The sequence below is a fragment of the Mustela erminea genome, chromosome 6 (genome assembly GCF_009829155.1).
Source record: "Mustela erminea isolate mMusErm1 chromosome 6, mMusErm1.Pri, whole genome shotgun sequence".
Classification (NCBI taxonomy): Eukaryota; Metazoa; Chordata; class Mammalia; order Carnivora; family Mustelidae; genus Mustela; species Mustela erminea.
This window is the reverse complement of record NC_045619.1, coordinates 54,701,273-54,772,598: the sequence shown is the minus strand read 5'-3', so window position 1 is coordinate 54,772,598 and position 71,326 is coordinate 54,701,273. Positions and strand designations below refer to the sequence as shown.

The 71,326-nt window shown below is 40.2% G+C and overlaps 4 protein-coding genes and 2 long non-coding RNA genes across 6 annotated transcripts in view; 4 read left to right on the top strand and 2 right to left on the bottom strand.

Annotated features, from left to right (window-relative positions):
- The window catches only part of LOC116592370 (sialidase-like), a 5,648-nt gene extending 229 nt beyond the window's left edge, over positions 1-5,419 (top strand). Inside the window, exons 2-7 of the mRNA XM_032345608.1 lie at positions 1,377-1,752; position 1,824; positions 1,862-2,081; positions 3,985-4,032; positions 4,494-4,544; positions 5,188-5,419. Of these exons, the coding sequence (XP_032201499.1) occupies positions 1,377-1,752; position 1,824; positions 1,862-2,081; positions 3,985-4,032; positions 4,494-4,516 (668 nt within the window). The 3' untranslated portion in view covers positions 4,517-4,544; positions 5,188-5,419. The remainder of the gene's footprint in view (positions 1-1,376; positions 1,753-1,823; positions 1,825-1,861; positions 2,082-3,984; positions 4,033-4,493; positions 4,545-5,187) is intronic.
- Positions 5,420-30,568: 25,149 nt separating this feature from the next.
- Positions 30,569-31,540, top strand: LOC116593281 (taste receptor type 2 member 42-like). Its single transcript, XM_032347320.1, has one exon. The coding sequence runs from the start codon at positions 30,569-30,571 to the stop codon at positions 31,538-31,540; it is 972 nt and encodes a 323-aa protein (XP_032203211.1).
- A 7,638-nt stretch (positions 31,541-39,178) lies between these two features.
- Positions 39,179-40,114, top strand: LOC116593280 (taste receptor type 2 member 42-like). Its single transcript, XM_032347319.1, has one exon. The coding sequence runs from the start codon at positions 39,179-39,181 to the stop codon at positions 40,112-40,114; it is 936 nt and encodes a 311-aa protein (XP_032203210.1).
- Positions 40,115-49,010: 8,896 nt separating this feature from the next.
- SMIM10L1 (small integral membrane protein 10 like 1) lies at positions 49,011-50,650 on the bottom strand. Its single transcript, XM_032347318.1, has one exon. It carries the CDS (start codon positions 50,339-50,341, stop codon positions 50,135-50,137), a length of 207 nt encoding a protein of 68 aa, XP_032203209.1. The 5' UTR covers positions 50,342-50,650; the 3' UTR covers positions 49,011-50,134.
- Positions 50,651-56,330: 5,680 nt separating this feature from the next.
- Positions 56,331-64,400, top strand: LOC116593279. The gene is made up of 3 exons (XR_004286850.1): positions 56,331-57,278; positions 60,549-60,552; positions 64,369-64,400. It is a non-coding gene; the product is annotated as an uncharacterized LOC116593279 (long non-coding RNA).
- Positions 64,401-65,206: 806 nt separating this feature from the next.
- LOC116593278 lies at positions 65,207-69,575 on the bottom strand. The gene is made up of 4 exons (XR_004286849.1): positions 69,514-69,575; positions 68,335-68,441; positions 65,882-66,257; positions 65,207-65,294 (listed from the first exon to the last, which is right to left on the bottom strand). It is a non-coding gene; the product is annotated as an uncharacterized LOC116593278 (long non-coding RNA).
- Between the last annotated feature and the right edge of the window lie 1,751 nt (positions 69,576-71,326).

Genomic DNA, 71,326 nt, shown 5'->3' with positions numbered 1-71,326 from the left:
GGGGTGTGTGTATGTGTGTCTTTCTGCAGGAGCAGAAAGAGAGAAGCCAGCAGTGAAGATTGTAAAGGGAAATTCTGTCCACTTGGTGTTAAGATGGGGTGGATGCTTGGCTGAACTCTGAAGCCTTGGACACATGGAGTGGCTAGGCTGAGACGTGGGTTAGGTACTTGAATTGACCTCATGAAGGTACTACGATTGGGCCAGATGGGCTTAGGGTGGCTGACAGGAGAACTCCTGAAGGTTTGCTAGGATCCTATTCACTCTTGGGCCCAAAGACGCTTTATTCTACATAGTGCATGCTGGAAAGTCCGGGCTATGTCCTCATTTTATACAGCAGTACAGTTCAAAGGTCTTTGGCAGCTAATTCAGTCCGTGCAATGGAAATCAGTGGGTCTGGAAACCTGTGATTCCCACTGAGAAAGGAACGAGACAAGTGTCCGCATGAACCAGGCAGAAAGAACGCTTTTGGGGGAAAGCTTTTCCCTCAAAAGCTTGCTTTCATAATTCTTTCTGAATTCAATTTGATTTCTTAGAAGGAGGGGTGTTCATTCATTAGCATTCAAGTAATTATTTCCTCCAACTTCTTCCTCCCGGTGCCCCCTCTGGTAGCTGTCACTTTAACAGATGCTGGGGTTGGGGTTCTCTACTGCATGTAAATGAATGGTAAAGCACAGTGACTAAATTAGAGAGCTAATGATTTTGGCCTCATTGCCAGGGTGCCTGTCACCTGGTTACACAGGCAGTCACAGAGCCTGGATATCTTTCAGCGTAGCCCAAGAAGAGCCTGGTTGTGTGCTCACCAGGCTTATAGGGTTATGATGCTCTATGGTAAGCAAGCCCCCAAATGTCTGGATTATGGATTCTGTGGGACAGGCCGGAAAAATGAGGTCCTTGACTTCGCCCATTAAGTGGAAACGTGATAGAAGTAGAGCATTTTAGGGTTGATTCTATTCTTGTTTATCCATTCTTGGAAATAGCCGTTCGTCTAGCTCCTTGCCCTCTTTGGTTTTTGGTGGTGGTTTTCAGGGACTTGGAAGGATTATGCGGGGATATTCTTGGAATTTTTATTCTGTTCCAGTCTGACCAGTTTGCATACAGAGGCCCAGTATTGAATGTTCCTTCTGCACTGACCAGATGTAGGGGACACCGTGGGTGGCAGTTAGTCTTCTGCACTTTCTAGCACTTGGCAGAAGAGAAACTTGGGGTGAGATCATACTTGATTCAGTATATACCCTTTTATGTTCCAGCTTTTCCCCAGAAAGAGATCTAGCTTGTAATGTTGTAGAGATAGTGAAAATAGACTTCCTAGAAAGTACTGAAACTATTCTTTTTTCTTTCTTTCTTTTTTTTTTTTTTTTTTTTTTTGGCTCCTCCAGAATTCATTGGTGACCTAAACTGGATCACTAACCTTGAGTTGATTAATGAATTTGATTTGACCACTGAACTAGAGTTGGCCATCGCAGAATCCATTGCCTTCCTGGAATCCCTCACTGGCCTGGAGTCCACCACAACCCCTGAATCTCCCAGTGACCTGGAGTCTACTGACACCCTGGAGTCCATCACTGACCTGGAGCCCACCATGACCTCAAAGTGCCCCACTGATCTGGAGTTCACTGCCACCCCCGAGTACCCTACTGACTTGGACTCTACCGTGACCCTGGAGTCCACTGCCACCACAGAGTCCCCCATTGACCTGGAGTCCACCATGACCCCAAAGTGCCCCACTGACCTGGAATCCACCGCGACCCCGGAGTACCCCGCTGACCTGGAGTCCACCTTGACCCCAAAGTGCCCTACTGACCTGGAGTCCACTGCAACCCCAGAGTTTCCTGCTGACCTGGAGTCCACCGCGACCCTGGAGTCCCCTGCTGATCTGGATTCTACTGAGACCCCAGAGTCCCCTGCTGATCTGGAATCCACCTTGACCCCAGAGTCCACCACTGACCTGGAGTCCCCCACTGACCTGGACTCCACTGCGACCCTGGAGTCCCCCACTGACCTGGAGTCTCCTACTGACCTTGCCTCCATTAGTGATGTGGAATCGACCATGGGTGTGCATTTTGAGGACACACAGGCTTTCGGTAGGTGACAGTTTTGGCTTGAGAGGAGGCCTGGATAGGAGTGGGTGGGCTCCCATTTTTTTGCATTTCTGAGGGCAAGCCTGCTTTTCCTCCAGTGTACTTGATTCCCCAGTGTAAGCTCCTGATCAAACCCATCTTTTGTTTTCCTGTCCCAGAATTCTCTCTTAAGGTGGAATCAAACATTCATAGCTTTGAGGAAGCAACCACTAAAGCCATGGGTAGGGTTTCCTAACTTCAAAAATGCTGAAATTCCTTCCTCCCTCCCTCCTTTTTCTTGTTTACAGGCTATTGCCTAGAAATTTCCTGTGGTAACTTAGACATTTGGGGATACTTTTGCTGTGTTGAGGTAGAGTAAATTTTGAAAAATTTCTCCAAAACTTGAAAATTCAAGCATTTTCCCAGAGTGTGAGGAATTGGAATTGGTTGAAGGCCTACAGAGCTCCGTCCCAGAGGTTTGCCCAGTGCTGGTCAGGTCCCCAGCCTTCGGGGCTTCTCAAAGAGGAGGCGCTCTTTGGTGTCTCCAGTGGATCAAAGGATGTGGTGGCCACAAAGGGTTTAACAGTTCTTCTCTTTTCTAGTTCGTTTCAGTTCAGTTTACATAGAGAACTTTTTGAGAGAAGGTTATGTAATTGTAAATCTTACTTGAATACAGACTGAACAAAAGAGAAAAATAATTTGAAAGCTTCATGAATTAAGCAATGGTTCTAATCCCTCTTTCAAGTCTTCACCTTACATTTTTTTTGTGTTCCACTTAGCCAAGGGACCATAAAATTTTGAGGCCTTCCAGCCCCCACAAATAAACCCCGATACTTTAAGGAATGCTTGGAATTTTTGCTAAGAAAGACCCTGGGGTCTTACCTTTCCATACTGTCTGATCTTTATGTCTGTAAGTAATAGCTAACATGTATTGAGATCTATCTTCCAGTCCTGCTCTAAGAATAGTGGGGGTATTGCAGATAGTAGCTGGAGGAATCTAGAAACAATGTAAGTGGGAAGGCCTATTAAAAAAGAGTAGTTTCCCTGGCTTTAAGATCTTTTCTCTAGGGGTGCCAGGGTAGCTCAGTTGGTTAAGTGTCTGACTTTGGCTCAGGTCATGGGTCCACATCAATGTTTCTCCCTCTCCCACTTTCCTGCTTATGCGTGTGCGCACACGGTCTCTCTTTCTGTCAAATAAGTAAATAAATCTTCAAAAAAAAAAATCTTCCAGGGCGCCTGGGTGGCTCAGTTGGTTAAGCGACTGCCTTCGGCTCAGGTCATGATCCCGGAGTCGCGGGATCAAGTCCCGCATTGGACTCCCAGCTCCATGGGAGTCTGCTTCTCCCTCTGACCTTCTCCCCTCCCATGCTTGCTCTCTCTCACTCTCTCTCTCAAATAAATAAATAAAAAATCTTAAAAAAAAAAAATCTTCACTAATTGTCTTCCCTAAAGAATATACATCATTTGCCACATGAAACTCTACTTCAATATTGTGTTCTATCTTCCCAAACTGTAGTGGTTGATTACAGAATTAATCTATATTAATGATATCTCCTTCTGCCCCCTTCCTGTGGGGCATTAGGAAACATTCATGTTTGACTACAAGATACATCTGGTCATTTCTGATAATTAATATACTGGACCCCATACCTGATTGTCAAGAGATGCTTTCTGACTGTGGAAATTACCAATAAAATAAGTCTATTTTTTTCTATATAATGCATTTATTTATTTAACTTTTTTCCAGTTTTATTAAGATGTAATTGATGTATAACACTGTGTAAGTTCAGGGTGTACAACATAGTGATTTGACATAAATACACATTGAGAAGCTTTGATTTTTAATAGGAAGAGAAAATCCAGCCTTCAAATTTAAAATGTAAAACTCAGCCTTTTAAATTAAAGAAACTCACTCTTTTATTTCTAGAAGATGTCACTGAGGCTGATTCAGAAGAGCCCATGACTGGAAGACCAGGTAAGGCCAAACATCTTCATCTTTTTTTGCCTCTTCTCAGTCTTTGAGGGATTTATTATCCCCCCTCCCTGCCCCGCTCCCACCTTGGGAGGCTTTCTAGGACAGACTGAGTAAGTAAGACTCTGGGAGGTACTCTATGTTTACACCCTTCTCACTCAGGTGCCATGTTTGCTCAGTCTGGGGGAGTGGAGGGGATACACTTCTTATACATGAAGATGTGTATAGGTCAGGGACTTCTGAATGAGTGGAGACTTCCCCTTCAACCAGATGCTTCTCATGGCGTCCATCTGTGTTCCATTTCCTCCGATAGGATTTCAGGCATGGCAGAGTGGGTGCCCCAGATGTAGTGGAACCCTCCGTTTACCAGAGCTACTTGAGGCCCTCAGCTGAATGCTAGACATACTGCGTGTGTGATCCTTACTGAAGTGAATATAACCAACCATTTCTTTACTTAATTGCAGATGAGCTGAGCACCTCTGTGTGAAGCAATGAGTCCATCTCAGTACTTTTTTTTGTAAGTTTTTTCTCTTTTGCTCTGATTCCTTAACGGGCGTTTGTTTGATACCATGTTCTGTGCTGGTTTTCACATACTGGGAGAAGAGTCCAAAGTGATTCAGTTAGAAAAACTCACATGGAGCTCAGAGGCAACCTTTTTCTTCTCTGAATTATCTTGCAAATCTGTCTGAAAGTTCAACTAAATAGGCTTTAAGATAAAGTCCTCTTATTTGAGTTTTCCAAGATTCCGTTTTTCCAGTCTATCTAGGACATGGATTCCTCATTCAGTTTGTGGAGTCTTTTTAAAGGGAGAGCAGAAGAGAAGGCATCAGATTTTCCAATACACAAAACATACAATTCAGTTAAAAACTGTAAAGCCTTGGAGCTCTGAATCGGAAGGTCCCTCTTTTATATTTGGCCTTGCTTTTGGCTTTTTTGGAAGTCTCTAAAATGGTCTCTTCACGAAGTAAAATGGCTACCTGGACAGTGTAACTACCTCTCTCTGGGCACAAGGAGAGGAAGGGAGAGTAAGGAGTTACATCTGAAAGAAACGGAGTCACATGTCCAGAGTCACAGTGGGCAGTTGGAATGACAAGTCTGATCTCGAACATTGCTTACTCTTGCTAACTCCCCCCCCCCCCCACTTTTTTTTAAATTTAGGAAATGAAGCTGATTTTCCATTAGTTGAGAACATCACTCTTCTAACCACAAGTTTTTTTAAGAAGATCCTGAGCTACTGAACAAGGCTTCCATTCCATTATAGGACACTGATCAACTGTAAAGGACTAGTAAGACATAAGATGTACCAGCTGAGGATAAACTGAGTGGCGGGACTTATACCCACACAGAGGAGGGCTATCTCTTAACCATGTCCCATCTCCTAGGGGCTCAATAAATGTTGTTTGGAATTGAATTTTGAGAATGGTTTTTATTTTATGAAGGATCAGATTGCTTAGTTGCTTTGTGTTAGTACCAATAGTCATTTTATTCCTCTCTGGTAGACACTTTATAGCCAGGCTCCAACTCTAGATGGCCCCAGGAAGCATGAGATCAACTATGGAAGGTATATGAGTTTTCCTATTCCTGCTCTAATGAATTACTGTATGCTTAGTAGCTAAAAACAGCACAGAACTGTTATTTTACAGTTTTGTAGCTCAGACGTCTGAAGGCATCTCACTGGGTTAAAAGTGTGTCATGATGGGGACGCCTCAGTGGGGCTGAGTTCCTTTCTGGAAGAATCTGTTTTCTTGCCTGCTTTGTTTGGCCTTCTTTCATCTTGAAGGTCAGCAGTGACTGTTTGATTCTCATTGTATCACAGTCACTGACACTGACAACTGTTTGCCTCTTCCCCATGTAAGGACCCTGAGCACACTTTGGGCCCCACCTGTATAGTGCAGGATAATCTCTATTTCAAGGTAAATTGATAAGCAGCCTTAATATTTTTTGCCATGTAATTTAACATATTCACTGATTGTGGGAATTAGGAGGGGTGCATCTTTGCAAGGCCGTTGTTCTTCATACCACAGACAGGCTAGGGCATCTCACTCCAGAGCTAGTTTGGTTTCAGTGCAGGGTGGAGACAATTATCCATGCCTTTTTTTTTTTTTTTTTTTAAGATTTATTTATTTATTTATTTGACACAGAGAGAGAGAGAGAGAGAGATCCCAAGTAGGCAGAGAGGCAGGCAGAGAGAGAGGAGGAAGTAGGCTCCCTGCTCAGCAGAAAGCCCGATGTGGGGCTCGATCCCAAGACCCTGAGGTCATGACCTGAGCTGAAGGCAGAGGCTTTAACCCACTGAGCCACCCAGGCACCCCTCCATGCTTTTTTTTTTAATATTCACACTAGATTTTTACAAAAGGATACATATGAGTTTTGTAAAACTAGTCTGCATTGCATGTATTTGTACTCAGCAATATGCCTGTGCAGTGGTGTAAATGACAAACTAAAATGGCAGAAATTTAGACTTGGAAAGAGATTTTAGGTGTATTTCTACCACTTGTGAACCCCAGCTTCCTTTTGTAGAATGAGTCAATTACACCAGATAGACTGAAATTTCCTTTTTTTTTTTAAATATTTTATTTATTTTTTTGAGATAGAGATCACAAGTAGGCAGAGAGGCAGGCCAAGGGAGGAGGAAGCAGGCTCCCTGCTGAGCAGAGAGCCCAGTGTGGGGCTCGATTGATCCCAGGTCCCTGGAATCATGACCCGAGTGAAGGCAGAGGCTTTAACTTACTGAGCCACCCAGGTGCCCCGAAAGTTCCTCTTTTCTTAATATATTTCAACAAATAATACACCAATGTTTGGGATTGTTAATTCAAAGAATTAGTAGTTTACTAGCTGATCTCAGGGAAAATTACTCCATGTTCTCCAGTGATTATGATACAGTATGTAATAAATCCCCCACTCTTAACGATAAGTTTGTACTAGAGCACGCCCAATCTTAGGATTCTTTTCCTGGCTTCATCAAGCCCCTAGGCTCAGGTCTTTTTCTCTAAATAGAAAAGTAGTTCCAAGGCCTCTGCTGATCCCTTTTAAGGTGATAAAATCTATTTTTGTTTTGCCAATCACTATTTTTCTTATTTTTCTTCCCATTTTCTTCTTAGTCTCAAGTAGATTTCAGCATGGACTTTTATGACCATTGGAGTGGTTTGTAAAATTAAGTCAGGAAAAGTTAGTGGATTCAAAATAGGCAATCATGAGGACCTATCTAGAATAGAAAAAAGATTTCATTTCTAATTCCAAATGATAAAGGTGGCCACCTAGAGAATAATGGGGTGAGTACCAAACCTGGGGACTGGTCGAAGAGGGAATTTATAATGTGTGCTGAGTATTTTGCTGATCCTGGTAGGAGTGGCATTAAAGCGATTTAGATGATGACATTTAGAAACAGTATACACAGGAGGAGTAAGGCACCTAAGACAGCCCTGAGGAAATCTTACATACAGAGCAAGCAAATGACAAGGAGCCCCACATAATTACTGTCCTCATGATAGCGGCTACCACTGAAGGCTTCTCTGTGCCAGGCAGGGACTGAGCTGAGAGCTTTATGTAAGTTATTTACATCATGCACATGTTGGTATGATATTATTAATTATACAAAATTAATTACACTCTGAAATGAATAAATACTATTTACATGATTTATAAACAAATACAAATACTGCACAAGTTTTGATAATGTGTAAACTATTAGTTTCTATAATCCAGGAACATCCCAATTTTCAAATACTTGGTTTGCTTTAGGCCATTTGCATTTACTGTAGTGATTGACGCTGGGGGCTTAAATTTGCCATTTTACTTTTTGGTTTTGGTTTATCTTGTGTTTTTGTTATTGTTTGGTCTTTTTTTTTTTTTTTAACTGTTTCTTATGTATTTCCTTCCTGTGGTATGATTGAATATTTAAAAAATTTCCATTTGGGTTTCTCTGTAGTATTTTTGAGTGTATCTCCTTGTACAGATTTCTTTAGTGGTTACATATGGTATTATACATGATATGCACATAACTTAACCACAGTCTGCTAGGGTCAGCATTTTACCACTTTGAACTATAGAAATCTTACCTCCTTGTCTCCCTTTACCTTCCTCTCTTTATAATATAGTCACCTTAAGTTATTCATGGTGCATACCTGTAGAACCATATCACATAGCATTATCATTTTTCTTCAATGCTCAGACATATTTAGAAAGCTCAAGAGAGGAGGAAAGCTGTCTTATTTCCCCGTATTTTCCCCTTCTTAGGTTTTCTTCTTGATGTTTCACAGTTCCTTCTTTTATCATTTCCTTTCTGTTTGGAGAAAAATCCTTTAGCCAGTTTTTAATTAGGTCTGCTGGTGACAGATTCTCATGTTTACCTTCATCTGGTGTCTTTATTTCCCTCTCATTCCTGGAAGAGAAACTCACCATCTGTTGAAATTAGAATCTCAACATGGATGTCACCACCATGTTGAAATTAGGATCCACGGTTCTTTTCTCTTCAGAGCTTAAAACATGTGCCATTTCTTTCAGCTTTCATTGTTTTTGATAATGTTTTCTGCTATCATTTGTGTTACATTTCCCTTTCAGACAAGTTGTTACTCTTGCTGCTTTTAAGATGATTTTCTTTGTCTATATTTTCAGATGTTTCACTGTGTGTCTTGGTGTAGATTTCTTGGAGTTTATCTTGGCTGGAGTCTGCTTGCCTTTTTGAATCTTTAGGTTTACATATTTTGCCAAATTTGGGAAGTTTCAAACCTTTACTTCTTACAGGCCTGCCCTCTTTCTCTTCTCTTCCTGAGACTCAGATGACTGCATATTAGCTTCTGTTACAATATAGGACCTTGAGGCTCTGTTAAGTTTTTTGTTTATTTTTTTTCTATTTTCTCTCTGTTGTTCAGATTGTGTAATTTCTATTGTTCTATCCATCCAGTTCACTGATTGCCCCCCTCAGCTGTTGAACCCATTGATTAAGTTTTAAAGATGTGGTTATTGTAATTTTCAATTTTAATTTTCTAAAATTTCCTTTTGGTTTATTTATACATTTCATTTTCATTGTTGAGACTTGTTTCTTTCACTAAGTTTCTTTTTTTTTTATTTATTTTTTTAAGATTTTATTTATTTGACAGAGATGACAAGTAGGCAGAGAGGCAGGCAGAGAGAAAGACAGAAGCAGTTGCCCGGCTAACTGAGAACCCGACTCAGGGCTCGATCCCAGGATCCTGAGATCATGACCTGAGCTGAAGGCAGAGGCTTAAACCACTGAGCAACCCAGGCGCCCCTCGCTGAGTTTTTTTTTAAAAAGGTTTTCATTTGTTTTAAGCATGTTCGTAATGGCTCATTGAAGCATTTTTATGGTGTCTGGTTGAAAATCTGTGTCAGATAATTACAGCATCTCTCTCATTCTCTTTCTCGCAACTACTGGTGGTCTTTTTTAGTCTGGTTGAGATTTTCCTGATTCCTAGTGATTGTCGACCAAACCAGGATATTTTAGGTATTGTGAGACTCTGGATCTTATTTCAAGCTTCTGTCTTAGTTGGCTTCCTCTGAGACCACTCCAGTAGGGGAAAGGGATTTAAGGGGTTGAAGTACACTACATTTTTGTGAGTGGGGGCATAATTATAGGTTTTCCCCTCAACCTCTGTTGACACTAATCAGGGACGGGTTCTTCCAGTATTGCTGGGTGAGGGATGGAATTCTGGTTCCCTAGGAGACCGCATTGGCCCCACTAGGTCTCCACTGATATCACCTGTTCTTAGGAGTAGAAGTGCCTTTTTACTGCTTTCCATGTAGTTTCTATGGACACCACCCTAGTGTGGAAAGGGTGGGTGCTTTTTTACTGTTGGATGGGGCAGGAAGGCCAGGCTCCCTATCTGGTCACCAGTGGCCTCATCGGGTGGAAAAACTGTGGTGTTCATATAGCCAGCTGGGGATGGAAGGTCCAGTTCCTACTCTGCCTTCTCTGATACTAGTCTGGTGGAGGGTTGGGGTACCTGTGGCAGCCTGGCAAGTGTGGAAGTCTAAGGTCTCCCCTGGGGGGTCATAGTGTTTTCTGTACTGTTTGACTGTAGCAGAGTGGTTATTACCTAAATGCTTTCTGTCTTGCCAGATTCTGTTTCCTGGCTCTTTAGCTAGAGGGAATAGGTTTTGTTTGGGGCTTTTTTCATTTGTGTCCATGGGCATTTTTGTGTGGGTGGTTTGTTCAGCTACAAGTGTGGAATTTATAAACCAAAAAAAGAAAGAAAATCTAGAGAATTCAGCACCATGTTGTTTCTTTGGCGCCCAGCTCATCTGCCTTATTGTCTCCAACTCCAGAGTCTTCTTAGGTTTGTTTTATATGTGAAATCCAGGATTTTAGTTTTACCTAGTGGGAGGAATAGAAAAAAGTGCATATACTCAACCTTTCTAGAGGTAGAACTTGGCTTATATTAGGAATAAACAAGGAAGGAACAGGCACTTTTTCAGTTGGGACTGGGTTTTGTTTCCCATATTAAAACAGCTGAGGGAAGCTTACTTGGGGATGCCACTGCTCTATGTATAAGTAGAGAACAGGCTGAAACTTCTGTATGTCAGAATGCAGAATCATTGACATTTAAATGAAGAGAAAGAACTAGATATCATTAATGCTCATGAGCCGTCAGATGATATTTCATGATGGATTCATTCATCTGCATTCTTTTTTGGCTTTTTTGCTTCTTTCTGAATGCTTCTAGTGCTAAAGAGAGTAGCTACTTATTAAATCATCAGATTTAATAATTTTACTAGAAAGTGGTCACAAAGGAGAAAAAAGGAAGCCATTCCTTTTGAATAGAAGAGTAGATGAATGGATTTGCAGTTGTTGAACTTTTATTGACATGCACCATGCTAGGTAATTTTGCATACACTATGCATTTAACTCATAAATAACCCCATTGTCTATGAAAACATAGGTTAAAATTATAAAACTTATACCAGTCCTAAACTTTTTAATATAAATCCTTTTTAAAAAAATATTTTATTTATTTACTTGAGAGAGAGAACATGAGAGGGGAGAGGGTCAGAGGGAGAAGCAGACTGACTCCCTGCTGAGCAGAGAGACCTATGTGGGACTTGATCCCGGGACTCCAGGATCATGACCTGAGCCAAAGGCAGTTGCTTAACCAAGTGAGCTAGCTACCCAGGCACCCTCAATTTTATTGTGATAGGAGTACATTGTGAAAACCCTGAATACAGAAAAGTCTGGACAGCATGCCATTTATTATCCATAGTCCTTTTCCAGCAATAACCTGTGCTACTGTTTTCTTGCATCCCTCTCATTCTATGCAGACTGTTTTGCATAATAGTGATTGTGCATGGTACTATTTCCTCCTTTTCTTCTTAACTTTTATTTAAAAAAATATTCACCGTGTTATTCCAAGAAACTTAAAATGTTTTTAATGATTGTATGAGTCTACTTTTATTTTGCCATTTCTCTGATGTTGAATATTTAGCTTCTTTCTTATTTTGAGAATAATAAAACTGTGTCAAACATTAATTCATGTGTGCATTTACAAAGTATTTGACAAGCCCTGTGCTAGGCACTGTAGGCACAATGATGACCAGATCCAGTTCTCTATTGGAGCATAAAGTCTAAGGCAGTAGCTAGTGTAACTTTCTGTGATGAAATTAATGTTCTCTATCTGTGCTATCCAATATGGTAGCCATATAGCTATTGAGGGCTTGAAATGTGGCTAGTGTGAGGAACTAATTTAACATTTTACTTCATTTTAATTAATTTAAACTTTATTAAACAATGCCATGTGGATTGTGGGTACTATACTGGACTGGGAAGATTAAAAAAAGAACTATGAATCAAATGAACACACTAATGGATGTGTAGTTACAAATCGAAATAAGAATTCAGTAGGAAATGAACATGATTTCATGCAAGTTCATAATAGAAGGGTATGAATAGGAGTTAAGTTGGTAAAGAGAGGGTGGGGTTGGTAAAGAGAGAGTTGGTAGAGCACATTCCAGAGTGTGAGAAAAGAACACGTGCTCCAGAGGGAAGGAGTGGGAAAGACAGAAAGAAGAAGCCAGTCTACAGCAGAGAATGACAGGGAGAGCGAGATGTGAGATGTTTCTGGAAAAGAAGGAGGGGACCATATCATACTGGCCTTGATGGCTGCCTTGAGGATTTGTTTTTATTCAAGGAGCTCTTGGGAATTTTAAAGCTGGGGCTAGCAGATTTTTACATGATCACATACATCGTTGGAAAAACTTACTCTGCTTGTAGACTACAACTTGGAGGAGGATTTAGAGAGAAAGCTAGAATGATTATGGATCACCAAGCAAGGAAGAAATTGTATAAAGTGTAGGTGAGAATGGCAACAGAGATAGAGACAAGTGCATGGAGTGAAGAAATACTTTGAAAATTAGGAAAAAAGGACAAAAATTGCTGGTAGATTTTGTATGTGGAATGAGACAGCCAACTACAGATTTTGTATTGTGTGAATTATTGGATGGTGGTCTCTAGAGTTAACATTACTCCATTAATTTTGTTTTGGGAATATTGAGTGGTACCTTTAAAATAGTCAAATGAAGATGTCAGTGTAGATAAAGGTGTGAAGCTCAGGGTAGAGATCTTGGCAAGAGATAAAATTTTGTATCCTTGGCACATGGATGACATTTGAAGCTGTGACAAGGATTAGGGGTTTTGTTTTGTTTTCAGTTTTATTGAGGTATAATTGACAAAAATATGTCTATTTAAGGTATACTATATGATTATGTATATCATATATCATATCAAATGTGTATCAATACATTTTGAAATAAATACCACAATCAAATTAATTAGCACATCCATCCCCTCACATAGTTAACATTTTTTTTCCTTAGCATGAATTTTTCTAAGGAGATAGTATATGGTGAGAAGAGACAAGAAGAATCTAAAATAAAATCAGAGGAATTTTATAGTTTCATGACCAAACGGAAACATCTATGAAGGACACACATGGTGTTAGCTCCTAGGTGGTGGCAATCATGATTTTGTATTTATCATTATGCCCTAAGCCTCTAGTAAAACAGCTGGAGTAAGTAAGGACCCAATAAATATTTGTTAACTGAAAGAAATAGTGAGTGGAACAATCAGAGAGTTAGAATACAAAATGAGTACATACAGTATTATGGAACCAAGTAGGACAGAATTATAAACAATGTCCATCACTGTTGAGAAGCAAGTTAATCTAAAGACTGAAAAATGTCCATTGTCTTTTAGCAACATAAAAGTTACTGGCTACCAAGATGTGACCTGTGTAAGTGGAATGATGGAACTGAAGCCTTGGTTTATAAGGCTTTGGTAACTTTTTGTTTTGATTTCTTAGCATATTGGTATATTGCTTTCCTGAAATGTACCTGAGAATGGCTTTTAATTTAGTAGTAAAAACATTTTTCAACCCCTTTTTTTCTCAAAGGCCATACCCAAACAAAAACAAGGAACAAATTCAAACACCATCTTTGCTAAAAGGGTTATAGGACATTTTAGGACAACTATAAGGACAATTATAAGTCAAAATATATGAAAACTGAAGACAAAATCGTAATGATATAACAGGAGAAAGACAATTCTCAAGTACCTGTACAAGTCTGGTTGGGGTACAAGTGGTACCAAGTAGAAGCATACCAGTTGTCCTCATGAAGCCCTGGCAAGGCTCAAGGAGTGTAGGCCCAGGTGCTCTAAAGATGAGATGATGATATTGGTAAAACAGGTGGCAGGAAATAGGTTCATATCCTCTCTTATTCCAGCAGGAGAGAGAGAAGTTTATTTCCTGGAAAACTGAACCAGAGAGGTATGGGACTTGGGAAAGCTGTCACTGAAGAGGATATGAGTGAGTGAGATGCTGCACAAAAGCACTACAACTGAGTGAAATGAATGGAGAGATGCCCAACCGCTTATCCTGGCCAGCTCCCAAGTGCCAGTAGTGAGGAATATGCCTGCTAAGCAGGAGACAAGAAGATTCTTTTGAAGACTCAGAGCAATCTCAGAGAAAGCATATAGAGTAGGTCTTCAATAAAATAGTGATCAGGCCATCTGGTCATCCTACTGTGATGCACATGTTTCTACAAAATGCTTGCAATGCACACGGAGTTTTCTCATTGTCTCAGTGTCTTAACTTGTGTGTATGAAAAGAAAGCAGAGAATCACCAGATATTTGAAGGAAATCTCCATCAGAAAGCACTTAAGAAACACTAAGGGTGGAATTCAGAAGAAACACAGAAAACATGAAAAGCATAGGAAACATTTAAGATATTCTGAGGGATAAGATACTGTTCCTTGCACCAAGCATAGGATGCTATTAAAGAATCAACCAGGGGTGCCTGGCTGGCTCAGTCAGAAGAGTGAGCAATGCTTCATCTTGGGGTTGAGTTCAAGCCCCATGTTGGGTGTAGAGATTACTAAAAACAATAAGTAAAAACTTAGAAAAAAAAGAACATCAATCAGAAAACATAGAAATACTGACATTTGTAAAGTTGATAATAAGTTCAAGAGAAGGTAAAATTAAGGAATTCCCCTATTTAAAAAAAAAGGCAAAGAGATGGTTATAAGAAAAGGAATAAGAAAACTCAGTTAACACAAATTTTAAAGAAAACAGAAAACAGTGGAAAAGAAATTATTAAATGCTGAATTTCCCAGAATTTAATGATGGTTCTCCATACTGAAACGGTCCCGTGATTATCCACAGGCTCCCAGTTAGCCTTTGCAGAGGCCAGTGCGGGAGTATGAATGGAGGCCTGCATACTAGATCTGTAAATATGCTCAAGTTATAAACGGAGCTAGGCCTAGGTTCAGGTCACGTATCTGCCCAAGTCTGGGGCCTTCTCCTTGGAGACTGTCCTTTCGACCAAGCCTAGAGATGAAAGGCCCTCGAGTTCTTGGGCACCACCCTTGCCTATGCAAACTAAGAGGTAGGAGGGGACAAGTTGTTTGCAGGAATAGCAAGGGGGAAGCTGGTCTGGGCTGAGGGCTGACTTGGTCAAGCTTCCGTGGGAACCTGCTAGATACATTTTCCTCCCTCATGCCTATGTTCTGATTTAGGGTTTCCAGAAAGTTTGAAACATCTCCCCGATTTCTGTCATTGAGCCTAGGAAGGGCAGATAGCACAATTGCCCATTGGGGGTGGGTGGGGGAGGGGAAGAACCGGTCTGCCTGGTCACTAGTGCCCCAAGGCAGAAACTGAATGGTTTCTCTTGATACATTCTCATTCCTGCATTCTCAGGCTTGAAGGGCCCCGGCTCAGCCTTTGTCCCTTTTACCCTCCCCCCCAAATTCTTGGTTTTTTAATAAAATTTACTGGCTGAGCTTTTAAAATATTGTCTAATGGCTGAAAAGAAAGAGCAATGCCTTTGGTTTTGGTGTTTGTATGGGGTCCCTTCTAAATTGCAGGGCCCAGAATTGGGGCCCCATATTGGGATACAGTGCCCAGTACAAGAAATGGAAAAACAATCCACATCAACATATATCTAATTAAATTGGGGGGAGAAAAAGATCCTGAAGATTTCAGTGAGAAAAATAGTCATCTACAATGAACTGAGAGCACGATAAGGGAACAAGAGTGCAAGTCAGAAAACAGTCAACAGAGTCATAATGATTCTGTGTGAAAATAATTTTCATCCTAGAGTCTTCTATCCAGTCAAAGTATCAAGAGGGCAGACTAAAGTCATTCTCAGACATGAAAGATCTTGAACTATTTTGCCTCTCGTGCACTCATTTGCAAGAAAAGAAGGCATGGTGTGCTTCCTCAAATGAAGAAAAAAAAACCGAAAAGGAGGAATGCGTTATTAACTGAGGTGAGCCATCATCCTACTTGATGTGGTTTGAAGTAGTGGCCAAGAGAGAATTCCTGACATATCTTTGGTGCACAAAGGTGGTACTGTTAAAGCAGACGGACAGGACCCGAGGGCAGAAAGGCAGTTGCCCCAGGACTGTAAGAAGATTCTGTACTGTGGAGTTGGGGGAGGTAAAGATAAGGGAAGTTTCCAAAAGGACTTTCATATGGTAAAGGAGACTCCCAGGATCCTGGAGGACAAGAGTCAAGTAAAGGTGGTTCTTCCCTCTAGCACAGAATTCCCTTTAAGGTCCTTGGGAGTTTTCTGGAGGACTGTTATACTCTGCCTGCCTCAAGTACTTGCCTCTAGGCTGTGCGTCATAAGAACATTTAATTTTATCTATCTTTTCTTCTGCCTTTGTTCCCAAATCACTACTTAAAAGGGAGAAAAGAAAATCTCCAAGACAAAAGCAAATTATCTGACAGTTTTGAGGGTGAGGAAAATTGCTTTGAGAGGGACTTTGCTGATCTCGGTGGAGATTGCCTGATGGCTTAGATGTTTAAAAAAAGAAAAGCCACAAATAAGGGAGGAAAAGATGGTTATTAACTCTTTGGAAAACAAAAAGTTTTGCAATGAGAGAAATTCAAGTACAATTAACAGGTGATGTTAGATGCAGAGTTGATGTTGGGGACTACAGAATATTGTTCTAAAAAAAAAAAAAATCACCACCAAAGACTCTTCAGCACCTGGAGCTGGACACTGCCAGGCTTACTTAGGAGGGAGCAGCCCCTTTGCTGTCATTCACCCCAATCTGGGGAGAGCGAGGTTGTTAGCAGAGGTCCAGTGGGGAGTGAAGGGTCAGAGTTGGGACCTTTCCTTCTCCTTCCTTCTTGGTGTTTCCCCTCCATGAAACCACATCCGGGAGGCTCCAGGTGAATTAATGGTCCTGAGTACGCTATGAAGGCACACACACGAGTTGTGACTTTCCACAATGTTGGATTTATTTAATCATAAAGCAAAGTGAAATCACAATTATAAAGTAGGTTCAGGATTCTAAACTCAGGGACATCTCACCATGTGGTTAAGCTTGGTTTCTTACACAGCACACTGAGCAGGGCATAAGGAGTAAGGGAGGGGTTAAAGTCTAGGCAGGGAGAGACAGGAGCCCCTGACTCCCTTGACCAGGCTCACAGGAATCCCAAATGTGGAGAAGTGCTGAGGTGTAGAAAACCAGAGATAAGGGAAAAAACCAGAGCACCTGGTCCGGAATGTTAGGATGTTAGGAAGTCCTTTTTTTTTTTTTTTTTTTTTCCAGGCAGCTACGTTGTAATCACAGAAAATGACCAGACCTCAGAGAAGTGATTAAGGATGTTACCAATAGTCTTTGCTCAAACCAAGATGGCGTAAGAATCTCAAGGCCACAAGCTTCCTGGTCAAGTTTTCAATAAAAGACTTCTACTAAAAACCTTCAGTGGCAACCCATTCGGGACCCTCCTCACTCTAGAGAGCTTTTCTCTTTCTTTTCTGTTCTCACCTTCACTTAGGAAACGTTCATTTCACTTCACCCTTACATGTCTGCGAGATTAGTTCTTGGACTTAGTGGCACAAGAACCCTGCAATCCTGTAACAACACAAAAAGCCACACAACAATGAAGACAACAGAAGGGAGCAGGGAGTTCATGAACCAAAGGTGGAAGTGGATCTGGGGGTGCGTAGTTGAGAGGCCTCCGTGTGGTCCAGCAGCTCTGGGCCCTCACTGCTCCTGATGTTCCCGCAGCGAAGGCTCTGGGTCCTGCTGGGAGATCCATCCGGCAGAGCTTTCGACCCCAGCTGCCTTTTTGAAGTGGTCAGACAGAGAGGGGTCAGGTGTGAAGAGTCTGCCCAAATCTTCCGTTTTTTTAAAAGGATTTCATCTGTCTCAGGCGCCCTGCAGACCTCTGGTCCTATTGTTTTCAGTTCTGGGGTGTCAGCTGACACTGGCCCGAAGAATGTCCGAAATGCGGATAATTATCCCGATATCCCATAGCCGCAGTACCTTAACTGCTTGCCTCATTGCTTGACCTGAGAGACTCCATTTTGCTCTCTACAGGCGCTTCCCTTCTCCTTCCCTCTTGGTGCTTTCCCCTCCAGGAAACCCCATTCTGGGGCTCTGGGAGAATGACTTGCAAAGGCCTCTTCTGGAGCTGTTTAATGGGCCTCTCCCCAGGCAAGTGAGGACAGAGAGATAAAGAGGGAGATTGAAGAACAAAAGAGTATGTGTGTGCATGTGCGTGTGTGTTTGTGTGTGCGCGTGTGTGTTGGCAGTGACCCTTTAGCCAAAAGTGAAGATGGTCAATATCTTTGATTATTATTATAGTCCAAACTTCATCATTCTTGGTGTGTGTGCCCATGTCTGTGATATGTAGCTAAACTTTTTGATGATATGGAAATCTATTTTTGTTTAACTTTAAAATGTATGAGGAAAACACACACTTGAGCACACGTGGGCTTACTTGGACCACACAGTCCAAAATTCTCTGAGGTTGGCTCTAACAGGAAAATCTTGGTGTTGTAGAATGCAGATGACCTAAAATTTCCTTTCCTTTCCTTCTCTTTTTTTTTTTTTTTTTTAAAGATTTTATTTATTTATTTGACAGAGAGAAATCACAAGTACACTGAGAGGCAGGCAGAGAGAGAGAGAGAAGGAAGCAGGCTCCCTGCTGAGCAGAGAGCCCGATGCGGGACTCGATCCCAGGACCCTGAGATCATGACCTGAGCCGAAGGCAGCGGCTTAACCCACTGAGCCACCCAGGCACCCTCCTTCTCTTTTTTTAAAAAGATTTATTTATTTATTTGAGAGAGAGGGTGTGAGAGTGCAGGGGGAGGGGCAGAAGGAGTGGGAAGAGAGAAACCCAAGCAGGCTCCTCTCGAGTGGAGGACTGGATGTGGAGGGCTCAGTCTCAGAACTCTGAAATCAGACCAGAGGCAAATCCAAGACTGGGTCGCCTGACCAGTGGTGCCACCCAAGTGCCCCAAAACTTCCTATTCTTATTAATATCCTTGGGAGTTACAATATTTGGTGAAAGCGAAGGTGAATGAAGAATCCACCATGGGAGTTCTAGAACAGAACAAACTGAATACAGAGTTCCTTGAATGAATTGTGCCATGTTATGCCTCTAGGGCTTCACCCATTCTTTTCCTTTTCTCTAAAATCTGTAAGATTCCATTTGGGCTTTATTTCATTTAGGAAATATTTTGAACCCCCCTACTGATAATTTAGTGGTCCCCAGTTATGTACTCCAGCAAGATGGTCTGATATTCCTTCAAAGCCTCAGCTGCATTGCCATGATATTCTCTTGTTCGGTCAGTTTCTGTGCTGTTCTATGCTATTTTCTCAGATTGTTCCTCAACACAGGGAATTTTCTCTGCAATATTCTGACACTCATTTCTCCCCATTCTCCTTCTGCAATGCATTTGTTGATATTTTATCTCCTGAATCAGTCTTCCCTGTGCTTATTTTTCCTCTTATATCTAGATGTAGTTACTGTTATGCATTTCAGAGGAACTCCTTAATTTAATCATCCAATTCAAGGGCTCTCCTACTCTTCCCTAGGGTTGTTGCCTTTTGTTTGTTTTAATTTGGCAACAAGATTATTGTGTTCCAATAAGTCTTTTTAGTTACCTGCATTCCTCTCTGCAGCTGCTGATTATTCTGTTATCTTTAGTAGTTGCTTACTTATTTTATTGAAGATCAAGATTAGCCTGTATCATCGGATTCCCTTATTTCAGAACTAGTGTTCAGTTCTGTGCAGTTTCGTGTTCAGTGGTAATCTGGGATGGCTTGGCTGGGGTAACGTGGGGAAGACCCCGTGGCCCCAAATCCTAAAGACAGTCTCCTTGATGCATACAGATGAATGGATTCTGTGCTGCACACATGAGCGTCTGGGTCTGACCTTTTTGGAAGGGTTGAAGATAATAATACTACATGAAGACATCCCAAATAACATTGCCCTTGCAAGGTGACTAGACAGGTTGCTTTTTCTGGTGTAATTATGATTGTATTCCAGAAGGGGGGGTATGTTAGCAGTTGGCAAGTCTTCTCTGACTACGTGGAGGAGGGGAGTAGTTTCTTGAGCCTCATGGGTCCCTTCAGGTTACTGGGATGACTGTCTCTGGCTTTTCCAGACATGACTTGGAAAGAGAAATGGGAGGTGAGCAGTCTGGACAAGAGGGTTTATGGTGGACCTTCAGGCAGGACAGGAGGGTCAGAGATAAGGCACGGAAGGGAGAGTGCCAGGCACACTTACTCACACTGTGTGGGTGTCTGTGAAAGGAGCAGTCCTCCAGGCTTCTTTCGGAAACTGGAACTGAAAAAGAGCAGGTGATCTTTCAAAATATCGCTTAGCTCAGATCCTTTCACTAACCTTCTTTAGTGAAATAGGTTAGTATGTACTGAGAAAGTATACATTGGCTCTGAGCTCACCAGACACAACAGCAGCAGAGGAAGAGAAGACGGGCAGTTAGGAAGGGCAGGGTTGAAGCAACGAGCGAGACCAGCGGGAGTGAGGCACCTTAAGAGGAACTTAAGCTGTCAAACAATCCACTTGCCTTCTAATATGTTAATGTTTCTGTTGCGGTATTCCAAATAGAGTTCCTGACTTCCAGATCCTAAAACCTGCTCTCCCTCAATCTTTTCTCCGTTAATGACAGTTGTTTTAGGCATTTGTTTAAAAATACAGAAGTCAGTCTTGACCTCTTACTCCTCTTACCCCACTGCCCATGAGCTAGTGTAATTGGCTCTCCCTTCAAAAGACACCGCAAAAACGGACTCCTTCCAAAACCTCTACCACAAGACTTGGGCAGTGATCATCTCTCTCCTAGAGACTGGAACAATCTCCCAGCTGGTCTTGATAACATTGCCCTCTACCACATCCAGTATCCGTTCTCCTTACAACAGCCAGGGAGGTCTTTGAAAAATTTAAATTAGATCATCTTGCTTAAGAAAAATATAAATTAGGGCGCCTGGGTGGCTCAGTGGGTTAAGCCGCTGCCTTCGCCTCAGGTCATGATCTCAGAGTCCTGGGATCGAGTCCCGCATCAGGCTCTCTGCTCAGCAGGGAGCCTGCTTCCTCCTCTCTCTCTCTCTGCCTGCCTCTCTGCCTACTTGTGATCTCTCTCTGTCAAATAAATAAAATAAAAAATCTTAAAAAAAAAAAAAAGAAAAATATAAATTAGATCATGTTGCTTAAAATCCTCCCCCCCATTTTCCCATTGCCCTTATAGTAAGATGTACATTTCACACTTCAGCTCTTTCAACAACCACATCTCTCTTTCTTTTTTTTTTCTTTTTCCCTTTTTTAAAAAAAGATTTCATTTATTTATTTGACAGAGAGAGAGAGATCACTAGTAGGCAGGGAGGCAGGCAGAGAGAGAAGAGGAAGCAGGCTCTCCGCAGAGCAGAGAGCCCGATGTGGGGCTTGATCCCAGGACCCTGGGATCATGACCTGAGCCAAAGGCAGAGGCTTTAACCCACTGATCCTCCCAGGGACGCCACACATCTCTCTTTCTTGAGAAATGCTAAGCTCTCTGAATGTGGAGAAAGCAGAATCTGCCTTTTGTCAGGTGCATCAATTCTCATTGTCACTCCTCATCATATTTGTGCTTGTGAGATTATGTCTTTATTTTATAGGACTTATTCCTACCCACCTATTGATTCAAAAATAAATAAACAATCATCTCTGTTTCTGTCTTGGTGGCTTTTTTATTTAGCATCTGCTTCTCAGTCTGCCCAGGGATTTGGAAAAATAGGCTGCCGAAGATTTAGAAGATACAATAAAAAACCTTTCTCCTTCTCAACTTTGGTGCCAATTGAGAAGTAGTCTTAGGAAACACAGAGTGGATATTGTCTTTTTTTTTTTTTTTTGCTTGCAGAACAGAAGTTTTAAATTTTAATAAGATCCAACTTATCAATTTTTTTCTTTCATGGATCATTCTTTGGGTGTTCTATCTAAAAGGTCATCATATGGCTCACCTAGATTTTCTCTTATGTTTTCTTCCACAAATTTTATACATTTCTATTTTACATTTAGTTTTTTATTTGTTTTGAGTTAATTTTTGTGAAAGGTATAAGGTTTATGTTTATGTTCTTTTTTGTTTATTTTTTATTTTTTATTTTATTTTTTTTTTTAAGATTTTATTTATTTATTTGACAGAGAGAGAGGCAGGCAGAGAGAGAGAGAGAGAGGGAAGCAGGCTCCCTGCTGAGCAGAGAGCCCGATATGGGACTCGATCCCAGGACCCTGAGATCACAACCCGAGCCGAAGGCAGCGGCTTAACCCGCTGAGCCACCCAGGCGCCCCTCTTTTTTGTTTATTATTGTATATGAATGTCCAGTTGTTCCAGCCCCACTTTTTGGAAAGAGTATCCTTTTTCATTGAATTACCTTTGTTCTTTTGTCAAAGATCCGTTGATTATATCTGTGTGGCTCTGCTTTTCTCCTCTCTATTCTGTTCCAATGATCTATGTGTCCATTCTTTTCTCAATACCATGCTATCCTGATTGCTGTAGCTTTATAGTGAGTCTTGAAATCAGACTCAACTTTGTTCTTCTTCCGTATTATCTTGGTTAGTCTTTATCTTTTTGCCCTCTATATAAGTTTAGAATGTATTTATTAATAACTACAAATTACCTTGCTGGGATTTGGATTGGTATTACATTGAATCTATACATCAAGTTGGAAAAAACTGAAATCTCATCAATATTGAGCCTTTAATCCATGGATATGGACTCTCTCTCCATTTATTTAGTTTTTTTAAATCTCTTTCATCAGAGTTTTGTCATATTCTGCATATTTAACTATCTTCCCATTTTAAAGTTTTGGTTTGTGGTCCTCCTAAGAAATATCATAGGAACCTAAAAATCATTCTCTTTATCTAATGCTCATAAAGCTAGTCACTGAAATTGTACTTTTCTTGTTATGGGCTTTTTTGGAACTAAAATGTTATTTCCTTAACATAAAGTCCCTTTTCTCAGACCTGTTAGTGCAAAGCTAAGCCTCAGTGAATCAGTTTATACCAGCCACAGAGGTTTCACACTAAAGTCACAGACATCTCATATGAGGGTCCTGGAAACCTTCCCTATTAAGGCCATAGGAGTTCTCACACTAAAGCCTCAGAGACCTAGTAAGGTCTTGGAGGTCTCTCACTGAAGTTGTAGAAATCTCACAGTAAGTTCCCAGTGTCTCACTCAGTTTCTTGGGTCCTATCTTCTTCTTGGCTTAGAAACCCAGGAATTTTTCTGTGACTCCCAGGCAGAATTTCAAAATTCAACAGATGGAAATTGTAGGATTTTTCTACAAATTTGTTCTTGTCCTTTGAATACAGTGAAAACCACTGGATTATCTCATACTGCTCTTTATACTTTACCAAATAGAGATTACTAGTCTGCCTGTAAAAGTCTGTGGAGCACTGGGTGTTATATGTAAACAATGAGTCATGGAGCACTGCATTGAAAACTAATAATGTCTGTATGGTGACTAACATAACACAATAATTTAAAAAAGTCTGTGGTTTTTGATGATGGGATGATAAAGAGTCCTACAGGATATTTTGTTTATCTAATCAGTTTTCCATCTTTGAATGCAGAGTACCAATTTGTACGCAGTTCTGCTCTGGTGATCTCATAGTAGATAGAAATAATTATTACATAATTTCTGGTTCTGGATCTGAGTAGTGATGACTGTTAATAGTAACTAGTTCTTGTATATTGTTTAAAAGTTTATAAGCATTTTTACATATTCCATACTTTTTAGTCTTTAATTTTGTGACTTAGAAATATTTGCTCAATTTTAAGAGGGACTGTCCACAAAACCCATTAGTAAGCTGTTAAGTACTAAATGCACTTTACTTCAGTAAGAAAGCTGGTCTCAATTCTAGGTGCCACCCAATGCTTTCCATAGTACTATACATCTTTCCCTGCCCTTTTACTCTTATGGCTTCGAATGGGGAAGTGACATCAGAATCCCCAAAGAAGAAGTGAATAAATAAAAAAATCAGCAAATATCAAGATCTGGTGGCACTGAAGGGAGATACGGTGCCCTGGTTGACTCACTTGAAGGTGTGGGGATTGGTCTACTGTATAGGACACAAAACATAATGAGAAAGTGGCATTTAGGACACAGAGGGTGCCTGTTCCCCAGCTAGGAGAAAAGAGGTTAATACATTCTATTTCAAATATCTTCCCCTGGGGTGCCTGGCTGGCTCAGTCAGAAGAGCATGAGACTCTTGATCTCAGGGTTGTGAGTTCGAGCCCCATACTGGGTATAGAGATTACTTAAATAAATGAAGTTAAAAAAAAAAAAATACTGGGTATAGAGATTACTTAAATAAATGAAGTTTAAAAAATAATAATAACAATAATACTAAATTTAAAGCAAAAACCTCTAATAGCTTTCGCTAAGTAAAGCTTCTGGGTCCCTGTGGAAAACAAAGAAGATAATAAGCAAATTGTCTTGCTATGCCATGAAAAGTGGCACGATATAGGTATTAAAAGCCCAGATGCTGGAGTCAGATGATCTAGGTTTGAAACCCAGCCCGTAACTTACTAGATTTGTGATTTGTTTTTGTCATTCCCAGTTCTGATGTGTCAGGATTTTCCCCACACCACTAAACAATTCTCTAACATCAGCTGGGTATCCAAATGGTCAATTCAGTTCTGATGCTTTCAGCTATAAGATAAATAAGGTCTGAGGATCTAATGTGAAACGGAGTGACTACAGTTAATAACCTTCTTGTATAGAGGAAATTTGCTAAGAATAGAAACATTCTCACACACACACAAAAAGATAAATATGTGAGGTGAAGGGAGTGTTAATTAACTAGTTGAGGAGAATATAATGAATACATATATCAAGTCGACACAATGTACACTCAAAATATTTTGTAATTTTGCATGTCAATTATAGCTCAATAAAGCTGAGAAAAAGAAAAAAAAATCTGTTTGCAAAAATTCCCATAAAGTTAAAGCAAACATAATAACAAAAATAATAGGGTAGGAAACTTTCATGAAATGAATTGCAAATAAAGATTAATAGCATTAGTATATATGAAATTCTTACATAAAACAATAAAACCTATTTAAAACCCTATGGTGTTAGCAAGTAATTAATGCTAATTAAATATTAATTGTCAATTAAATAGAGAAAGGAGTCTCAACCTCACTAACAATAGTACAAATGCACATTTAAGCAAACCATTTTCTGCATAATGATGATATTGGCCAAGATTTATACAAATGTGTAGTGTTCAGGATATGGTGGAACAGTCACTTGGATTGTTGAGGGAAGGAAAATTTGGTTTATTCTTTCTGGAAAAGAATATGTTTCAACATGTAGAAGGTAAAAACTTTCAAAAGATACAGGCCAGGAAAATCTATTCCATATAGTAGCATATTTTGAAAAGGGGATTACAGGGATGCCTGGGTGGCACTGTCTTTGGCTCAGGTCATGATCCCAGGGTCCTGGAATCGAGCCCCACATCGAGGCTCCCTGCTCGGTGGGGTGCCTGCTCCTCCCTCTCCCTTTGCTGCTCTCCCTGCTTGTGTGTGTCTCTCTCTCTGTCAAATAAATACATAAAATCTTTCAAAAAAAAAGGGGGGGGAATATAAGCAACCCCCAACAGAAGTTGAAAAAGATGGGCATAGGAAGTGTTTTTCTTTCAATCACCACTATATGCTGCTACTGAGATAGGCCTGGATTAACAAACAAACAAAAAAAAAAGAAAGAAATTTTATATAGAAAATATATATTAGGTAAAACAAAATAAAATGAAAATGGGTGTAAAGTAGATAGAATTCTAGCTAAATATATTATAAGGTTTATTCTCAGGCCTCTTAAACTCACATGTCTGAGATGAAAAAATATGTTCCTCTGCTCACCTTCCTTTTTCTCCTGAATTCTCTCTTAATTGACAGAACGTATCCAAGCTTAGAGAACTGGGACACATCCTTGACTTTCCCTCCACCCTCTCCTGTATCAATCAGTTTACCAAGTCCTGGCATTGCATTTGGTCTCTGAAGAGACAGTTTTATATCCATGGTCTGATTTTTAATTAAGCAGCTATAGAACAATATAGGTATGGTTCTTTATTATGAATTTTTCATGATATAGTGATTTTCTTCTATTTGTGACTAATGTTTCAAGTCAGGCTGCCCATCTGTCCAGTGGATGGGGTCATTTTCAGCAAACATTTTCAGCTTCTTCCATCACTGTAGAAGATATTTTGTGACTTTTAGAAACAATTGTTACAGGATTGATTTTTGCATGTATGATGATGTCTGTCATGGGAACATCTTATTTGCCAACTTGGGAGTTAGGGATTGATCCATAATTTTGCATATTTTCTGAGACCAATTTATATCCATGATTCCAGTTGTGAACTAAAATGTGTGTCAGTTTCTAAAGAAGAGAAAGTGAAGACAAAGGCTATCTTTAGAGATGAAGCTTTAACACCTTTATGACCACAGATTTAGGTCATTAGAAAGGAAAAAGGAAGGAAGGAAGGAAGGGAGGGAAGAAAAGACAAACAACAGTAAGTAACAACAAACTCCACTGATGAGATCCATGCCCCACATCTGGGGCAAGGGTGCCTATATGTTGAAATTCCATAGAATAACTGCGGAGATTTGATAACCCCAATATGTGTTCACACGGTGCATTCTTAACACAATACACATTTAAAAAGATTAAAATGGCATAAATGATCCAATCCTCCAGTCTCCCATCTCCTCAAAGCCAGATTTGAGGGTCCCCATGGGGTAAACATAATTTAAAGGTGACATAGTATAAAATGGCTTCATAAGGACTATGTCTGAAGTACTTTGGATCCATATCTTTTTAATCTCTGGGAGAGCCATAAAAGTAAGGCTAGATATCACAGTTTAATTCTAATGAAAAAAAAATTTTTTTAAACACCAACTGTGTTATAATCCATGAGCAGAGCTCTTCGCACCTGTATGAGCTTCTTTCTGTTCATGGAAACCAAGCCAATTTTTCTCTAAAGCCCCTTTCTCTATGACATCATTACTACTTCTGGGAACCATATTTAATAAATCTTTGTTTTGGGGGTCTGGGTCATACAAAATGCACACAGTTAATTTTAATTAATTTTATAAAATCAACTTATACCCATTATTTGGATTCAGGCACTTACAGTGAATACTAAGGCACTATAGAAGAAAATTCCAGTTGTAAGGTCTAGCCTCTGCTTTACTTTTCATTATCCTAACCACAGTCTGATAACTATAAATAGCTTTAGATTATCTTCCATAGCTAAAGATTCAGTCACAAATTTGTCAGGCAAAGGAAATGCAAAAAAGAAAAAGATAGAATATCAGTCTGTATTTGCACATTAACAAACAAGAAAGTATCTCACCCTTATTTCCTACATGGAAAATTGCATTATAGTACAGCTAAAAACCACACACACACACACATACACACACACACACACACACACACACAGAAGTAACTGGACTAGATGAAAGGAGGAGAATTGATTATTCATGGAGATATGTACTGCCCATGCAATATTAGAACTGCTTTTCAAATGGAGACAAATTCATGACCTAGACATAAGCAGGAAATGTTAGTAATTCAACAATGAAGGCAGAGAATTTAATGTCCTTGGATGCATACCTAAAATGGGAAGATGTGTGTAATAATGGTTTACATTTTTTAAAAAATCTAGAGACTTTGATCATATCTAGTGTGTAATTAATACATCTTGGCTAAAAAACAGCTAAAGCCATTTCAGACTTTTTAACATTCTCCACAAAGGTGTTGCATACTTTTGTGTGTGTGTGATTTATTCTTAGATGCTAGATGTTTGTTGAGGTTACAGAAATTTCATTTTTTAAACGAATATTTCTTTTTAACTGCTTGTGGATGGTATGAAGAAATGGAATGGATTTTTGCACAATTCTTATGTGTCCAGAAACCTTGTAAATGGATCATATTTTAACAATGTATTAAAGAATTCTTTTGGATTTTCTGTGAAGTCTCAATTTTCATCTGTGAATAAGGTCAGTTTTGTTTTGTGCTTTACCGTCTTACATCTTTTATGACATTTTCTTGCCTTATTGTGATTGGTGGAAACCTCCAAAAAACAGACATAGTGAGATGTTTTTAGCTCATTTGGTCCCAAACTCAGGGAGAATGAATTTGGTGTATCCATAGTACAATGTTTACTCCAGGTTGTTTTTTTTTTTTTTTTTAGATTTTATTTATTTTATTTGACAGACAGAGATTACAAGTAGGCAGAGAGGCAGGCAGAGAGAGAAGAGGAAACAGGCTCCCTGCTGAGCAGAGAGCCCGATGCGGGGCTTGATCCCAGGACCCTGGAATCATGACCTGAGCCGAAGGCAGAGGCTTTAACCACTGAGCCACCCAGGCTCCCCTACTCCAGGTTTTTTAACATAACTTTTTTTTTTAAAACTTTTTATAAGGAAAAAGCATATAGCATTCTAATCCCAGTTTGCTAAGAACATTTATTATGAATAAATGTAGATTTATATTAAACTTTTCTTCCTGGTGTTTCTCCTTTAATCTGCTAATGCACTGATTACATTAATTGGTTTTCTAACGCTTCGTTACTGGGATCTCTTTCCCGTAGCAGTTTGGCTTCTAATCAGTTGAGCTATTCTTCCTATACTAAGGACCTCCTTGCTACCTCCTGATAAGAGACTCTTTTGTTAATATCAGGAAGTAATGGTTACTCTTTCTTTACAACACTCATTGTCCTTGGTTGCTTAGAATCCCTTAGCCTCTGGGTTTCCCTACTCTGCTATTTGTCTTTGGTTTCATCCTCTGGCCTTCCTCAAGGTCTTGGAGCTCATCACTTGTTAGGGGATCAAGTATGTGCTGATGATTCTCAAATCTCTGCTAATAATCTCAATTTCTTTTCTGAGCTGCAGTCACAAATACCCAAGTGCCTACCCCATCTTTCTACTTGGATGACCTACAGATACTCCAAAAATGTTCAAAACAGAACTGATCATCCTCCAACTTTTCTTCTGTCTCCCCACTTTGCTTCTAAACCTACTCCCCGTCCAGGGATTCCCTAAGGTCCCAGCACTCCATGCATCCAGGTACAAAAGAAGCCTGAATGTGCCGGCTTCTCTTCCTTTCTATAGCTCCAAATCCATCACCGAGACTAATTCTACTTCTAAATGCTTCTCATAGCCATGAATTTCTCTCCATTTCTGGACAAATCTGGTCAAAGCTATCATTCTCCTCTTGAAAATACCACTACCAAATTTCTTTATTTTCCTTCAGACTTGCTGAATCCAATAAACTCCTTCCTTCCTTCCCTCCCTCCCTCCCTCCCTCCCTTTTTTCTTTCTTCCTATAATTTTAAATATTTGTCCTAAATTAAAATTTTTGTCATACAAAATAATTTACCGGTTGTTCATTATATATCATTGTTCTTTATATACACACTTAAAAAATTAATAGAATTTAATTCAGGAGTGTGACAGTAATGTTGAAAAGGGCCAAGTATTTTTTTTTTATTGATTTCATTTATTATTTTGGATATGGTCTGACAGCACCCAAACACTTACTGCCAACAAGGCACAAAATTTGTAACTTTGAGGTCATTTCTTATATATTGATGGTTTCTGTCAAAATCTTTGTTTCCAGAATACATAGAAGAGATACTTTTGTTTACTTTTTCCTTATTTAATCTGAAATGATTTTTTACCCATTTTCTGTCTATTAAGGCTAAGTGGACAGCATTGTGTCTCTGGCCAAAACAAACAGAACAAGTACAAAGATAAAGAGCACAACCGGGGACTGTGTTTAGTTGTGGACATGTCACTCAGAGATACCTGAAGAACATTTAGATTGTAATTACAGTAAATTATCAGCGAGAAGACTTTAATTTCAGAAAAGTAGTTTGAGTTTGGCTGTCTTTTCGTATATTGTTTGATCCGTCCAAAATATAACTTAGTAGTTCCCTCATGAAATTCTAATTATCTATACAATCCAAGGCAAATGTTCCATGTTTCTCTTTCCCCAACAGTAATGTTTGTACTTACCTTTTTTGTGTTCACATTATGTTTTATTCTTCTTATTGTTTCTTTCTGTGTTTTCACTATTTTATGGCTTTCCTAATGCTTTTTTTTTTGTAGCAAACTACATTGCAATTTGGAAATGGGTCTGACCTAGAGCAGGCACTCAAGACATATTTACTGAATTATAACTAAATCTTAGTCTAGATTATTTAGATTTAGACTACTATTAGCTTATTTCAGAGCTCTCTATGAAAAACAACGAAAATATTTGGATCCAAATGGTGTAGTATTTCAGGTGAGGTGATTTTTTCACAAATCAATGAAATAGAATCTGACCCATATTTACATGCTAACAAATTTGACTTTAACCTTGTAATCAGTACCTCAAGTGGAAAATTTGAATCCTTGTCAACCATAAATAGGAACACAAACTGTTTGGTTTGGAAATTAGTAGCTCTTTCAGATAAATAAAAACATCTTCGTGAAACTGTGTGAGATGATACACTTTAGCAGATCTTACTGGATTAAGTTGGCATTACAATTAAAGCAGAAAAATTTCCTTAAATATATATGTATATGAGACGGATCCAACAGCAGGACGTCCTGCTTAAGATTGGAATTGCAGTAAGGACAGTGAAGATAACTACCAGAAATGGATGCTATTCTGAAAGAGCTTGATTATAAATTTATTAATGTGACACTATACTAGAAGTTTGGATTTCCTTTTCCTGTGGAAATGTTAGCTGGATTGGATATAATCTTTCTCACACTGTTGACAGCAGAATTCATAATTGGAATGTTGGGGAATGTGTTTATTGGACTGGTAAACTGCTCTGAATGGGTCAAGAACCGAGAGATCTCTTTAGCTGACTTCATCCTCACTTGCTTGGCAATCTCCAGAATCTCGCAGCTGTTGGTGTCATCGTTTGAATCATTTATAATGGGACTAAGTCCACCTTTCTATTCCACTCATAAATTAGCAAAACCTGTTACTTTGCTTTGGAGAATAACTAATCATTTGTCCACCTGGTTTACTACCTGCCTAAGCATTTTCTACCTCTTTAAGATAGCTCAGTTCTCCCATTCCCTTTTCCTCTGGCTGAGGTGGAGAATGAACAGAGTGGTTCTTGCAATTCTTGTATTTTCTTTGTTCATTTTACTGTTTGACCTTCTATTGCTAGAAACATTTAATGATTTCTTCTGGAATATCCATGCAATGGATGAAAGTAATCTGACCTTACATATAAATGAAAGTAAAACTTCTTATATTAAAACCCTAGTTCTTCTTAGTATTTCCTATATCATTCCTATTGTTCTGTCCCTGACCTCGTTGCTTCTTTTATTTCTGTCGTTGGCAAAACACATCAGGAATTTGAAGCTCAACTCGATGGGCTCCAGGGACTTCAGCATGCAGGCCCATAAAAAGGCCATTAAGATGGTGGTGTCTTTCCTCTTCCTTTTCACAGTTCATTTTTTGTCTATACAGTTGTCAAATTGGATCCTTTTTCTATTTTGGAACAACAAGAGCGCAAAGTTTATCATGTTGGCTGTATACATCTTTCCCTCAGGCCACTCATTAATTTTGATTCTGGGAAACAGCAGGCTAAGACAGACAGCCTTGAATGTTCTGTGGCATCTTAAAAGCTCCCTGAAAAGAGAAAAAACAATTTCATCTTTACAGATAAACCTTCCAGAGCCTTTCCAATGATGAAGACTGAGGCATCTGAGAATCAATTTTGCTTCAACTGGCTTTTTGGGGGGGAGGGTTCCTTTAAATATTGTTGAACATCATTGAAATTTTTCCTAAACAGGTTGCTTTTGGTGATAACTGACACATGGTCAGCCATTATAATTTAAAAGTATTCACTTTTATTTAAAACATTGGTTACCAATATTTTAAAATCTCAAATATCCTTTCAAAGAGAACTTAGATTATTTAATTTTATATGCAACAGATAAATGTAATTGTAACTTGTATGGGGGCAAGAGGCATGTCGTGTTTTAGAAAGTGAGATAAATTACAAAATTCACTAGGTAGATGAACTATAACTTTTTGATAAGAAAGTTAATTGAACAACTAAAGTCATAGATGGGAAAAAGATGACCTCATAGGTTGAAGGTCTAATTTTTTTTTTTTTTATGAAAAAGCTTTTCATTGTTGTCATTATCTTATAGCTAATATGGGAACGAGATGTTAGGAAATAATAGTCACAGTGCAAAATAAAATAAACTGGAAACTCATGCTTGTAATGCTAATCTTAATTTGAAATCCCAAATTATAAGAATTTTTGATGTGATAAGTAATTTTGTAATTACAAAGTTATTTTGTAATTTTGATGTAATAAGTACCAAGAGTGGCACTTATTAATTTTGCTAAATTCCAGGATATACAATATTATTTTCAGAGTGTAGATATTGATATTTCTATCATGCTGTGTAATAGAATTAAAAATACAAAAATTATTCCATAATTTAACATCACACTCATTGCAACTATGAAAAGACCATAATTACTTTTGAGAATGATGGTGCTCGTGTTTGTGCACATATATTTTGTTGCAATCTGATTACTAGAGTTCTTTGAGAAACAAATAGAAACAGGTCAATAAGGAAGGCATAGAAAGCAAAATTTATAAAAACACCGTATGTTTGGTGTAAATGTTGGAGCATATGTATATGGTGCTGTTATGACTATAATTAAATTTAGATAAGGTAATGACAAATTATAAATAAGGTTAAAGGTGGGAAAGTTTACTATAAAATTTTGAATATGATGGTATAGATTATATCATACAGAGGCTGTGCAGGTATGTATAATGGAATTGTTTAAAAATGAAGACTTCTTATGGACATTGGGGAGGGTATGTGCTATGGTGAGTGCTGTGAAGTATGTAAACCTGGCGATTCACAGACCTGTACCCCTGGGGTTAATAATACATTATATGTTTATAAAAAATATTAAATAAATGAAGACTTCCTTTCTTAGGGTTTACCTTTGATGTATTCTTTAGATTGTGTTAAAGAAACAGGAAGGTGTAATTAAATGATGATAAATGTGCAGGCTGTAAATCAATCTTGAGGGAGCCATAGGTATGGGCACTGCTCTAGCACAGTGTCCTGAAGCTGAGAATGATGTAAGAATTATTAACATTTTTTCCCTGTCCTGTCTCACCGTATGTAGAAAACTAAACCGCAAACACATCTAGCCTAGGTGGTGCTTCTGTGTATCAGTAACAATAATGATGTGGATAATGGTTTTAAAGATAAGAAAATTTTTACTCTTTTTACGAAGTAATTTCTGTTTTACAAAAGAAAATGTATGTGTATTATTTTGGGCACTAACAGTATTGTCACTTTAATTATCTGGCCTTGGTAACAGGGAATATGCAAATTGAGCAAAATGAACATTTGGATTCAGATATTGAGTTTGTTTTGTTTTTGATATCCTTTCATATGCATGATTTAGAGATAATCACATACTCTTTATAAGATGGTAACCAAATTATGAAACTTTTCTTTGGTAGGCAAGATAAAGTAATCAAACCAATTTATGAACAGCTCTTTTTTCTAATAGGTGGGCCTCAGGGGTATATCAGTGTTTAACTAGGAGTAAGTCCATGCTAATGCAACAAATCAAGGGAGATGGAACTCTAAGGAACAGGGCCCTGTTCTTGACAAAAAAATACAGCAAAGAACTAGCAAGGGAAGACAGGGTCATGGGCTGGGGTTATTGCAGTTGACATATTGTAATCTGTATATTTGAATAGCAAGTGAGATTCAGTCCTGCGCCTCTACTTTCCCCATAACAAGAGACTTTTTGGGGGACGCAGTAACAGCTGAACCACCAGCCGAGAAGAGCCACTCCCAATTCGTGTGTTGCCAGTCTCATACAACCTGGGGAAGAAATACTGGTAATTCTATTCTACTCTGGAACCAAAGTTGGGGAAATTCACTGATGGAGATTGTCACTGATTTCTCGTTAACTATCTTTCTTACCCACCAGATAAATGTTCATTTAAAGAATCTGGTGTATGGACACCTGGGTGGCTCAGTCAGTTAAGCATGTGTCTTCGGCTCAGTTCATGATCACAGGGTCCTGGGATGGAGTCCCGTGTAGGGCTCCTTGCTCAGGGGAGAGCTTGCTTCTCCCTCTGCCTGCTGCTCCCCCTGCTTGTGCTCTCTCTCTGACAAATAAATAAATAAAAATCCTTTTTAGAAAAATCTGGTGTAATCACTGCTTATTTCAGTTTGTTTACCTAGGTGATTTATAGGAGGGAACAAATAACTTCTATTGCTGAAATAGTCTTATCTCGGATCCTTAGGTCTAGTGCTGGAGGCATCTGATAAGACCTAAATAAAGCACAGCAAGACATCTTTCTTGAACTCTAGTGAATGTGTCAGTCAGGTAGATCTCAGAGAAAGGCACATGAATTTCCTCAGTGTCTGAGGTGGTTTGTCTGTTGTTAGTAGGTGGCTTCTCCCAGCAATATCTTGATTAGACCCCATCTCCTCTGAGCCAGGAACACTTTTAAAGGACATTAGCACCATCACACAGTCTGTTGCAATTCTGTCATTCGAGACCCTAGATACGTTGTCTAGAGTTATCTATGTCCCTTTCAGAACCTTAAGACCAATCTTCACAAGAACAAATTGATTTGAAAAGTTTGAAGAATTTGAAAAACATATACAGGTGAACATTTTTGTCCCTTGTACACTAAATCCTGTATCATAGACTATGGCTTTTAAATTTTACCTTCTGTCCCCCCCATCAATATAAATGCAGCCTCAGAAGACTATAGAAATGCCCAGCCAGTCTTACTTTAAGCCTGAGACCAGTGTTTGCCTCTGCGGAGGTTAATTACACTGGCCCTGTCTTGGGTTTGTCAGGAGGAAGAGCCCTTGGGGATGTCTGCCCTCTAAGGATTTTGAGGGAAAACAAACAAACAAACAAACAAACACTCAAGCAAACAAAGCCTTCAGTTTTGAAAATTAAAGGCATATGCTAAGTGAAACAAAAGTCTATGAAGGGAGCATCACAGCTAGGGGAACAGAGGTCGCTGCCTTCTCGGAGGCTATTAGGGGATGTAAACCTATGGCCATGGGGAGGGAAAGGCAATGGAAAGAGCCAAACTGAAAACCTGGGTATGTCACCCCCACCCCACCAGAGAGGTCACAGACACAGGGAGGGAACAGGGAGAAATCAAGCCAAATGACAGAAGTCCAAAAACATTCAGTTGGATCACCTGTATTTACATTCACGTAAGCAGTAGTTCATCACTATATAAGTACTACTCCCATTTGACTTAGGCCAAAGTAGATTTCTGAATGTATTTTCTCCTTAGGAGAAATGTCACCTTTTCAACTGCTAATTATAAAATCAATATTCATAGATTTTCTTATTTAAATTGTATTCATCTTTGGAAGTTTAGACTAGGTATTTTGGATTGTCCCTGCAGCATATACATAAATTTGATTGTTATCTGCCCAAACATTTTGGAATGATATCCCTTATATTTACATATACAACAAGACTTTTTCTTTATGGCGTATGATGCAACCACTTTAAGAATGAAGAATATTTAGGCAGTTCAACCCAGGAGCAGAGACAAATTTGTAGTTATGTGGGTTTTTAAAAATGGGAGCCTGGACTTTGAATTCCACTCATAGCATATAGCACTTGTGATTTTTATCCTTGTTATTATATCCTTTTGATTGTGTCTCTTCTTCAGTGTAACTATGAACTCGAGTATTCTGTACTGACTAAGCGTCTGTTGGCTAACTTGTTGCTACGTGGGTTCTGTCCCTGCTGAACCATATCTACCAATGGAGCCTTACTGTCGGGTAGCTTTCTACACCATGCAGAGAATTTCTGAAAACATCCCTGATCTCTATAGTCTTCTTGGTTTCCTGCCACCAAATACAGAGTTTTCAATCCATCTCCAACTCCCTCCACTGGAAGTAGTCTCTTCTGTGAAGAGAAGGTCAAAGGCCCCCACCTCCTGCAAGGTTTTAGGACTCTGTATGACTTCTGGTTTGAGCCAGGATGGCTGGAGAGCAGTGTTGGTTATTGCAGGGTTAGTAACAGAAATTGTGCATGAGTTCGTATCTCATGACATTTTCCCCAGTTTTAAAGAGTTGCTTTCTTTTCTTGTTCTTATACTAGTTTCACAGTCTAGTCTTACTCATTTTCCCTTTTTCTGTGCTCCCAATAGGGTTAATACCAAGTCAGCATTCATTCACCTAACAAATAGTTAGTGAGGGCCTACTATTTGCCCGGCCCTCCGTGTTCTAGGAATTGGAATAGATCAGTTGACAACAAAACAGTCCCTTCTCTCACAGAGCTTAAGGTCATCATAGAGGTACATGTTAGCTAAGATTATGTGGTGTACATGCCCGAAGTAAAAAGTTTTTGATTGCCAAGATATCCATTGAAGAGACATCCGTCTTGAACAAACATACTGCGAGCTGCGTACACAGCTTCCAGGAGAACATCGGGTTAAGAAGCCAGGCCACTCCCACCCATGAAGTTCCCCTTTTAGAGAGCCCTGAGTAACCTAGATAACTGACTGCTTGCATGACCCCACTTTTCCCTTCCCAAGTCCTAGTTAACAATGTTATGTTTTAAAGGGGTGCTTGGGTGTCTCAGTTGGTTAAGTGTCTGCCTTTCGCTCAGGTCATGATCCCAGGGTCCTCGGATGTATACCTGCATTGGGCTTCGGGCTCAGAGGGGAGCCTCATTCTTTTTCTGCCCCTCCCCCTGCTCATGTGTGTGCTCTAGCTGTCCCCCTCTCAAATAAAGAAGATTTTTTAAAAATTTAATTTATTTATTTGACAGAGATCACAAGTAGGCAGAGAGGCAGGCAGAGGGAGAGGAGGAAGCAGGCTCCCCGCGAAGCAGAGAGCCTGATGCGGGGCTCGATCCCAGGACCCTGGGATCATGACCTGAGCCGAAGGCAGAGGCTTAACCACTGAGCCACCCAGGCGCCCCAATAAAGAAGATTTTAAAAATAAAATAAATTTGTCAGTAAAGTATGAGCTTGTTAAATCCTAGGCACCCACTCCCAATGTAAATAAAAACAAAACACCAGGTCTGTGCTCCTCTCAGCTCCCCATGACTTCCCTATGTGGTCCTGGGCTTGCTCCGTACATCCTCCAGGACTTGTGAATAATAAACCTTGTTTTTCCTTTTTCTTTTTTAAAAGATTTTATTTATTTATTTGAGAGAGAGAGAGAGAGTATGAGCATGAGAGGGGCGGGAGAGGGTGGGAATCGGGGGGGGGGGTGAGGTGTTTGCAGAGGGAGAAGATGAAGCAGTCTCCCCACTGAGCAGGGAGCTCGATGCCTGGCTGGATCCCAGGATCCCAGGATCATGAACTGAGCCAAAGGCAAAGGCCTTGACTCCCCCTTTGCTGGCCTTGAGGCATCCTGATGATGCCCAGCTAAGTGCCTACTCTACCACAGCGACACCTCGGCTATGTGGGACTCTGGTGGGGACAAGTGTGTGGGGGCCCACATGGGTAGTGAGGGCCCAGGTGAGAGCCTCGGGCACGGGTAATCTAGAGTATCACCACTGATAGTCTGAGACCAATATAAAACAGGTAATTTATTGCCAGGGTCAAAATTGGCTGAGTGGGGAATGCATCGTCGGAGGGCAAGTGGGCAAAATTCCTGTCTAATTCCTGGAGAATCTTCATAGATTTATGGCTTGTGGGTACAAAGAGTTTTGTCTGGGTTTAGAAGGTTCTTTAAGGCATATATCAAGGAATTCTTAATAAGTGTCCACAATATATGCCAGACCAATTAAGTCAGAATCCCTGGGGTTGGCTGATAGGTATCAATATATATTATTACTATATTAATAATTAATTAATAATAATGTGTACGTGTGTGTATATATATATATGCACACATGTATATAACTAGAGTTCTCTAGATAAGAGGGATAGCCTTGCCGTCAAGATTGAAAGACCATTGTTACATGTTTGTCAAAACAAAAAAACAAACTTTATTTTACTGTAACAATTTTTGATGGAATGAAGTCTTTAACCAAAAGCAGAATTAATGAAAAGAAGAACCTCCCTCCTACTCCCCTACCCCTTCAGGTTTATTTCCTACTATATTTTCCTTCTCAGCTGACAAGAGCTTATTCAGCATTAAATAGGTAGTAACTTACTGAGAACAAAGCTCAAAAATCCAAAGTAATAGCTCCAATAGGTCCGATTTTGGTGTCTTGGCATACGCTTTTATATCATTCTGGAAAACAATTCCCTTTTATCTATTTCTTCAAGAAATCCTAAGAAGCGGGGCGCCTGGGTGGCTCAGTGGGTTAAGTCACTGCCTTCGGCTTAGGTCATGATCTCAGGGTCCTGGGATCGAGCCCCGCATCGGGCTCTCTGCACAGCAGGGAGCCTGCTTCGCTCTCTCTCTCTCTCTCTCTGCCTGCCTCTCTGCCTGCTTGTGATCTCTCTCTGTCAAATAAATAAAGAAAATCTTTAAAAAAAAAAAAAAAAAAGAAAGAAAGAAATCCTAAGAAGTTTCAAGATCCAAGCCAGTTGTCACTCTCGTTATAAAACCAGAATGAACTATTGACTGTAGAAGTTGTAGAGGAACAAAGTAGAAGAATGTTGACTTTTATGGGACTCTCCTCTTAGTTGCAGTTGCATTGCGGTCAAAACAAAAAAACAAACTTTATTTTACTATAACAATTTTTGATGGAATGAAGTCTTTAACCAAAAGCAGAATTAATGACATTCTATAGTCATAGTTTACTTAATGTTGCTTTTTCTAATACTCTGTGAGCTCCATAATGTTGCTTCTCTTATTTCATCCACAATAGTATTTGAACTATTATGGATTTTATTGAATGGAATTAATGAATAATGCCTGTATTGCAGGTTTATTTTTAGACAGTGCTATTAAAATTAAGAAACCTGGATCCAAATGGCATTTTCAGGTGACAAGGAAAGTGCAAATCAGTGTAAAGAAATCTGTCTCACATTTGCATATTTGCATATTGGACTTTATTCTTCTGGATGTCCTCACAAGTGGAAAACTGCAGTCAGTGCCAATGATGAGTGGGGATGTTTACTGTTTAATTTGGAAATCAGTTGCTCATTGGAAGTTATGTTAAAGTTTTTCATTTAAATCTGTGAGACTGGATCTCCTTGTGTATACTTCAGAGCCACAGCTGGAATAAGAGAAGGATCTTTCGGGAAGTTAAATGAGGCAGTATCTGAGCCTTTTTCATATAAAAGTGAAAAGTATCAGACTGGATTTTATTCTACAACATTTTGACAACCAAAAAGTCCGAGACATAGGACCAACTTTCTGGATTCTTTCTGCAGAAATGCCATCTGGAATTGAAAATGCTTTTCTGATAGCAGCCACAGGCGGATTCCTAACTGGAATGTTGGGGAACAGTTTCATTGTACTAGTTAACTGCATTGACTGGGTGAAGGGTCAAAAGCTCTCATCAGCTGACTGCATTCTCACCAGCCTGGCTATCTCCAGAATCGTTCTTCTTTGCATAATACTGTTAGATTCATATTTAATGGTGGTGTGGCCGCATCTGTATACCATTGATAATATAGCAAAATTCGTTAATAGTTTTTGGACACTAAGCAATCACCTAGCTACTTGGTTTGCCACCTGTCTAAGTGTCTTCTACTTCTTTAAAATAGCCAATTTCTCCCACTCCTGTTTCACCTGGCTGAGGAGGAGAATTAGCAGAGTCCTACTCGTGCTTCCCCTGGGGTCTTTACTCTTATTGTTTTGCAACTTTGAATTAATAGATACATCTAGTAATTTCTTGGTTAATGTCTATCAAAGCTACGAAAGAAACTCAACTTGGTCCCTAAATGTAAGTAAAACTCTGAATCTTAACAGCTTGATTGTTTTCAATTTCACCTACTTAATCCCCTTTCTTCTGTCCCTGGCCTCCCTGCTCCTTTTGTTTCTTTCCCTGAGGCGACATACCAGGAATGTGCAACAGAACTGCTCTGGGGACTTCAATACAGAGGCCCATAAAAGGGCCATGAAAATGGTGATGTCTTTCCTTTTCCTCTCCACGGTTCATTTTTCTTCCATCCTATTAACAAGTTGGATTTTTGTTTGGCTGCAGAATTCTCAGGTCAATTTGGTGGCCATATTATTGTCAACTCTTTTTCCTTCAAGCCACTCATTTATTCTGATTTTGGGAAACAGCAAATTGAGAAAAACTGCTTTAGGACTACTGTGGCATATTAATCACCACCTGAAAACAGTGAAACCTTTCATTTCATAGACTTTCCCAGAATTTTCTATATCCCAAGAGAATTAAATTAATGAAGAGACATTGAAGATCCATTTTAACCTTTGTTTTCCTCACTGGATCCTTTTAGATACTATTAAACATCACAGACTTTCCCTGGAATGACCTATAAACTTAAAAAGCAAGCATCATCCTTAAAACACTAGCTAGTAAAAAGGATATTTTTGAGACAATATGAATATAAAATATATCATGTGACATGTATTAATTTTATATGTGCTGGCAAATATTTACTATGTTCATATGTGAGAAAAATGATTATTTAGAAATGAAAATCCCTTCTGTTAAGGTTTTATAGGCAAGATAAACACGACACCAGGCGAAGTGGGTGCAAGGCAAGGTTTATTAAAGGCACTCTCCGGTGAAGTTTCAGGGCTCAGGAGAAGGGGAGCCAAGAAAGTTGCACCAGGAGGAGGTGGGCACCCTCGGGCGAGGTTCCGAGACTCTGGAAAGCAGAGTGGGGGAAGTCGCGCTGGGAGGGAGTTGGCGGGGCGTCTTTTATCTGTCTCCTGCATAGGTATCGTGTTACCTATGGAGACGTGACCTGGGCATACATCCTTTTGGCGGGAGCGTCAAGGGTTAGGGGCTAGGCTGGAAGACAGAGGCGAGAGCCGGTGGTGGTCATTTCCATTGCTCTTCCTGCGGAGCCGCGGGTCATTTCTATTGTTCCTCCTGCACTCCCGGAGCCCACCGACCCAACACCTTCCAAGTTGAAGTTGGTGGAATATTTGTACAATATTAAGTTAAAAATTAATTAAGGAATAAAAATGCTGTAAGGTCATCATCACATAACAACAGATGTAACTTTTAAAACAACGGAACAGGGGCGCCTGGGTGGCTCAGTGGGTTAAGCCGCTGCCTTCGGCTCGGGTCATGATCTCAGGGTCCTGGGATCGAGTCCCGCATCGGGCTCCCTGCTCAGCAGAGAGCCTGCTTCCCTCTCTCTCTCTCTGCCTGCCTCTCCATCTACTTGTGATTTCTCTCTGTCAAATAAATAAATAAAATCTTTAAAAAAAAAAAAAATAAAAAAATAAAACAACGGAACAGCCTCTCATTATGAATCTAACCTAGAATAGACATTACCTTTGTTGAATAAGAGAAAAATCAACTTAACTTATAAGGATAAACTGAATAATTATCCTTAAATGTGTAAGAATACTTTTATGTGTACTTTACAATGATCAAAATCACACTTAGATACAGAGTTTGTGTGGGGTGTGTGTCTGCATATAAGGATTATGTATACATTTTAAACATGTTTGTGTGTATATATACTGTTGGTTGATGTTTATAATAAAATAATTGAAATGAAATCAAAGTAGCTGAAAATGAACATAATCTTAAGGCCAGCAGGTGGCAAAATTGTGCCAATTAATGATATTGCAATTTTGAATAAAATGTTGTTATCTAGGAATTTTTAGAAATTATAAATTTAAACATATTTAACTACCAATAATGAAGAAATTGTTGTAGGGTTTTAAAGTGCCATAATTTTTCAGTTGTACAAGAAAACAAAAACCATTAACAAACTGGGTAATAAATGTTGAAAAATATGTAGGTTATAAGTTAATTTTGTTGGAACAGTAGGTCAAGTCTGATGCTGGGAATATAAAAACTATAAGGGCTTTGTAAAGTGTACTCTTCCTCCAGGGAGCTGTGCTATGGGGTGCTCTGATGAAGATGAGGGTACATGTACATACCCATCCACAGAAATTTAGATTTTTTAACTTCACTCATTATGTTGGACCCTATATAAGAAATTTCCTGGGGCTGGGGTGGGGGGATTGGATGAAGGAGATCAAAAGCTACAAACTTCTAGTTATGAGAAATATACATACTAGGGATATAATGGACAACAATGACGACTGTGATTGATACCTGCTGTATGGTAACCTTGAAAGCTGCGAAGAGAGTGGATCCTGAAAGTTCTTGAAAGTTACTGAGAATGGATCCCGGAAGTTCTCATCACAAGGAAAAATACCTTTTCCTGGGTATCTGTCTAGGAGGGTAGGTTGACAACCCATTGTGGTTGTCATTTTGCAGTATATGTAAGTTATTATGGTGTGCTGTATGTCAGTTATATCTTACACATTGCTTACACATTGCTGTATGTCAGTTATATCTCAATAAAACTGAAAGAAATTCTCTAATGATTGTCACTGGGATTATCCTTACTTTTGGGAAAGGTGGAATTGTAATCATACTGGCAATTGTTTAGAATCAAATTTGGTTTCAACACATCCTTTTTAGTAAGAAAGTTAGATTACTTTGTACTTATTAGAAGTAAGCATATTTACTTTTAGTTTTTAGGTTTACATGTGTCAGTTAACTTTTCTTTAATGACCAAGATTCAAATGAAAAGATTTAAACAACCATGCACAGCCCTTGCTTCTTACGAGTGGGATTTAGTAGTAAATGCCTCATTACAATTAAGTCCTCACTTCTCATGTACTAATGTTGGAGAGATGAAGCTCTAAGAGGCAGGGGCCTATTCCTGATAAGCACAGAAAATGATCTTTAAAAGATGAGGACTGCATTACAGACTGGGCAGTGGCTACTTAAGTATTGCCTTCTCCTTATTAAAATGGTATTTTGGGATTAAGTCTATACCTCCCTTTCCATAAAAGAGCCTGTGTTAGACACTCCAGCCATAATTCAAGAAAAGCTACTACTATCACATCTATAGCTAGTTCCATGCAATCTGGAAAGAATTGTATCTTATTTTGGGACCAAGTTATTGGGAAGGTAAAATGCTGTCATTGCTTTCTTGCCAATTATTTCCCTCCAAAAGAAACTTTAATTTTATTTTTAAGTCCTCTCTACACCCAACACGGGTGGGGCTTGAATGTAAAACTCTGATATCAAATGCTGAGAATAAACTCTCAAAAAAACCCAAAACCAAAACCAAAACAAAAAAAACTCTGATATCAAGGGTCACTTGCTCTACTGACTGAGCCAGTCAGGTGCCCCCAAAATAAATTTTTTATGGTCCTGATGTAAAAAAAAAAAAATTTTTCAGTTGCCCAAATCTGAGACCAGGAGAGCTGCAAATAACCTGTTTTTAATGCCAAAAGAGACTTTTGCCTAAGGCCTGGCCCTTGGCCTAGTGCCTAGCCAACACACTTGCCCAAACTAAGAAAATTTGGTGTTCAAGCCCTGTTGTCTTGAACTTTAGTGAAAAAAAAGGTCTCAGTGGAATTACGCATGGATCAATACAGATTTCAAGGTTAACACTGTTGAATTTCCAATGGTTTAGGTATTTTGTCTGCTGTTCTGGCTTGAACTACATGTGCTCTAAGCCAGGGACTTCCTTAACTGAAGTACAGAAACAAGGGGACCATCTGTAAAACCTGTAATTCCACAGTCCACAAACCTGTGACACCGATAAATGCTTTTTGTAGAAATCTATGTCAGGTGTGGATTACTTTCAGAATAAATCTTCATTAAAAAAAATGGTCAGGGGGCAGCTGGGTGGCTCAATGGAGAAGGTCATGATTCCAGGATTCTGGGATCAAGCTCTGCATCAGGCTCTCTGCTCAGCGGGGAGCCTGCTTCCTCCTCCTCTCTCTCTCTCTGCCTGCCTCTCTGCTACTTGTGATCTCTGTCAAAAAAAAAAAAAAAAAAAAAAGATCAGACGATTGGTTTGATCAATGCAGAAAAAAGTTATCAAAGGGGGTTGCTTATGAAAAAAAAACAGGTGACAGATGTGCTATTTTCAATTTTAGCAATTTTGTGAAAAACAAACATACATACAGCTTCAGAAGACAAAGGCACACCATGGTACCTCTATTCCTTAGCCTCATGTTTAAATTAGTTTTAAAAATAACCTCTTTTCCCTTTCATACAGATCTAACCTGACCTCTGAATTGTAGGGCTCCTATTAATTACATTCATTTGACTTCAGTTTGGCATATTTTCAAGCTTTCTTTTTATCAATTAAAAACTAAAATAGTTTATTGAAAAATAGCCCCTTTTTTCAAATTAAACTTTTGTTTTGTTTTGTTTTTGTTTTGTTTCTGTTGGCCCTACTTCCATTACTGTGCCTACAATTTCAGAGTGAAGACATTCCAGGCGCAGTGACTTCATTAGTGCTTTTTACCTTTTGGTTGTGACAATTTATTTTTCCTCAGTTTGGTTAATATGAAAAGGTATACCCAATCTATTTCACTCAATATATGAACAACCTTCATTTCTCTTTGTTCAATGATGCCCTCCACTACCTTACTGCAAATAAATCCACATACTTGGTATTTGAAAACCATGAAGATGGGCAAAATTTTCTAATGTTTGCAGCAGATCCCTGATTAGGATAGGAACTGGCAGGGGTGCCCTCAGATGTACTGCATCTAAGCTGCTAAGAATTCCATAGTTTCTTCTTACCATTTGTTGTAGGCACTCAGTAATGTCCTTGGCGTTTTGACTGTCCCAAGAGCGTTGCTGAGATTTATGTTTGTGTGGAGTGGAGGGGGGAGAAGTGGACTTCAGTTGCAAAGATCCATGACTCGGTCTGGTGTAATCTTGCTGGGCAAAATAGGCTACAGGAGAATTCTCGTTAAAATTCCAAGAAAGTTCCCACACTCATAAATCCAAGCCAACTGATGTGAATCAGTTGAACCCTACTGGAAATTCTATTTGTTGCGGGGGTTTCTTTCTTGGTTCACTTGCCTGAGACCTTCCAAGTCTGTTCTTTAGACTATTTTCCAGGCTCAGTTTCTAGCAGTTTTCTCTGTCTCCTTTTGTTCCTATAGTCCTAAACTTTCTGTTCCCACCCCTTTTCGTTCTCCATGTGTTAAGTCCTATTTTCTTTTTGACTGTATCAAATCTATTAATGCTGCACCAGGATAAGCCTCCATTAAAACAGGATTGCAGGGGCGTCTGGGTGGCTCGGTGGGTTAAAGCCTCTGCCTTCGGCTCAGGTCATGATCCCAGGGTCCTGGGATCGAGCCCCGCGTAGGGCTCTCTGCTCAGTGGGGAGCCTGCTTCCTCCTCTCTCTGCCTGCCTCTCTGCCTGCTTGTGATCTCTGTCAAATAAATAAATAAAATCTTTAAAAAAAAAAAACAGGATTGCAAAACTTTATAAGAGAAAATTTAAATAAGCCTCCTCCTCAGAGCAGTGATGGATAGTTTCTAAATTCATGTTAACTTAATCTCTACTCCTTAGAGGGAAGTAAAGAGTTCCCTTTCCTATCCTAGGAGTGATGTCCTTTTCTCTCTCTCCCTCCGTCCCTTTCCTCCCCACATACAGGCCAAATAAATGACTTTACATGGCAGAAAGTATAAAATGCTTGAATTTACATGTCAAATTATAGTGAATGTTTATATTCTAATATAGAAAGCCCTCAAATTATACTGAAGAAAAAAAAAAAAAAGACATTGCCATCCACGACCTAGGTAATACTTCTATTTGAAATTTAAGAAATAGGGCACCTGGGTGGCTCAGTGGGTTAAGCCTCTGCCTTCGGCTCAGGTCATGATCCCAGGGCCCTGGGATCGAGCCCCACATTGGGCTCTCTGCTAGACGGGGAGCCTGCTTCTCCCCACTTCCCAGCCTCTGTCTGCCTCTCTGCCTACTTGTGATCTCACTGTCAAATAAATAAATTATATATATATATATGAAGAAATTTAAGAAACAGGATTATTAAAAGAACAGGATTATTCAGCATTACTTATACATTAAAAAATTGAATCCCTCATCAAAAGTATCTGTAGGGATAAATGAGGTTCGACTGTAGTTTGGCCAATTACTATGACCTTGAAGAAGTTATCTAACATCTTTAAATTCCAGTTTCCTTATCTGAAAAATGATGATGAAAATGTTTTTACTCATAGGATATACATGAGAATTATAGAGATCATGTACATAAATAACTGTAGAGTTCCAGGTATTAAAAGCTCAATAAAATTAAAAAATGATGCTGGTAGTAAGGAAAAGCTCTTTTAGCGAAGTAATCACGTTTTTGCCCTCAAAAAAAAAAAAAAGTACTCATTCCCTATAAGTTATGTATGTTACTATGATCACCATTTCCCTTTTAAACTGTAACAGGATTCTGATTCCCCATCATTTTTATCAGTTATATTTCATAAATGTTTTTTCTTTATTGGTGAGAACTACACCACCTCTCTGCTTCTTCATGCTGTAGTGGTCTCTGGACCCATCAATATTCATGATGGCCTAAAAAGGTTCGATGTATGGGCAATAAAATGGATCACTTTAGTAACGGGGCAACTACACCTTTCTTTCCTTCATTGACTAATGACTGTGCAGAAAAAACAAATTTGGCATTTATCCAACTATGTTTATTATCTACGTTACATTAGGCAATGCTTTAAGGCAAAGGATACAGCAATGAACAGTCTTCGGCTTCATTGATATTGCCTTGCCTTGCTTGATATGGTTTAAGAGGAATAAAACGACTTGCAAACTAGAGTAATAAGTGGTTTAGCCAAAGAAAACAAGATTCTCCTTTGGGAAACTTCACTGAGTTATAAATGTGGGAAGAAAAATACAGACTGGGTGTAAGAGCAATTGTGAAGAATAAAGGGCAAATCCTGGAGCCTTCATTCAGTTGCTACTTTGTATCTGCTGATACTAGGTAGGCTGTAAAACTGGACAGGATACAGTATTTTCCCTCACAGAGCTTCCAGTATAGCAGGAGGGTGTGAACTACAGTAAGGGCTTAAGTGCCTTGTCTATTTAGTGTAACAAAAGGCGAAGCTGAAGAACAAAGGTTGAAGGCACATATTAATGTATCCACGGGAATGGAGCATCCCAGTCCCTCAACATTCCACGGCTAATGGCAGCCACATTCTTTTGTTACAAAGTGGGACACTAGTACTTCTAGGGAATAGTGGTGTTCACCATCTCTAAGTCCCCTTGCATTATGGAATTACTCCACTGATGAAATTACATTGCTGATATTTTATACTAAAATGTTTTTTTTTTTTTAATTTTACTTATTTGACAGACAGAGATCACAAGTAGGCAGAGTCAGACAGAGAGCGAGGAGGAAGCAGGCTCCCTGGCTGTACCATGACCTGAGGCAAAGGCAGAGGCTTTAACCCACTGAGCCACCCAGACACCCCATATTAAAATGTTTTAGTTTCTTCACTGTCACAGTCGAGGGAAGAAGAGTATAGAAAACTGTCTCTTGGATATTTAAAAATAAAAACAAAAACAAAACTCACATCTGATAACTAATGTACAATTAGGCAAAAATAAGGCAGCCTATGAAAATGGCAGAGGTTGGTATTAACACAGCCCTTAGATGGAGTAAACGAAATGAACTCTAATATGATCAGGGGAATCTGGGGAAAAGAATTTTTAAAAAAGTGACTTCTAAATTCAGCCTTAAAACACATGTAGAGTAACAAGAGGCAAAAAGGAAAAAAAAAAAGAAGAGAGTAGAGAAAGAAAGTAGAAAGAGGATGTGCTTAAAAAAAACTTCAGGAGTTTGCCTGGAGACAAGAAGAGTAGGAAACAATTACCCAAAGCCAGACTTGGCGCCGGAGGGGGCACTTGGTTTACAACCCAAGAGTGTCTTTGTTGGTTGCACACAGTTAGTGGAATACAAAACTTCAAATAGTTTATAAATCTTTACCTCTGCAAATAATGGCCTTCAAACTCTTAAAAATCTGTCTGGAGGCTGTGCTGTATGTCCCTAGGGTCAGTACCTTAACAGATCACCTTTAGGACTGAAAAGCTCCACTGGAAAAAAGCAGGCATTCTATGAGTTTTAAGTTTTACTCACATGCTAAGGAGATAATGTTAGAACAAGTACTACTGTATATATAACAAGCACTAAGGCAGGCTTATTTTTAATTCTCAGGCTGACTTTTCAAAGGAAGTTTTTTTTTTTTTAAAGATTTTATTTATTTATTTGACAGAAATCACAAGTAGGCAGAGAAGCAGGCAAAAAGAGAGGAGGAAGCAGACTCCCTGCAGAGCAGACAGCCTGGTGCAGGGCTCCATCCCAGGGTCCTGGGACCGTGACCTGAGCCCAAGGCAGAGGCTTTAACCCGCTGAGCCACTCAGGTGCCCCTCAAAGGAAGTATTTTTAATCTTTCAATAGTTGAGCTAACCCGGGTTTTAGGTAGATTAATGGACTCATGTAAAACCACAAAATTAATAGTTTGTATTTTAACAGTGATATGCCTGATTTAAAAACTCAATCACATTTTATTATGGTGGCTCTTAACCAGTGCTGTATATTTCAATTGCCTGGGGGGAACTTTTAAAAATGAAATTTATTTAAAACAAGTTTTAATCATAGAAATACATATGTACAATTAAGAAAAAAAACAAAATAGTTAGATTGATAGTGAAGGACAGTAATCCTTTTTTCTCCAGAGACAACCACTTCTTACTAGTTTTTGAATGTTTATTTTATTGACCTCTCTGTATTAGATCTTGACTGATTCTTCCCCATTACACACACCTCTCCCCTCTCCAATCCCCCAATGTTACATAATCATTTCTTGTTGTATTAGTATTCAGTATTTACATCATGACTGGCTTTATATGACCAGTATTATTCACCACTGAAGTATGCAACGTTGTTTTTTTTTTTTTTTTTTTGATAGACAGAGATCACAAGTAGTCAGAGAGGCAGGCAGGGAGAGAGGAGGAAGCAGGGTCCCGCTGAGCAGAGACCACCCCCCCATCTCCCCACCCTCCACCCATGTGGGGCTTGATTCCAGGACCCTGAGACCATGACCTGAGCCAAAGGCAGAGGCTTTAACCCACTGAGTCACCCAGGTGCCCCTGCAATGCTGTTCTTAAAAAACTCTGAATTTTCCTGTTTCATAACGGATATATTTACTTAATTTTTAAAAAAGTTGCAGCCCACCAATTCATCTCCAGACTCTGAAAGATTATAAATTTCGTCTTTATATTCAAACACACCCAGTACTCTGTTTTCCTTTGTGAGGCATTCCAACTAACTTGCTATCTTTAGGCATTTCTTATTGAATTCGTGCTGTTCTCCCCTATTTTCTTTCCTTTTATAACAATATGATTACGATTTTTGCAACTTGATGGCATACTCCCTATGTCATTTACTCTTTAAATAATAAAATGCCTCTTTCCCCACTGACAACAACCTGTGTACCTCTCAACTTCCCACTTTACAAGAACACCATCATTTCCTTTACTTTTCCCTCCCCACTTTCAACATCCCTGCTGGTAAACTGTACTTTTCCATTATCAAAGCTGGTAACATGTAACTACAATTAAGTATTTTCTCAACAGATGAAAACAATAAACATCATTTATACTAATTACAATTATTTAAATATTATTCACTAAGTAGCCACGCTTAGGGCTGTGACTGGATTTCCTTCTTGTTGGCTCCAAGGTCCTGAACTACACGCTACTCACAGGGACACCGAAAGACAGCCCACTTTCTTACACTCCAACCCTCTGTTCAAAATCCAGCAGCATTTCACGTTATCTGGTATTAGACGGATGCTTTTCCTGTACCGCTGGGCTTTTCCACTGAACATTTCTGATAGTTTTGGTTTTCTCTTGTTGAAGAAATATATTTGTCTTCCACATATGTTTAAGATCTTCGGCTTCTTATTCATTCAATGTCTTGCTTACAATCCAATATTCCCGAAATGTATATTTTCTTATTTTAATTTGGACCATGAGTTTGTCGTACATTAAAATTTTCCTGAAAACTTTAGTAGCCTTCCTTTTTTATAATGCATCATGTTCGTTCTGTTTTTGTTTTGAGGTTGCAAAGCTTAAATATTGCCGTAGACCTTAACTGAAGCTCTTCGCCGTCCCCGGAACACCGCTGACCTCCTCTCCAGCCGCTCCCCGCTTTCCGCCACCGCCCTGCCGCTCCATCAGAGACGGAGAGCGCAGCCGCAAAGAGCGCTCTAGTCCTCTCGCGAGAATCCCGAGCTCCGCGCTCGCAGCTCCGTTTCGCCGCCGAGCCTCCTGGGAGTCGGCCATGGCCCGGCCGGGAAGTCGGCTGCGTAAGAAGGGCACTAAATGTGTACCTGCAAGCGGATGTTGAGGATCACCGAGCCTGCGACGTAAAAGTACGGAAAGTTCATGCGCAGCTGCCAGGCCAGCTCGAAGAAGGCGAGCAGGGTGCGGGAGAGCCCTTTGCAGAAGACTCCATAGGAGCTGGGGACCGCGACCGTGCTGGAGGCTTTGAGGGCCAAGGAAGACGGAGCCGCCGCGGTGGCCATGGACTCGGTGTCGCCGCTCCCCCAGTGTTGAGCGCCGAGAGTCACCACAGGCTTCGTGTACTCCCGACCGACGGCCGGGGCGGCGAGCGTCAGGGTGGGGGTGATTACGCAGCCGCCAGGCTCATACCTGCGCCTCCCGCTGGCTCCGTGTCCTCCCCAGCGGCGCTCTGCCCATGGCCGCCGCTGGCGCTCCGCCCCTTCCTGTCTGCTGCTCCCGCTGGTGTTTAGCCCTTGGAGCTAAACAGGTGCGGAAGGGGTTACGCGTATATACGCCGTACGCATTGTCTTATGCGTGGCCGGCCAGATAGATATTATTTCCCCTGTCAAATGAAGAAAGGAAGTTTAGTAGAGTTAGGTAATAACGAGTTTGACCTAGAGGACACAGTTTGTAAGGGTTGAACTCTAGGTTTAAGACCGGTTTGTCTGCTATGTGATGTAGGTTATTAGCCAGGAATATCCCCCTTTGATTTCATAAAATTAACCCTAATATTAGGGCAGGTGAACTCCTTACATAAGCCAGTTCAGACATAAAGTCTCTTGTGTTCATAACATGCCACAGCTGTAAAGGATCACAACCTCAGGCTATGGATTTTCTGTGTATTAGGACTCTTTTCTATTGCAAGTAACAAATCTTCAGGCAAAACAAAATGAAACACATATACTTTAATTTGGGGGGAGGTGTGTTACATATATGCAGTATGATTCCCACCCGGGTAAACCCATGAAAAGTCCAGATTAGGTATGGCAGCTTCTACCATTTCTGCATGGGGATACCCCTGTGTAATTTATGGCTAGGCCCCAAAGCTTGGAACACTACTAAAACCTCAACTCTGAATGACTTTAGGGTAACGTCATAGTGTATCTCCCATAACCCCATCCCCTTCTGATGTTTAAGTGATGTGCATTTCATTACCTTCTCTAATCTACATTTTAACTTAATCTCTACACTCAGGGATTATTCAGATATGTTATTTATGATCAAATTACCCCAAATTACCATCTAGTTCTGAAAAAGCATTGCTCACATATCTCACATCTCACCCTGCACTGAATAGCTGTAGTTACTATTTGAAGCACAACTAATATATCCTAGAGGACCTCTGTTTCTCCATATTCTACTGATAATGGTTGGTACAAACAACCTGCCATCATGAAATTTACAAAATGTAATTGCATGTCCCCAGCTAGAATTTTTTCTACTTTGCTATACTAATACCACTCCAGCAATGCTGTGTTGACACCACTTAAAATAATGGATTACCAGAGGTGTCTGGGTGGCTCAGTGGCTAAATGGCTGTCTTCGGCTCAGGTCATGATCCCGGGGTTCTGTGATCAAACCCAGGGCTCCCTGCTTGGCTGGAAGCTGGCTGCTTCTCCCACTAAATCTTAAAAACAAAAAAAACCTGATTATCAATCAGTTGAGACAGTGTAATATTCTGAAGAGTAATAGAAGATGAATGACAACTCAGAACCAAGAGAAAATGTGCTAATTTTAGTATACAAGTATAATTTACCCTTTCTGAAAATTGAGAAAAGAATAAATAGATCAAGATATTCAGGGTCAGTGAAGTCATTAAGTTTCTGGGTCTTCCATTTCCAACTATGTAAAACCATGTGGATTCATTCTCCTCTACCCATTCTCTACTAGCCCACCCCCTACATCCAGCTTTGGTTAACTCCATGAAAATCCTGTCTTTCTTCCTGGGCGGGCAAATAGCAGCTATTTACTAATGGGGCTAGTAGATGCCCTTTTTCAGTGGGAAAGGACTGGGCAAATATGAGTAGTCATGAAACTCCCTCTCCTTATCATTAATGCCTTAAAGCTGATGAAGGATTTCCATCAGGTGAAACTGACAGTGGAAGGTGGAATAGGAATAACTGATCTATATTTTTTGAATAACTGATCTATATTTTTTTTTGCCTAATAGGCATATGTAAGTAAGCTGTTAGCAGTAACACGTCCTAAACCATTTTTCTGGTTGATACTCCATTGGGTACTCACTGAACCTTTTCTAATCTTGCTTATTCCCCCTTTTTTGACTCTATATTCCCAATTTAGTACTTTTTTTTTTTTTTTTTTTTTGAGAGAGAGAGTGGGGGTGAGTGCATGGTGGGGAGGGGCAGAGGAAGAGGAGAGGATCTCAAGCAAACTGCCCTACTTGGTGCTCCATCTCACCACCCTGTGATAACCACCTGAGGCAAAATCAAGGGTCAGACACTTAACCAACTGAGCCACCCAGGCAGCTCCCTGCCCCCTCCCCATTTACTACTTTTTAATGACCTGATTGGCCTTAATGATCCTTTGGAAGAGTTTAAAGGTAAGTGCCACTGGGTCTGCAAAGGACTATATTGGCAAATTCTCACTATTGTAGTTATCAGGTATAATAGGTCTTTAATTTTAATTTTATTTATTTGAGCCTTGTCTCTTGTTGAGTCTGGCTTAAGATTTGTCAGTTTTGTATATCTTGTAAGCAGGTGGTTTTTGAGTTTTTTTTCCTACTGTTTGTATAGTCTCTGCTTTTCATTTATACTCCTTGTTAATGGTGTTGTTTTGTTTTGTTTTTGTCTTTTGGTAGTTCCTTGAAGTATACATTAGGTTGTTTATTTGAAAATGTTCAATCTGCCCACCCCAAGCTCATGGTTGCTGCTCAAACCTTTGTGATTGCCATGCCACTGTTTTTGTTCTTAACAGCTCCCAGCAGATGATGGTATGTGAAGACCGTCAGTGTCCCTTAGTCAAGCTCCTGGAGAACTACTAATTACTTTGCCCTTCAGCACCTTGATGCAGGTCCAACCTTCATGCAGCAATTGGGAAGTCAGGACATTAGATATGCAGACTAAACCCTATCAGGGAGAAGCAGAGCTGGGTGTTTTTGCCTACTTTGTGCTTCAGCAGAGGGGATAGTTACTGGGAGTCTTTGTGTGCACATATAGAACCACCTCTTTAGTTTGTGTGGGCCCCAGGGATTTATGGATGCTGAATCCTGCCAGTTCCAGAGCTAGTCATAAAAGCTGGGATGTTGGATGTCTGGATATGCTTGTAGTGAGAAGCTGGAGCTCTGGTTTTATTGTTGAAGTGATCTGGGAGGAAACAGTGGGTGATGTGCCCTGCTCCTCTCTCAGGCTCCTGGGAGGATCATAGGTAGTTCCAACATACAGACTGATTAGAAGCCATATCCTCAGGCAGCAGCTGTGAAAGTCTGCTTTTTAGGGAGAAACCTGGAAATCGGTGTTTTTTCTTGGTGCCTCTGCACTGAGTCTGGGGGAGGGGAGAGATTGTGGTGGGGAGTGCTAGCATGCCTATTAACAACTGTTTCTTTGTCTGATATAGTCCTGTAGGCCTAGATGCAAGCCCTGTACAAGATCTTAGAGCTAAGTGATTTGGGAGAGCATTTCTTGGCTGGCAGTGTTACAAGTTGGCCTGAACTTTTTGGCTCTTTCAGGAGAATCTGGGAATTGGGGGTTCCTTCCTATTTGGTGCTGTGCAGGGGTGAGGCTCATGCTGAAAGTATGTTTCAGCCTTTCCTACTTGTTTTGATGTGGATATATTCTAAGTTTCCCAGTGTGTAGGAGTCACTCAATTAGTCTGCATTTTTCTTAGAGGGAATGGATCATGTGTAGCTGCATATTTGGTATGCTGTGAGAAGAGAGAAATTCAGGAGCTTTCTATTGTCACCATCTTAATGATATTTCAACTGATTTTCCATGGTTGCTCCAGAGGTATTCTCTGTGTGTGTATGTGTGTGTGTCTTTGGAGTGGACAGTATTGGGTAGGTGTGGAGTTTTCACACATTACTTCTCATATTGCAGTGTCTAGCATTTAGTCATTTGATCACATCTAACTGCAAAGGAGGCTGGGGATGTCTTACGCATGCTTAGGAAGAAGAATAAAATAAGGATTTTGGTCTGCCTCACTGTGTCTGCCACAGTCTTCATGCCTGTTTTTAAATCACCAGATGTACCCCTTTCCCCACTCATAGGACACAGTCATACCCCTTTCCTGGGGACACAACTCAAAGTTCTGTATTTAAGTTCTGTCAGTTTAGAATCCAGGGATTTGGGGTGATAAGCAGTTTTCTACATGATTACTGGTTGATGTCCTTCATAGTCTGAGGACAAATGAACACAGAAAACACAAGATGGGTACCTTCCTCCATCCTCCGCTTCCAACCAAAAAATGAATGGTTAGGGTCAGGCTTGCTGGACCAAGTAAACTCCTTTCATTTGGCAAAGAGATTAGGGGGTCTATGGCTCTCGATTGTCCATAGCACCGACAAAATCTGGGTAGATACTGGGAAGCCCCTGGCACTGACTTTGCAGAAAAGTTCCTGATTAGTCCCTGTGTCTGGGCTCTGGGAGAAATTCATCATTTTCTGTGGCTCCTGGCTCCACCTTCTGGGTGGTCTTCATAATTATTTTTCTCCTTGGCTACATCTGAAGTACATGTTGGGGAAGAGACCGTCCTGAACAAGGTACAGATTTCAAGTCTACTCCCTGATACACAAATTTGGAATCCAGTATGTCATTCAGATATCACAGATTTCACTGTCACACTCAACAAGTACAATTATCACAAATATTTAGGAAGTTTTGTTTAATCTGCTTGCTTTCAGTCAGATGTCTAGAGACAAAGATTTCCCTTACATAAATGTCTTCCGTAAGCAATTAATTAATTAGCTTACCTATGCATGACTACTTCAACTTCAGTAGTAGCTATCTGGAAGCCATCTGAAATAATGGGCTTATGTCAGAAGTTTAAACCCTTGGTCTGGTTTTTTCTACAAGGACTAGTTTCCAAGATTAACTAAAAAATCATAATGGGCCCTTGTCCGTTAAGGATTTTTCTTCAGTTTTACTTGTTTGAGACCAAGAGCTGTGAGATTTTTACAAACCTATGAAACCCAAAATTTCTGAACTCACTCTTCCTTTTCTGTTTGCAACCCAACCATGTCATTCCTTTCTCATCTTGTCTTGTAATACCTTGCTAAAAACAGTTTTAGCACAACATTTTAGGTCTAATCAACCACTTCCACTAGGGCTAAGACAACATAAACAGGGCCTGCCTAAAAGATTTTTATATGTAGCATTTTTGGAAGACTTTGCCACTGCACATGGAACCCTGCATGTTTCCAGCCTCCAAAATTTGTATCTGCATGATCCAAATGCTTTTAAACCTGCCCATTGTGTCACAAGTAGGCTCCCAAACAAAATGACTCACACATAATATAGAGTTAAATTGCTTTTTTCACAGTGTTTGAGGAGCCTTCTCCATACAGTTACCTGGGAATTAGGCTGAGTGAAGCGGGGGGCCTGCTTCCTCCTCTCTGCCTGTGTCTCTGCCTACTTGTGATCTCTGTCTGTCAAATAAATAAATAAAATCTGTATTCCATCTTTAACATGTAGCTTCCAAGATTGACTTGGGGTCATACCCATTTCTGCCAGCAGTGAAAGAGAAGGTGTATGGAGGAGTGTTCACGGGGAGATTTTCTGGGGGATGGACCTGTAAATGATGCACATCATTTTCACTCATATGTCCTTGTTCAGATTTCAGCCACATGGCCACAACCACCTGTAAGGGAAGCTGGGAAGTACAGCCTCTCGGCCCAGAAAAAGACAAGATGCAGTCGAGGACATGGCTGTCGGAGAGCACTTAGCACCATTACAATCAAAATAGCCAATAAGTTACTGTAAAACAGTTTCTGCCTTTAGAAGCATGATCTAGCTCGTTTGTGCCACTTTGATAATTTATACAAGCCCTGTATCTGTCTTGAATATCAGCTTTTTTTTCTCTTTCCTCATAAACTCTAAAGAACTCAAGTTCTCCCTGAGCGTTCCTATCCACATAAAAGCATAGCTGATTCGGCACTGTAGCACCTGTAGCTTTCTCATATTATTCCCAGCATCTGTTGCTTATAACTTCTGATTTAGCTCTTACAATATTATGCAACTAATTATTTATACTTATTTGCTCCAGAACTTGAGTGTGCTCTTTGAACTATTTAAATTATTCCTACAAGTCACATTGAATCAATAAAAATCCTTCATAGGTAGAATGAGTGACAGTAACTACAATTATATGAAATTTTTTCTAGCAATTTCTATTCAAACTCTAAAACATTTGCATTTGAATGTATGACTCAGGGAATATGAAAGTAGACCTTAAGGGGAAGTAATCTCTCATATTTGCATGTTTTCATACCTGACTTCATCCCTTGAATCATTAGCATAAATGGACATTTTCAGCTGGTGCAAGGATTGGTGGGGATTGATTAGCATTTACTCTGGAAACTAGGTAGTAGCTGACAAAGTCATAAGAGGGGTGGATATTCATGAAACTTCTTATCTCTTCCCAGAACTGTTTGGTTTAGCCCTGGAATCACAGTATCAATAGAGTGAACTATTCTTTTGTGAAGGTCTCTGAGACTATCTGAGATAGAGCAGAATTTGGGTTGTCCTTTCTGGAATTAGGATGCAAACATCTCCAAGTGGATGTCAACCTGCGACTGTTTATAGCTATGGAGCCATCACTGAGGCCCCACATCAGAAATATTTTCATGGAACTGTGAGCTGGAATGAAGATCTCTTTGTGGTAGTGGCAGCAAGAGAGGTCCTCTCAGGAATGTAGGGAAGTGGGTTCATTGTACTGGCAAACTGCATCGAAAGGTCAAGAATGGGAAAATCTCATCAACTGATTTCATCCTTAACCAGCTTGGCTATGGCCAGAGTCACTCATCAGTGGGCAACAGTATTTGACTGTCTGATTTATGATGGACTGTCTCCACATCCCTATGCCAATGGTAAACGAATAGCAAAAGTGGTTAATATTCTTTGGTAGTTGTAACTGTCCCTCAGAACAATGTATTACTTAAAATATAACCCATGGGAAATTATACTAGTTACCAAGGCTTAGATACAGCCTTAAGAAAAGCATATACTGGTAACAGGCCTCTGGGGGAGAGGATGATATATGCCCTTAAAGCCGAGCAGCTGGGGATGCCCGGCTCGCTCAGTGCGGAACGCTGCCTGCTTCATTTTTCCGTTATCTCCCCTTCCCCCTGAGAGTACCTGTGGCTAATTAGATGAGCCCTTTGAATGTGCTTGCTCAACTATAAACTTTATACAGTTTGACCAGATACATTTTGCCTTCCTTCTTGTTTATCTACAAGGCATATGATTAATGTTTAGCCTTCTTTGGCTCCTTTATTGATTAATGTCTATAGCTGAGAAAAAGAGGACTGAGGAGGTGTTCGGGGCAACAGTCTTTTCTGCTGTTGTCCCCTGCTCCCTTTCTCTTGCAGCAGACTTGTTTATGCCTCATTCTTCTCCTGTGCGCTGTCAGGAAGTGGCCTCCCTGGATTGCCACCTGCCTAACATTTTCTGCTTCCTTGAGAAAGCCAAGTTCTCCCACTTGTTTTTCATCAGCCTGAAGTGGAGAGAGAACAGAATGGGTCTCATGCTCTCCCTGGGGCCTTTGTTCTCCTAGTCTGTTAACTTCCAAACCACGGTGACTTGTAGAGGAGTACCTATGGAGTACATGAGAGACACATGACTTTGCATTTAGACATAAGTAAACTTTTTGGTCTTAAAAGGTCTTCTACTTCCTACCTTGACCTATGTATTCCCTTTTTCTCCTGTCCCTGACCACTTTGCTCTTTTTGTTTCTGTTCTTGGTGAGACACCAGGAATTTGCAGCTCAACCTGATGGGCTTGGGGGACTCCAGTAGAGACCCATACAAGGGCCATGAAAATGGTGACAGCCTTCCTCCTCCTCTTCACCATTTACTTATTTCCACTCCAATAGCAAGTTGGATCTTCCTTAAGGTACAGAGATAACAATCAGGCCAAGATGTTTGTCATGGTGAGTTCAGCTACCTTTCACTCAGGCTTTGTGCAACAGTATGGCATTTTGTAATGAAGGTGAAGATGCGTATTCTGAGACATATTCATTGCAGTCCTATTTATATTCACTGGAGAATGTTTGGTACCTGGGCACTGGAATATATATGCAAAAATGTGCATATTTCTACTTCTCTTAATAGTTGAAATTGAGAAATCATACAAATGTCCATTATGATAAAGTGGATAAACAGATTATGGTATCCTGATACAATAGAATACTATGAACCACTGCAAATGAACAAATTGTAATGTTTTTCAGGGCTTTATTAGGGAAAAGACACAGATAATTTTGTAAAGCATAATACATATTCAGTGTAGTGTTTGGATATGTGTGTATATATATAGTGCTTTGACTTTGACTACTGTAATACAATAACCCAGATTTAATCACAGTAGCTAGAAATGCAAATAAGCAGGTGGGAGAATTTTGCTTGCTAATATTACTATTAAAATATAAAAGAAATTTACTCTGTGTTTACACAGATGAAGTATACGTCTGTATGAAAATACAATAAAAGCAACTAGTGGTTGAGGTTACTTTTGTCACAATATTTAGAGTGTTGTAAAGGAAAAAAATAGGATGTAAATCATTATAAATATGTTGGTTTTCAGTTGTCCTTGTTGAAGTAGTAGGTGAAGGTGTTCTTTCAGGCTAAGCTCCAGTGCTCAGACTGATGTAAGTATCCTAAGGCCAAGGAGAAGTGTTCTATGACAGTGAAGTCGGCCACTTAGAAAGTCTGGTAAAATCACATCCGTCATTTACTGGTTTCCCATTTAGCTGCCATCATCATCACCATGTACCTCATTTAATGATATATACTTGAAATGTTTATGTACATAATTTGGACAATGTCTACGTAATTAATTTAACAACCAGTTAGATACAGTGGAAGAGAAAGAATTAATGAATTAGAAGATAACTACCCAGATTGAAAGATTAAAAGATGGAAAATACATTCTGCAGGGTGAGCAATCTAGAGGTTACATAGTCTGTGTCTTCTCAAAATTTTCTTTGCAAAGTGTACAGTTTCTTTGGAGTCCATCTCTTACCAAAAAATAGACAGCTAGGAGCAGTCATTTGATGCCTACAATGTTTTGCCTCACAGCTTCTTCACTCAAATAAAAAAAAGTTAATTTCATTCATTTTCTGTCTTCCAAGTTGTCTTAAAAACAGAATTGCAAATATTTCAAAAGTGCCTAATGTGCCTTCTCTATCAGTTTCCTCAGAATCAATGCCATATATTTAAGCTTTTGTTCTATTATAGCCCAGTTTTAGTACAAATTTTTGTACCAGTCAGCTTATATTGTGTACCAACCACAACATTCGGTGATGGACAACAATAATAGTTTATTTCTATATATCTCTGGAGACCAGTGATCTGTGCTGGGCTTGCCTGGATATATGCATCAGATTTCCAGTTATGTGTCTGGGGGCTAACTGGAAGCTAGTTGATCAAAGCTGGACCTGATGGAGCAACTTGGCTTCTCATATCTTCCATTTTTCTCCCTGGACCAGTTAACTAGTCTAGATGTAACTTTCTCATGGTGATGGTAGACATGAAGAGTGAACAAAGCCTTATAGGTAAACCCCAGTGATGTAAGTCCAGCAATGAAAGAATGCTGACAAAATACGTGCCAGCATCTAATTGGCCAAAGCAAATTACATGGCTGAGCACAGAGTCAAAGAATAGAACAGACCATCCCTCTCACAGTGAGAAGGTACAGCACTGTTATAGGCTGAAGAATTTGAGACCAACTTAAGCAATCTACTGCAGCATCCCGTAAATCATAAAAGCAATTTTAAGCCACATTTATGTCTTTGCATACCTGAGTCTCAATTTTCTACTCCTAACTGGAATTCTCCATCTATAGTAAGATCTTAAAGATTATAGAGAGCTCCACTTGGATTTATATTTCACTGTCTCCTTTTCTGGAATTCTGTAAATTCTGTTCCCTTTCCCCCAACAAGTCCCCACATCTGTCCTATATATAAACTTCTCACAATTTTCTGCTTATCAACAAGTCCTTTCTGTTTCAGTTCCTTAATGGGTTGCACTCATCTTTTCACTGGAGTCTTATTGGACCATTTACTTTGTCTTTCTTGAAACTACTGGGCAGGCAGTTTCTTATGTGCACTTTTTGGTTCATATTTTCCCCCCTCCTAGCTTTATTTCTCTGAATTTTACCTTTGGAAGACTCCTGTTACAGTAAGACTCATGATATAAATATGTTTCATTTTGATAAAAGCACCTATCATTTAAATTCAACTCATTTTTTTTTTTCACTGAGTAGGTAATATACTCCGAAGGGACGTTCCATCTTCAAACGTCCTCTCCATGTAGGAACTTAGTCCATTGTCACCTTGCCTAGTTCTCTCCCTCTCACCTTCCATATACTTTCTTTTAATGTCTGGATTTCATATATATCCTTGCAGTTTGATATCTAATACCTGCCATTCTTAAATTCTGAGCCACATTCAGCTACATCTTGAATTTCAGTAATTAATGTAAAAAATGTCTCCATGTTCTATCAATGTTTTGTGTAGTCATCTTAGCAAAAAAACTCAGAATTTGTAAAGGCCAGAGCCAGGATTGAGATGCAACTTTATCTTCTATTTGGGCTAGTATGTAAGTCTAGAACTGTCCTAGTTCCAAAATCCTTGTTAAAATGGAACTGCAGGGTGTGGATTTTCTTGTAGTAGTCAGGGATATTTAAGTTTTAAATTAAAGCAAAGTAACCAAGACTTTTATACAGCTGAAAGTGCCAGGAATGGGGCAGCTTTCTGTATGCTTAGATTTAGATGAGCATGACAGTCGTGGCCAACCCCAAAGATAAGTCTTGAAAATTAGCATAGCCATTCCCAATCTCTACAGCAACAATAAAATGAATTCTATCACACACATGCATCCTCCTATGACCCCAATATTCTTTGCATGTAGGTAGACTCAGTGTCAATGATACTAACCTTGTTACATTTAATGACCTTCCCTCCCTTCTGTTGTAGGCAGCATAATGGCCTCTCAGTAGTGTCCACATTCTAAATCCCCAGAACCTATGATCATGTTACATAGCAAGGACAGTAAGGTTACAGATATAATTAATGTTGCTAATCAGTTGATGTTGAAATGTGGAGATGTCTTGAATTATCCAGGTGGGCCTGTTGTAATCGTAAGGATTCTTTTAAATGGAAGAGGGAGGCAGGAGAAATTAAGAGAAGGAAATGGGAAAATGAAAGCAGAGATCAAAGTACTGTGATTGCTGGCTTGGAAGAAGAGAAGGAGCCTAGATCTAAGCAATGTAGCCAGGTGCTAGGGCTATAAAAAGCAAGGAATGCAGTATTCCCTATAGCACGCAGGAAGAAAGAATGCATCTTTGCCTACACATTGATTTTATTCCATTTTGGCTTTAGACCAGTGGAACCTATTTCAAGCTTCTGCTCTCCAGAATGGTATAACAAATTTGTATTGTTTAAGCTGCTGTTTGTGATTATTGTAGCAGCAAGAGGAGAATAATATACTTCCTTATGCAAAACACACTGAATCTTTCACTATAGATCGCTTACGGTATCTGTCTATGTGTTTGGATAACAATATTCATGGATTATCCAAACCTTTGATTTCTGGCTTCTTTGTGTAAACATCTTCTGAAAAGGACTGGTTAAATTCCAGAATATGTATCTATCCATGCACCGTAGTTAATTGGCGGGTCAATTTCAGCCAGCTTGAGCATATTTACCATGTCCAAAAAATATCTTTCTATATATTTAACTGACAATATGACCGGTACATGAGCCTGACTTACTGTTGTGAGATTAATCTGGAAGATTTGATTATACTGTTCAGTCTCAAACATTCTATTCCACACTCTCCAATCTCAGTCTTACTAGTTGTGGCCCTGCTGCCACTGTAGCATGCAGTCAGCCCCATGAGATTCAACACCTGGTAACTCAAGGTGATTTCTAAGGTAATTGTAGAAAGAACAGGATAAGACTGAGGGTGGGTAACCAACCAGTTATGAGAATTACGAGAGAAAGTATGACTAAGAAACACGGTCTGTTAAAAAAGAAAACCACAGACCCAAAATGGTGTCACTTAGACCTCAGTTCACAAACTTGGGTTTAATACTCAATCTAATTGTAGGTGTGTGTTTTTTTTTTTTAAGATTTTATTTATTTATTTGACAGACAGAGATCACAAGTATGCAGAGAGGCAGGCAGAGAGAGAGGGGGGGAAGCAGGCTCTCCGCCAAGCAGAGAGCCCCATGCAGGTCTCGATCCCAGGACCCGGGGATTATGACCTGAGCCGAAGGCAGAGGCTTTAACCCACTGAGCCACCCAGGCACTCCTAATTGTAGTTTTAACCTCCCGCAGAAATGTAGTTTTACCCGGTCACTTGGCAATTTTTCCAGGGTTGATAGGACTTTTTCAGTCTGCCCACTGAGTCCAGTCTTTCCCTAAAGAAAGATAAGGCAGTCTGCATAAGACACTTTGCTTTTCCACCCAGAAAGCAGCCTCACCTAGAGCAATCCTTTTCTTTTGCCAATAACTTACTTGCCCCCATTCTCCTTCTATTAAAACTTTCCATTTTGTATGATTCCTTGGAACCGAGTCTATTTGCTAGATGGGATGCTGCCTAATTCATGAACCATTTAACGCCAATTAGATCTTCAAACTAGGCTGAAGTTTGTTTTTTTAAACAGATTTGATGGCAGCGACAGGATCTGAAGTAAACTTCTGGCAGCATCCAAGGATGAAAAAAACACGGGCATGGTACTTACGAATCTTTTGAGTTCATGGTCTTTCTTGCCATTTTGGAGGATTTGGGTCAGCTCCTCTTGGTCTGAGAGGCTCTTTTTTTGCATTTGAGCTACCAGTCTAACTGACTTTCCTTTACAGGACAGGTCAGCTTGCACTGACAGACAGTAATGCCTGGAACCAACTGAGCTGGCCTATTTTCCCAGGGCCCAGTTACGCAAGCATATATATATATATGTATATATATATATATATATTTTTTTTTTTTTTAAGAATTTTTTTAAAATTTATTTTCAGCATAACAGTACTCATTATTTTTGCACCACACCCAGTGCTCCATGCAATCCGTGCCCTCTCTAATACTCAATACTCACCACCTGGTTCCCCCAACCTCCGCCCCCCCCCCCCCCCCGCCTCCTGCTGCTTCAAACCCCTCAGATTGTTTTTCAGAGTCCATAGTCTCTCATGGTTCACCTCCCCTTCCAATTTCCCCCAACTCCCTTCTCCTCTCTTAACTCTCCTTGTCCTCCATGCTATTTGTTATGCTCCACAAATAAGTGAAACCATATGATAATTGACTCTCCCTGCTTGACTTATTTCACTCAGCATAATCTCTTCCAGTCCCGTCCATGTTGCTGCAAAAGTTGGGTATTCATCCTTTCTGATGGAGGCATAATACTCCATAGTGTATATGGACCACATCTTCCTTATCCATTCGTCCATTGAAGGGCATCTTGGTTCTTTCCAGTTTGGCGACCGTGGCCATTGCTGCTATAAACATGGGGGTACAGATGGCCCTTCTTTTCACTACATCTGTATCTTTGGGGTAAATACCCAGTAGTGCAATTGCAGGGTCATAGGGAAGCTCTATTTTTAATTTCTTGAGGAATCGTGAGCATATTTGCTCAGAGCCCAGCTGAGCTGGCAGAAAAGTCTGCCCAGAGCCAAGCCTATAGCCTTTCATATTTTAATTCTCTAGGTGGGAAAGCTCTGCAAATTTCCAAGGGAGTTGGTCCTGTGTGAAGGGCCTTCTTATGGCCAGGATGCAGTACTGCCAATGTCTTAAGGAACACATTTGCTTGTCTTGTTTTGTATAGATTAAAGGCTATTTTGAGCAGGGATCTTGGAGGCCAAAAAAACTGCAAACATTGGTGGACACCATCCAGCATTTAAAGGTTGCTGGAATGCTTGCCACCTCCAGAAGACTGTCATGGTAGAATAGGTTGGTCATAGCACAAGTTAGATGGACACTAGGTCACCTGCCAGCCTCAAAAAACTGCAATGAAGTACACCTTAAGATATCCACAATCCCCAACCCTACACTGCACATCCCTTTTAGGTATTAGTCTGGCTTCAAGAAACCCCAACTCAGGAGGCCTGGGTGGCTCAGTTGGTTAAGCGGCTGCCTTTGGCTCAGGATCCCAGCATTCTGGGATCGAGTCCCACATCAAGCTCCTTGCTCGGCAGGGAGCCCGATTCTCCCTCTGCCTCAGCCTGCCACTCTGTCTGCCTGTGGTCGCTCTCGCTCGACTCTCTCTCTAACAAATAAATAAATAAATAAACTCTTAAAAAAAAAAAACAAACCCAACTCTTTTTTTAAAAATTTAATTTATCTTAATTTAATTTTTTTTGTGTGTGTTCCAAAATTCGTTGTTTATGCACCATACCCAGCGCTCCATGCAATACGTGCCCTCCGCAATACCCACCCGTAGGCTCACCCAACCCCCCACCCCTCTCCCCTCCAAAACCCAGTTTGTTTCTCAGAGTCCACAGTCTCTCATGGTTTGTCTCCCCCTCTGATTTCCCCCCAATTCACTTCTCCTCTCCATCTCCTAGTGTCCTCCGTGTGATTCCTTATGCTCCACAAGTAAGTGAAACCATGATAATTGACTCTCTCTGCTTGACTTATTTCACTCAGCATAATCTCTTCCTGTCCATGTTGATACAAAAGTTCAGAAACCCCAACTCTTAGCTAATGGGATCCTTAGATTCTAAAGTGTCAAGCATGCCACCTTCTGGCACGCCAGCTTCTTTTCTATCTAAGAACTTTATTTAGATCCAGAATTTGCAGACATGTAATAAGATGGAAAATTTTTAATATAAATAAGCTGGAATTACAATGGCCAATATGGGGAACGTTCCAATTAGACAAAATTGTTCATTAAGAAATCCACTTGAAAGTAAGACTTCCCAAATGAAGCATACAGAGAGGGATGCCCGTTTTGATTGGTGTGCAGAAGCTTCTTCCAAAGGGCTTCAAGATTCTAAAATAGTCTTATTGAAAGGCTCATTATTGAAAGGCTAAGAAAAATTAAAACAAGAGGTACGTAAGACAAGAGAGGACAGGACTGACAGGATACCTGCCGCACCCCTCCATCCTTCTATCCTTGAGGTCATCTGAGTCTGCTAATTCTCTATCTGAACTGCCTTTTCACTCTGAAGAGAGGCTTTAAAGAGATACTCTGAAGAGATCTTTAAAAAAAAAAAAAAAATACAAGCACCTGAACTGGCAGGCCATCCTCCTCGGCTATCTTTCACGTCTTGGTCAAAGACTAAAAACTAAGGGTCACAGTTAGAGAATTTCCTCAACCAAGCAGGATCCTCAGAAGTTTTTAAAAGAATTTGAAATCCTTATCAAAGCCCAGGACCCCACGCTGCCAGATCTTTATCAGCTAGAAAACATGTTGGGAGGACCTGGCGAAGCCCCAAAATGGGTGTGAGAAGCAGAATGATATTTGAGATATCCTGTCTCCAGCATGGACCTCTTAGGAATCAGAAAAAGCTCCCAGAACAGGAGCAAATCTTTTTAAAAGCCATTCCTAGAGTCCAACCCCACCCCAACACTGATTGGTCTGTTACTCAAACACTCAAACAAAAGAAAGATGAACCTGTGGCATCTGGAGGTGGCTGGAGGCTCTTCCTTCAGCCTTCTGGATTCCAGACGATAAATGAGGTCACCCAGCTTGCTGTGGCTGCTCTGTTTGTAAATGCATTGTCCCCAGAGATCCGTGGGCTAATAAAAAGGCAAAGAATAGGGTAGGAGGCCACCAACCCGATTGAACACATGGCTACTGCTGAGCCTTTTGAAAGGAAGTTCAAGTAAGACTGAACACCAATCTGCCATTGTTGCCTTTACAGCTACAGCACCTCCAAGTCCAGAGACCCAAAATAACACCTTGGTCCCAGACATTTTTCCCCTTCTAGGGCTCTACCATCAGAACAGTGGCCTAAAGGTCAATGTTGGAATTGTAATCATCTGGGGCACTGGAAAAAAAAAAGTTGTCCTCAGAGGTCCTATGCAAATTCTTTAGTTCAAGTGCCTCCAGGGGAGGACTCCTCTACTGGCCCCTCCCAAGGCTGATGGGACTTGGAAGGATTCTCTGTTAAGCTGTTACCAGTAATTTCCTTCAATAGCCAAAGGGAAACTGAAATTAAAGTTAATGGAAAACATTGCCACATTCTCGAGCTATGCTTTCTACTTTAAATCCCACTCTCATAGGACAACAAAAAAAGATTTCCATAGTGGGGGTATCTAGTAAAGTTCACAGTTTCCATCTCAACCAATACAGAAGACTCTGGGACCTCTTACTGAAAAGCATTCCTTTTTGCTATGTGATCCAGTGCCAGTTAATTCATTAGGTAGAGATCTCCTTCTAAATTAAAACAGCTGATGCACTTTGCTTCTAATGGAAACTTCACTTTAGAATTTCCTGGTCAAACTGAATCTGATCTTTTATGTTCTGCACAGTCTGTTCTTGATATGAAAGAGGAAGAATCCTAATAAAGTTCCTCTATATAGATGAGGTACCAAACAAAACCAAACCCCAAAGACCTTGCGGGCTGCTTCTAATACTGACATTGAGAGAATAAGAAGTACAGGAACTATAAAATTCAGATAGATATGAAGAAAACCCTTCCTAAACTGCCTCACTACTTATTAAAGCCTGGGGCCATGCAAGGTCTCACAGGATTGAGGAAAGGCCTAATTACTCCTTGGACCAGTCCTTGTAACATGTCAATCTTGCCGTCCAAAAACCTAACGGATGGGGATGGTGATTTGTCCAGGACTTGATAGCCATGAACAAGGAGATTATTCCCAGTTTCCTAGCTGTCTCAAACACCAGTGCCCTACTGTTACAAGTTCCACCAGACTCAAATGGTTCACTAGACCCTAACAGCCCATATCTGTTTGCCTTTACATGGAATAATCAACAGTATGCCTGGACCATCGTGCCTCAAGGGTCCAGTGAGGCACCTTCTTATTTCTCCCCAGTAGGTCAACAGGACTTAAGCACCCTCCAGTATTCTGGAAAATTCACCCTTTTACAACAAGCAGAGGATCTCTTGCTGTGCTCACAGACGATTCCATTTATTTGCAACAGCAGTTAGCTGAAAAGGGACATGCAGTATCCAAAGAAAAATTACAATTTTCTGCAGCTACTGTTCATTACCTGGGTTATGATCTAAGCGCTGACTGAAGAAATTCAGCTGTCTCCAAAAAGAGTTAAGATAAAGAATTTCCCAGGCCCACATCTAAGGGATAGCTTCATGGCGTTTTAGGTCAGGCTGGGTACTGCTGACTGCAGATTCCTAATTTTTCCCTACTGGCTCCCCGACTCTACTAACTTACTAAAATTTCAGCTGCAGAGCACTTTCCTTGGGAAGACGAAGAGAGCAAGTTTTTATGAGGCTAACACCAGCACTCTGAGAACCGGCTGCCTTAGGGCCATTTAAAACCTTTCACTTGATTTCGACCATGAGAGGATAATCAAGTTTGGGAATGCAAATGCAAAAACAATGCACCAAACATACTGATTATACAGCTATTGCCTCTGAGCATACAACCCAATTCAGATGCCTCCGCCTGTCCAAACTGTCTTAAGGCTACAGCTGCAGCTGCAAAGTTAGTAAAAGCCTCAGCAGATTTAACCCAAGGAAATGACCTTTATTTACAATGCCCCTCGCCCCGCCCACCACCACACACACACATTGTTCAGTCTCTTAAATACTAGACAGACTCAAGATTTCTCTGCAATCAAGGTAACCCTTCTGCTTTCACCACCTAATCTCCATCTTAAACACTCTAACATTCTCAATCCTACCCCTACCCCCATCTGATGAAAGCCAACCCCATGACTCTGGAGTAATAACGTCCCTTTTGGTGACAGTGGGTCCTCCTTTTTGAGATACCCCTTTGACTAATCTTGATCTAATTTTGTTTGTTGGTGAATCATATTGTAAAAATGAAAAAGGAATTTCTGAACTGGCTATGCTATTACCACCCATTATGAACTACTGGACAAGCCAAACCAGCCTAAAAAGCAGAGCTCTGTGCCCTTACCAGGAGATGAATTATCAACATTCACACTGATAGCTGGTTTGCCTTTGGGGTCATCCATGAGTTGGGGATGTTATGGAAACAAAGGGGATCTTACATCCTTGGCGACCCTAGTAAAAAATGGGCAACAAGTAAATGATCTTGGTGCTATTGAAAATTGCTATCATCAAATTAAGGCTGAACCTGAGTTTCTGGAAAGTGCAATAGAATCTGTAAATGTTGTGGCACATGTGGACAAAGTCCTTTCTGCTTCTACAAAAAATGACCCCTTGTTGCCAGACTTTTGCCATCCTGATGTCCTTGCAACATGGTAGCAGTCTGCTTCCAGATCAGAAAATGATCCAGGCATATGATGGTGGTAAATTCAGTGAATAGTCAGCGCCATGGGAAGCCCAAGATGGCTGCTTGGTTCTTCCCAGCTCCCTGGCAAATCCCATTTTTTGATTTTTACATTCCTTTGCCCCCCCCACCCCGCCTTGGTGCATTTAAGATGACTCAAATTGTAACTAAACATTGAGGGGGAGACTCCTAAAGATTGCAAAACTGTTTACCATCAATGTCTGACCTGTCAGGTCTATAATCCTAGAAATTTTATTTTTGTTCCCAGAGGCCTCAAACCTCCTCCCTCCAGACCCTTTGAACACCTACAGCTGGACTTCATTCAATTGTCACCTAGTTTGGGTTAGTGATATGTTCTTGTATGTGTGTTTCCTAGATGTGATGAAGCCTTCCCCTGCCATAAGGCTGATGCTTTCATGGTAGCAAAATAGTTGTTAGAAAATGTATCTCCCCCTTGGAGTATACCTTCCACAATTTCTGGGGATCAGGGCATTCATGTCACTAGGCAGATCACCCAAACCTTAAGGAAAGCCTTGTATAGTACTTGGAATTATTACTATCTTTATCACCTTCCATCATTGGGCAGGGTTGGGAGAATGAACGGGGTCCTCAAACTATAATCTCCCTTGACATAAGATGTTGCCTCTGTTCTTGCTGACTATTCCCAGTGCCAGCTTTGGGAAACAAGCTCACTCCAAATGAGAGCTTCATGGCTGTACATCATTCTGTTGGTCTCGTTATCTGTTTGAATAACCAGCTACTGTAAGTCTTCAATGTCTTATACTAATACTTCAATGTCTTATACTTCAATGTCTTATATTTATACTATACTTATACTTATACTTATATCAATAAGGTGAAGAAGATTACCCAGATTGTTGCCCTCGGCCACCAAGAACGACAATCAGCCTGGTATGGTGTTAATGCTTCATCTGTTTATTTCGACAATTTCCTTAGCTTATATGCGGCAGGGTGACCAATAAGGGGCCAAGCAATGGGGAGAGCCAATGAGAGTCCTGTTACTATGCTGATTAAATTGGAAACAGCCAATGACTATGTCCTCCTTTAGGCAGGCTTCATCAGAACGTTCATTGTTTACTCGCATCGTATTTTGCTGGCAGTGAGCCAAGCGCCATCTTGTAATGGCGTGGACTTTCCCAGCCGGAGGCGGTCCCTGACACAGATTCCAATTCAAAGCTTCCTGTTGGTCCCAGATTGGAACCTGGGCGCAAGGTACTCTGGAAATGTCATCAGAGGAAAACAATCCTTGAATCTCATTGGAATGAAACTTACCAGGAGCTCCTGACCACTCACACTAATACCAAATGAAAAAGTATGGACCCTTGGATTCTCATCTCCCAACAGAACAAGGCTCCACCTGACATCTGGTCCTTTGTGGATGCTGGAGCCCTCTAAAACACACTGACATAGAGGAGAAGTTGGTAGACTACTTCCACACAAGACACCAGACTGAGGCTTTGTACTTTAACTAAGCATGAACTCTTTTCTTACCCTTTTTTCTTGCCCTCACTCTGGCATTGGTCTATCTGTCCATGATCCTAGGGACCACTGGGTCCTTTCTGTGACTAATTCTTCTTTATTTTCTAATGTCACTGCAAACTATAATCAGTGCTCCACCCCCAGAACACTTACCAGATTTCAACTTTTACAGCCAGAATGACCTATGCCCTTTGACCTTTTTCAACTATAACTGTATGTATTCAGTTAAACACAGCTATTTATGCAAATCTTGGTATACTTGCACCCACATGTTCCCGTGATTGTTCAGATCAGATCTACCCACCATTCTCTAAGACCTCTTACCAGCAGGACCTGTCTTTGCAGGGTATTTAGAGCAATTCATTCTTTTAGGCTAGGAGATTTTCTTCCTCTATGTGCTGACAACTTAATGGATCCTTGGCTTGAACAGGTAAAGGCACAGTCCCTGTGAATGAATTCAGCACCACCCCAAAGGAAATAGTCTGTACTCTAGCAGGGATTGTCTTTGTCTGTGTTGATTATCTTTCTTGTGCCTGAATACCTCTGTAGGTAGCTGGTGCTCAGCTTGGCAGTGCCCCTTAGGTTATCTCACTGTGCCCCTAACTTTTTACAAGCAAACCAAGACATCTCATTGGTTGACTCCCCTGAATGTCCCGGGTGCCTCAGTTGTTAAGCGTCCGCCTTTGGCTGAGGTCATGATCCCAGGGTTCTGGGATTGAGCCCCAGGTCGGGATCCCTGCTCACCGGGAGGCCTGCTTCTCCCTCTCCCACTTCCCCTGCTTGCGTTCCTGCTCTCGTTGTCTTTTTGTGTCAAATAAATAAATAAAATATTTAAAAATTAAAAAAGAACATGAAAAGTCATAGGAGGCTTTACTAAAAGAAGAATTATCCACATTCCTTGGCAAGGGAATTAATTACCAACTAAGACACTGTAAATGAACTGAAATGGTTTTCCCAATATTTGCTGAGGACCAACATGATAATAGAAGCTGGTATCTACTGAAATGAAATAGAAGCCACAATAAAAACAAACAAACAAAAATGCTACAAAAACTATTTGTTTTCAATCCATCACTTCATCAACAGCGATATTTGGGATAGTAATTTTTCACTCAGAAGAAATGTCAAGCACACATTTTGGGTTGTCAGAACTGTG

What these genes read in the sequence shown, in the direction of transcription:
- LOC116593281 (XM_032347320.1), top strand. Translation starts at nt 30,569, where the DNA reads ATGTTAGCTGGATTGGATATAATCTTTCTCACACTGTTGACAGCAGAA.
- LOC116593280 (XM_032347319.1), top strand. Translation starts at nt 39,179, where the DNA reads ATGCCATCTGGAATTGAAAATGCTTTTCTGATAGCAGCCACAGGCGGA.
- SMIM10L1 (XM_032347318.1), bottom strand. Translation starts at nt 50,341, where the DNA reads ATGGCCACCGCGGCGGCTCCGTCTTCCTTGGCCCTCAAAGCCTCCAGC.